At 43.0% G+C, this 72,089-nt stretch overlaps 2 protein-coding genes across 2 annotated transcripts in view; one reads left to right on the top strand and one right to left on the bottom strand.

Moving 5' to 3' along the window:
* The window catches only part of TMIGD1 (transmembrane and immunoglobulin domain containing 1), a 21,680-nt gene extending 14,274 nt beyond the window's left edge, over positions 1-7,406 (bottom strand). The window contains exons 1-3 of the mRNA XM_070742853.1: positions 7,221-7,406; positions 5,620-5,703; positions 2,427-2,705 (exon numbers count right to left, since the gene is read on the bottom strand). Of these exons, the coding sequence (XP_070598954.1) occupies positions 2,427-2,705; positions 5,620-5,683 (343 nt within the window). The 5' untranslated portion in view covers positions 5,684-5,703; positions 7,221-7,406. The remainder of the gene's footprint in view (positions 1-2,426; positions 2,706-5,619; positions 5,704-7,220) is intronic.
* Positions 7,407-17,095: 9,689 nt separating this feature from the next.
* On the top strand, positions 17,096-68,024 carry CPD (carboxypeptidase D). Its single transcript, XM_070735436.1, has 21 exons — positions 17,096-17,855; positions 21,535-21,782; positions 29,334-29,476; positions 34,394-34,563; positions 36,010-36,374; positions 37,519-37,710; positions 41,250-41,417; positions 43,375-43,484; positions 45,406-45,508; positions 46,913-47,055; positions 47,837-48,006; positions 48,843-49,154; positions 51,403-51,598; positions 54,558-54,693; positions 56,234-56,374; positions 58,804-58,899; positions 59,140-59,204; positions 60,587-60,718; positions 62,542-62,727; positions 63,002-63,101; positions 65,144-68,024. The coding sequence occupies exons 1-21, from the start codon at positions 17,191-17,193 to the stop codon at positions 65,371-65,373; spliced, it is 4,071 nt and encodes a 1,356-aa protein (XP_070591537.1). The 5' UTR covers positions 17,096-17,190; the 3' UTR covers positions 65,374-68,024.
* The last annotated feature ends 4,065 nt before the right edge of the window (positions 68,025-72,089 follow it).

Genomic DNA, 72,089 nt, shown 5'->3' with positions numbered 1-72,089 from the left:
GCTGACTCGGACTCTCCCCCCTCAACAGACTTTTATACATTGCCCGAACTAAGAAACACGCAGAGAGACTTATCGGGCCAGGGGGAACCATCCAGCGACGCCGAGCCATCCTCGTCCTCCGAGGCCTTCGTTGGGCCCGCCAGGCCTAGTCCGCCGCACCGGGAGAACAGCGGCGAGCCATCCTCCACAGTCAGTGGCGAAGGAGAAAATGGACTGCGCAGGTCAGCGCGAGAGTCTCGAAGGCCTCACCGATTGGACGACTTCGTCACGTGGCTTTCTTGATGGATGGGTCCAACTATGAGGGGAGGGGTGTTGTATCCTGAAATGGCTACCTTGTAACGCTGTAAATAGTTTGTTCCTCTTTTCCAGCGCTGTCTGAGCCCAAGCAGGAAGTCGCTCCTGATTGGCTCAGACGCGGCCGGCTCTCGCTTTGGCGGGAACCGCAAAAGTATAAAAGAAGCGGTTTCTCCCTGCAGAGCCAGTCGGTACTCGCTGAATTGTCACTTTACCTTGCTGAGCTGTCACTTGTTCTCTGAGCTGAATAAAAGTACCGATTGCTCAAAACCCTGTCTCTGGGTCTACTTCACTATTTCTACTAGTTTTTCTCATCATTCCTATCACCCTTTTCCTCCCACTTAGGACTGTATGACTGTAACTTGTTGCTTGTATCCTAAGATTTTTATTAATATTGATGGTTTCTTCATTGCTTATTTGACCCCTATGGCAATCCTTAAGTGTTGTACCACATGATTCTTGACCAATGTCTCTTTTTCTTTTATGTACACTGAGAGCATATGCACCAAGACAAATTCCTTGTGTGTCCAATCACATTTGGCCAATAACATTCTATTCTATTCTATTTTATTCTATTCAATTCTATTCTATTTTCTATTCCATTCTATTTTCTATTCTCCTATTCTATCCTATTTTCTGTTCTATTTTCTATTCTATTCTCTATTGTTATTCTCTATTGTTTTCTATTCTATTCTCTTTTCTATTTAAGTGTTGTACTACATGTTTCTTGACAAATCTATATATTATTTTATGTACGCTGAGAACATCTGCACCAAGACAAATTCCTTGTGTGTCCAATCACACTTGGCCAATAAAATTCTATTCTATTCTATTCTAAAGATCATATAAGTGTTTTTAGCTTTTTTTTTTAAATAGAAAAATGTATAAAGAGAAGAAAGAGACTTAACACTTGATGGGAGAGAAACATTGTTTATATTAAAAACAGAAAGGATTACTGTAATAATGGTGAAATATAATTAGAAGAGGATTGGTTTATCCAGATGACAAAATTAGAAACTTGACAGTGAAAAAAGAAGTGGATTGATAATGAATTTATGTTGATGAATTAAGGTGGTGGGGGGGGGGGTTGAGATGATATATGATTTACTATTACTACATTGCCTTTCACTGTAGGGAAAACAGATGGTATATTGTGCTGTATGGATATATGTGGAGAGAGAAAATTAAAAAAAATACTTTTCCACTCATAATCAATAATATTTTGAGGGGGGGGGAGAAGGAACATTTGGTTGGCAATTGGGTTGGGGAGAGAACCCAGCCTCCTATCCTATGGCAATCGGGACCCCCTCCCTCCCTCCTTGGACCCCACCCAGCCCTGCACAAAGGACAACAATCACAGCAGTATAAGTGTTGTATTTGTGCTTCTGTTGAGTGCAAAGGATATCAGAAGTTTTTTTTCTATTTGTTTCCCCCCTCCCTCTATTTCTTTCTTAATTTTCTTCCTTTGTTTTTCACTGTCGCATTTCCTTCCTCTCCTTCTTCCTTCCTCCCTATTTTTCTTTCCTTTCTTTCTTCCTTCTCCTTTTTCACTGTCTCCTTTTCCTTTCTTGCTTCTCCCTCCCCTATTTCCCCTTCCTTCTTCCACTTTTTCAATCTCTCCTGTCTCCCATTTCTTTCCTTCCTCCTTCCTTCCTTCTTTTCTTCCTTCCTTCTTGTCTCCTTTTTCTCCCTCTCTTTTTAAAATTCCTTTTCTGCTTTTTGTTCTACTAATTTCTGTTGGTAATTTCCCATTTCCTCCCTTCCTTCCTTCCCATCTTCCTGCCTCCGTCCCTTTTCTTCCTCCCTTCCTTCCTTCCTCCCCCTCCCTTTTCTCCTTCCTTCCTTCCCTCCTGTCTCCTTCTTCTCCCTCTCTCCTTTTCTTAAAATTCTTCTTCTGCTGTTTTGTTCTACCAGTTTCTGTTAGTAATTTCCCATTTCCTCCCTCCCTTCCTTCTTCCCTATCTTCTTTCGTCCTTCCTTCCTTCCTTCCCTCCATCATTCTGTTTCTTCCCTTTTCCTCCCACCCACCCTCTTTCTTTTTCCCCTTCCTGCTTTTTCCTGTTCTCCTTCGTACAACTTCCAATGCACATTTTTTATCTTTAAACACACTCCCCCCACCCCCCCAAACTCACAGGAGACGTTGAGCAGCACGGCCACCTGGACGGATCTGTCCCGGGCCAGCTGGCAGGTGAAGGAGACGCCGTGGTCCTCGGGGGTGACGGGGGAGATGCAGACGCTGCTGGCGTTGACTCGGTTTCCCTCCTGCAGGCTGACCTCTCCGTCTCCGCGCAGCCACACCAGCTCCTCCTCCTGGCTGTGGCCCTGCACGGCGCACCAGAGTGACCGGGTCAGGCCCACTTCAGTCGGGAGCACGTAGCCCCCACTGTGGCCATTGATGGCCAGCTCCAGGCCTGGGAGAGGGAGGGAGGGAGGGAGGGAGAGAGGAGGGGCTCAGGACAACGGGGTCGGCCGGAAGGGACCTTGAGAGGTCACCTAGTCCAACCCCCTGCCCAAGCAGGAAACCCCATTGCAGTGATGGCGAACCTTTTTTTCCTCGGGTGTCGAAAGTATGTGGACGTACGCTATTGTGCATGTGTGAGTGTTCATACCCACAATTCAATGGCTGGAGAGGGTGAAAACAGCTTCCCCTGCCCCCCCCCCCGGACGCCCTCTGGAGGCAAAATGGCCTGTTTTCCCAACTTCTGCTGGGCCCTGTAGGGTCGTGTTTCGCCCTCCCCAGGCTCTAAAGGTTTCCCTGGAGCTGGGAGAGGGTCCCCCCCCCGGAGGGTCTCTGGAAGCCAAACACGCCCTCCCAGAGCCTCCGTGAGAGCCAAAAATCAGCTGGCCGGCACACACATGCACATTGTGCAGAATAGAAACATAGAAACAGAAGTCTGACGGCAGAAAAAGACCTCATGGTCCATCTAGTCTGCCCTTATACTATTTTCTGTATTTTATCTTAGGATGGATGCAGCTGTGAGAGCAGTCATGGGCTTACCTAGGTATGCCCATGTTTCACCAACACTCCACAGTCTGCATTGGTTGCCGATCAATTTCCGGTCACAATTCAAAGTGTTGGTTATGACCTTTAAAGCCCTTCATGGCACTGGACCAGAATATCTCCGAGACCGCCTCCTGCCGCACGAATCCCAGCGACTGATTAGGTCCCACAGAGTTGGCCTTCTCCGGGTCCCGTCAACTAAACAATGTCGGTTGGCGGGACCCAGGGGAAGAGCCTTCTCTGTGGCGGCCCCGGCCCTCTGGAACCAACTCCCCCCGGAGATTAGAACTGCCCCTACTCTTCCTGCCTTCCGTAAACTCCTTAAAACCCACCTTTGTCGTCAGGCATCGGGGAACTGAGACATCTCCCCTGGGCATATACAATTTATGCATGGTATGTTTGTAAGTATGGTTGTTTAGAAAATGGGGTTTTTAAATATTTTAAACTATAATTTAGATTTGTCATGAATTGTTTTGTTTTGTTGTGAGCCGCCCCGAGTCTGCGGAGAGGGGCGGCATACAAATCTAAATAATACATAAATAAATTGGAGCTGAGCTACGGCAACGGCTTGCATACCAGCAGATATTGCTCCGTGTGCCATCTGTGGCCCCCGTGCCATAGGTTCGCCATCACTGCTCTAGACCTTTTCAGACAACTGACTGTCCAGACTCTTTGGAAAAGCCTCACGGGGCTAAGCATCCACAACTTCTGGTGGCAAGCTGTTCCACTGGTTAATAGTTCTCACTGTTGGGAAGTTTCTGCTTAATTCTAGAGGAGACAGGATAGCAGCCTTCCAGTATCTCAGGGGTTGCCACAAAGAAGAAGGAGTCAACCGTATCTCCAAAGCACCTGAGGGCAGGACAAGAAGCAATGGGTGGAAACTAAGCAAGGAGAGAAGCAACTTAGAACAAAGGAGAAATTTCCTGACAGTCAGAACAGTTAATCAGTGGAACAGAAGTTGCCTCCAGACGTTGTGAGTGCTCCAACACTGGAAGTTTTTAAGCAGACATTGGATAAACATCTGTCTGAAGTAGTGTAGGGTCTCCTGCCTAATATATAATAATATATATATATTATATATTATTCTCCGAGTCCTTGGAGAGGGGCGGCATACAAATCTAATAAATTATTAATATTAATATTATTGCTCTGTTATTATTATTATCATTATCATGGCCTGTGGGTTCTGCCTCCCAGGGCTAATTCCATCTGTCCGTCCATAACCCTGCGGGGGGAATTATTGACCCCCTCAGAGAGGGTCCACAACTTGGGCGTCCTCCTCGATCCCCAGCTCACATTAGAGAACCATCTTTCAGCTGTGGCGAGGGGGGAGTTTGCCCAGGTTTGCCTGGTACACCAGTTGCGACCCTACTTGGACCGGGACTCACTGCTCACAGTCACTCATGCCCTCATCACCTCGAGGCTCGACTACTGTAACGCTCTCTACATGGGGCTACCCTTGAAAAGTGTTCGGAAACTTCAGATCGTGCGGAATGCAGCTGTGAGAGCAACCATGGGCTTTCCCAAATATGCCCATGGGTTGCTGATCAATTTCTGGTCACAATTCAAAGTGTTGGTTATGACCTATAAAGCCCTTCATGGCATCGGACCAGAATATCTCCAGGACCGCCTTCTGCCACACGAATCCCAGCAACCGGTTAGGTCCCACAGAGTCGGCCTTCTCTGGGTCCCGTTGACTAAACAATGTCATTTGGCGGGACCCAGAGGAAGAGCCTTCTCTGTGGCGGCCCCGACCCTCTAGAACCAGCTCCCCCCGGAGATCAGAATTGCCCCCACCCTCCTTGCCTTTCGCAAGCTCCTTAAAACCCACCTCTGTCATCAGGCATGGGGGAATTGAAATTTTCCCTTCCCCCTAGGCTTATAGAATTTATACATGGTATGCTTGTATGTATGAGTGGTTCTTTAAATTGGGGTTTTTTAGATTATTTTTTAATATTAGATTTGTTACATTGTTTTCTTTATTGTTGGTAGCTGCCCCGAGTCTTCGGAGAGGGGCGGCATACAAATCTAATAAATAAACAAATAAATAAATTGCCAACTACAGGAACCAAGAGCCCCACTCAGGTGAGGACACAGGTGAACCTCCAAATGGCCTCAGGGACTCTTTAAAAAGGAGGCAAATGACCAGCGCTCTGCCAGGGGTATCAATCCTTCCCTTTCCCCACCATCCGGTCAGAAGCGAAGAAGCTTCTTTGCATGAGAAGGGAAACGACTCCCAAAGGGAAAAAATCAACGGACCCTAGTTGTCTCTGGCTGCATGCCCAGAATCCCAACTGGCCTGTTCGATTCAGGGCTCTGCTTACCTGTGATGACACCGGGCACAACGGCTACGACCAAGAGCAACGTTCGGTAAAAGACGCCTTCCATTTTCAACCGCCGAACCCGAGCTGGGAAAGAGACAAGAGGGTGAGGTGAGGGGGGGGGGGCTCGTAACGCTTCCATCCTGGATTTGAAGGGCCTCCCCAAAATCATCCCAGCTGCACCCCCTTCCACCGGTCCAATTTCCATTCCAGAAAATGACTCTATGGTCCATTGGAGTTGACTCGGAGCGCCTCCGAGTCCTCGGAGAGGGGCGGCATACAAATCTAATAAATTATTATCATTATTATCATTATAATCATTATTATCATTAATATAATTATAATCATTATTATCATTAATATCACTATCATTATTATCATTATTATCATTATTATCATTATTTATTATTATTATTATCATTATTATCATTAATATCATTAATATCATTATTATTATTTTGATTGATTGATTGATTGATTGATTGATTGATTTGTAGTCCGCCCTTCTCCTGAGACTCAGGGTGGCTTACAACATATTAATACATAACAATAAAAGAAATCGAAATTAGATAAAACATCACTATACCACCCCTTGACTTAAAACATATTACAGACAGCCCATCACATACAACTCTCTCATGGAAACACAGAAGACTGACCGCAGAAAAAGACCTCCTGGTCCATCTAGTCTGCCCTTATACTATTTCCTGTATTTTATCTTACAATGGATCTATGTTTATCCCAGGCATGTTTAAATTCAGTTACTGTGGATTTACCAACCACGTCTGCTGGAAGTTTGTTCCAAGGATCTACTAATCTTTCAGTAAAATAATATTTTATCACATTGCTTCTGATCTTTTCCCCAACTAACCTCAGATTGTGCCCCCTTGTTCTTGTGTTCACTTTCCTATTAAAAACACTTCCCTCCTGGACCTTATTTAACCCTTTAACCTATTTAAATGTTTCAATCATGTCCCCCCTTTTCCTTCTGTCCTCCAGACTATACAGATGGAGTTCATTAAGTCTTTCCTGATACGTTTTATGCTTAAGACCTTCCACCATTCTTGCAGCCCGTCTTTGGACCCATTCAGTTTTGTCAATATCTTTTTGTAGGTGAGGTCTCCAGAACTGGACACAGTATTCCAAATGGGGTCTCACCAGCCCTCTATACAGCGGGATCATAATCTCCCTCTTCCTGCTTGTTACACCTCTAGCTATGCAGCCAAGCATCCTACTTGCTTTCCCTACCGCCTGACTGCACAGTTCGACCATTTTGAGACTGTCAGAAATCATTACCCCTAAATCCTTCTCTTCTGAAGTTTTTGCTAACACAGAACTGCCAATACAATACTCAGATGGAGAATTCCTTTTCCCCGAGTGCATTATTTTACATTTGCAGACATTAAACTGCAGTTTCCATTGCAGAAAGTGATTCTGGAAGGAAGTTGGGCCGCTTATAAATCAAATAAATTAAATTAAATTTGCAGATAAACCTCCCCATCCTGCCGCTGTCTTCCGTGCCACCAATCCCAATTTTGGGGGTGGGGGTCTGGTCTCCCCTCCGGCACCCTCCACACTCCAAGGCTAACAAAGCAGACACTCACGTAAATGACCGACAACAGCCGTCCTCGGTCTCGGGGAGGGAAAAAAGGCAGTCGTGAAATCGCCCTGTTTTTATAGGCATCCCCGGTTGATGATTTTATGGCAGTGCGCGGAGAAGTGAGTCAGCCGTGTCCTGAGTTCTAGGTGTTGCTCCTTCAAGGACTTTCTGGTTAAATACTGGGTGCTTCCCCTGGGAAGAAACCTGGGGAGGATGGTTGTTACCCGTTTATGGGCCTGTCTGGGACAATGAATAACGAGCATCCCGCTGGGTTAGCGGTATTGACCTAGCGGGCGCAGCGAGGAACCTGTCAATAGGCTGAACTTTGTCACTCAAAGAGGACTAGAAACTTAAGAGGATGAGAGCCAAAGGGTCAATGATCTGACAAGGCTGTTCAAAAATCCGGAAAGAGGCCAAGATTTTGGCTGTTTTATTTATTTATTTTATTTATTTAGTGTTTTTAACAGGAAAGTGAAGACAAGAACAAGGGGGCACAATCTGAGGTTAGTTGGAGGAAAGATCAGAAGCAACATGAGGAAATATTATTTCACTGAAAGAGCAATAGATGCTTGTAACAAACTTCCAGAAGACATGGTTGGTAAATCCAAAGGAACTGAATGTAAACATGCCTGGGATAAACATAGATCCATCCTAAGATAAAATACAAGAAATAGTAGAAGGGCAGACTAGATGGACCAGGACGTCTTTTTTATTTATTTATTTATTTTATTTTATTTATTTATTTATTAATAGAGTTGAAAGGGACCGTTAGGTCATCGAGTCCATTGAGTTTTCTGCCATCAATCTTCTATGTTTCTAATGAGGAAGCCGGAATCGCTTAACAACCGTGTTGCTAATGCAATAACTGCAGAAAATTCACTTGAGAATAGGAGAAAACTCACTGAACAATTTACATGGCAACAATTGTGGATGGTTTAAGTCCAGGAATACCCCTTTACAAGGAAGCACCTGTAAACATAGTTCCCTCTAAGCTGAGCAGTGAGCAATCGCTCACTTAAAAATCATCATCAACTCAGAGTTTTCCAAACCTGCCCAGAAGCCGAGAGGGAAAGAGTGAGAGGGAAGGAAAGAGAGAGGAAGAGAGGAAGAGAGAGAAACAGATAGAAAAAAGAGAGGAAGGAAAAGAGAAAGAAAAAGAATGGGAGTAAGGAAGAGAGAAAGAAAATCAAAATCTAGTTTGAAACTAGCTCAACTATTTAAGTGGCATTTTGATATTGATAGCGTTGCCCTATTATGAGCTCACTGTTATAGACACACAGGACAGTATTTTATTTTGAAATTCTCTGAGGCAAAACAGGGTGGGTTTTTTATTTGTTTGTTTGTTTGTTTGTTTATTATTTCTGTGCCGCCCAGTCCCGAAGGGACTTCCACTCAGACACTATACTTTTCCGCCCACCCCCCCAAAAAATTAGAGGGAACACTGCCTGTAAATACTGTATACAGTACACTGTACTGTATTTTCATTTTGTGACTGCTTGTCTTCTTGATAGCCATTAGAGGGCGCTGCAGTACAGGATTTGGAATTCCTCTTTGGGAAACCAATTTTTTATTGTACTGCAAATAAAATTCTTTATTGGCCAAGAATCATGAGTTACAACACTATTTATCTATCTATCTATCTATCTATCTATCTATCTATCTATCTATCTATCTATCTATCTATCTATCTATCCCTATCTCTGTCTGTCTGTCTGTCTGTCTGTCTATCATCTATCTATCTATCTATCTATCTATCTATCTATCTATCTATCATCTATCTATCTATCTATCATCTATCTATCTATCTATCTATCATCTATCTATCTATCTATCATCTATCTATCTATCTATCATCTATCTATCTATCTATCTATCATCTATCTATCATCTATCTATCTATCTATCATCTATCTATCTCTATCTATCTAAAGGTATACAAGATAATAAGTATGGTATAAACATAAACAAAGTAGGTATAGGTAGCAACGCCTTGGTCTCTACAGCCTTGAAAAACGGTGTTTAAGGGGGGACTTGATCGAAGTGTATAAAATGACACATGGGATAGAAAAGGTGGATAGAGAAAAAAATATTTTCTCAATCACACATTACGAAGTTGAGGGGGCCCTCCCTAAAGCTCACAGGTAAGAAAGTGAGGACAAATCAATGGGAATATTTCTTCATCCAGAGTGTCCTTGGTTGATGGGATTCACTTCCAGAAGAGGTCGTGACAGCTGTCAGTCTTGATTGCTTCAAGGCAGGATTGGACAGATTCAGCGATGCCAATTGTATCATAGGTGATGATTGAAACGGATGTCCATGTGCCGCCTCTATGTTGGTTGAGGCAGGCAGGGTTCCCTTGGGTCCCATTTGTTGGGGGTCAAGGGAAAGGGAGGGTCTTGCCTTCTCTTTCTGCTTCAAGATCCCCAGGGACAATTGGGGGGCCACTGTGGGACACAGAATGCTGGACTCGACGGGCTTTGGCCTGATTCAGCAGAGCTCTTCTTAGGTTGTGGTAAACTTGCACAATAGGACAGTAGTTCAGGGACAGTAGACACACTGGTGCACTTATGCACGTCCCTTACAGACCTCTGGAATAGGGTGAGGTCGACTGTAGACAGTCTAAGGCTAAAGTTGGCCTTCTCCGGGTCCCGTCGACTAAACAATGTCGTTTGGCGGGACCCAGGAGAAGAGCCTTCTCTGTGGCGGCCCCGACCCTCTGGAACCAGCTCCCCTTGGAGATTAGAACTGCCCCCACCCTCCTTGCCTTTCGTAAAGTTCTTAAGACCCATCTCTGCCGTCAGGCATGGGGGAACTGAGACATCTCCCCCGGGCCTATACAGTTTATACATGGTATGTTTGTGTGTTTGTTTGCTTTTAATAATGGGGTTTTTAGTGTTTTTAAATTATTAGATTTGTTCTTACATTGTTCTTGTTATTGTTGTGAGCCGCCCCGAGTCTACGGGGCGGCATACAAATCTAATAAATAAATAAATGAATGAATGAATGAATGGGTTTGGGGAAGAAACCACAGAGTCAGGTAGAGCATTCCAGGCATTGATCCCTCGGTTGCTGAAGTCGTATTTTCTGCAGTCGAGTTTGGAGTGGTTCACTTTGAGTTAAATCTATTTTGTGCCTGTGTGTTGTTGTGGTTGAAGCTGAAGTATTCACGCACCGGAAGAGCATTGTGGTAGATGATTTTATGAACTACATTTAGATCAGATCAAAGGCGTCGTAGCTTTAAGTTTTCTAAGCCCAAAAATTTCAAGTCTGGTGCAGTGAGGAATTCTGTTGCAAGCAGAGGAGTGGAGGACGCTTCTTGTGAAATACTTCTGGACTCTCTCGATTGTGTTAATATCTGACAAACTGTGCGAGTTCCAGACGGATGAGCTGTGAGTCTGGCAAATGTTTTCTAGGCTCTGGTTAGCAGTGAAATATTGCCAGAGAAGAAGCTGTGAAAGATTAGGTTGGTTAGTTAGTCAGTCAGTCAGTCAGTCAGTCAGTCAGTCATTCATTCATTCATTCATTCATTCATTCATTCATTTATTAGATAAGGCATGCCCATATCACACCAACACTCCGCAGTCTGCATTGGTTGCCGATCAGTTTCCGGTCACAATTCAAAGTGTTGGTTATGACCTATAAAGCCCTTCATGGCATCGGACCAGAATATCTCAGGGACCACCTTCTGCTGCACAAATCCCAGCGACCAGTTAGGTCCCACAGAGTTGGCCTTCTCCGGGTCCCGTCAACTAAACAATGTCATTTGGAGGGACCCAGGAGAAGAGCCTTCTCTGTGGCTGCCCCAACCCTCTGGAACCAGCTCCCCCCAGATATCAGAGTTTTCCCCACCCTCCTTGCCTTTCGTAAGCTCCCTAAAACCCACCTCTGTCGTCAGGCATGGGGGAATTGAAAAAATTTTCTCCCTCCTCCTAGGCTTATAGAATTTATACCTGGTATGTTTGTTGGTATGATTGGTTTCTTAAATTGGGGTTTTTAGATTACTTTTTAATATTAGATTTGTTACATTGTTTTTTATTGTTGTTAGCCGCCCCGAGTCTTCGGAGAGGGGCGGCGTACAAATCTAAATAAACTAAACTAAACTAAATTTGTATGCCACCCCTCTCCGAAGACTCGGGGCGGCTAACAACAAGAAAGACAATGTAAACAAGTGTTGGTGTAACATGGGCAACTCTTAGTGCCTTTTTAGAACAGAATAGAATTCTTTATTGGCTAAGTGTGATAGCACACACAAGGAATTTGGTTTTGGTGCAGATTTATTTATTTATTTATTTATTGGATTTGTATGCCGCCCCTCTCTAGAGGCTCGGGGCGGCTAACAGTGACATTAAAACAGTGTACAATAGTAATTTGGTATTAGAAATGATTAAAAATCCATTAATATAAAAACCAAACATACATACATACATACCATGCATAGAATTGTAAAGGCCTAGGGGGAAAGAGTATCTCAGTTCCCCCATGCCTGGCGGCAGAGGTGGGTTTTAAGTTGTTTACGAAAGGCAAGGAGGGTGGGGGAAGTTCTAATCTCTGGGGGGAGTTGGTTCCAGAGGGCCGGGGCCGCCACAGAGAAGGCTCTTCCCCTGGATCCCGCTCTCAGTGTACATAAAAGAAAAAGATACATTTGGCTCTGGCACTTAGGTCATTAGAGATGAGTACTCCAAGATCCTTAACAGAGTGTGGGTTGTCTACAAGGTTGTGTCCTCCAAGTTTGTATTTTGTGCTCTGATTCTTTTTGCCAATGTGTAAGACATTGGTTGAGATTTGAAATTGCCAGTATTCAGACCATTGCGATACATGGTTTAGGTCTTTTTGAAGGGTAGAAATATTGTTGGTGGTGTTGAATAGTTTAACATTGTCAGCAAAGAGAACACAGTTACTTATAATATTATCGCTAAGTTCATTTATGTAAAGAATGAATAGTGTTGGTCCTAGAACGCTGCCTTGAGGGACACCACTGATGACAGGTGCAGGATTTGATAGGGCACTCCCTATTTTAACCGTCTGTTGTCTGTTTGACAAGAACGCAATTGGGACCAGAGATGCCATAACATTTTAGTTTTCGAAGTAGTTTGTCATGTATTACTGAATCAAAGGCTTTACAAAAGTCTATGCAAATTGCATCTATTAATTTACCTTGATCGAGTTGCGAAGTCCATATGTTTTTGCAGTGTAGGAGTTGCAAGTTATTGGATTTTTTTTCTGAAACTAAATTGTTTGTTAGAGAGTAGGTTGTTGGTTTCTAGGTGAAGGGCGATGGATTGATTTATGATAGATTCCATGACTTTGCAGGTGACGCAACATAGAGAGATTGGTCCATAATTTTCAATGTTACTTGGATCTCCTTGTTTGAAGATAGGGATGACTGTAGCTAGTGGCCATAATTTGGGTAAGAGGCTAGAGAGAAGCAACCTGGAATTAAGGAGAAACTTCCTAACAGTGAGGACCATTAACCAGTGGAACAGCTTGCCACCAGAGGTTGTGGGTGCTCTGTCAGTGGAGGCTTTTAAGAAGAGATTGAACAGCCAACTTGTCTCAAATTGTACAGGATCTCCTGCTTGAACAGGGGGCTGGACTAGAAGACCCCCAAGGTCCCTCCCATCTCTGTTATTCTATGATTCTATGAATTAATATCCACCAGTATTTCATAGAAACATAGAAACATAGAAGACTGACGGCAGAAAAAGACCTCGTGGTCCCTCTAGTCTGCCCTTATACTATTTCCTGTATTTTATCTTAGGATGGATATATGTTTATCCCAGGCATGTTTAAATTCAGTGACTGTGGATTTACCAACCACATCTGCTGGAAGTTTGTTCCAAGGATCTACTACTCTTTCAGTAAAATAATATTTTCTCATGTTGCCTTTGATCTTTCCCCCAACTAACTTCAGATTGTGCAGCTTTTGGAACCGACGGCCTCTGCAGAGAAAGCACCAGGCCAACCCAACAGATAACATCAGAAATCCAGGCAGGTGGTGGTGAGGTGTTTTCTTTCCGCATCAGTTACTGTACTATGCATCAGCTGCCGTTCCTGGGAAAAGAGGCCAGATTTGGAACTGGTGACGAAAATCAAACACGTCTCAAATGCCCCCCCCCTCCCCAGAAAGGAATAAATTACTCACGGCCGGTTGCATCTGGACCATGAGTAACTCAATGCTGCAACAGGATCGAGAGGGAAGGCGGTCAAGAATGTGATCAGAAGCTCTATCCTACCCCCCTCCGGATCTTAGCTCAGGTTTCACAGGTGTAAAGATTGAAAAAAAGTCAGGTTCTACATTTAAGCAAGAAAAACCGAACGCACAGGTACAGTATAGGTTGTACTTTATTTATTTTTTTATTTATTAGATTTATATGCCGCCCCTTTCCGTAGACTCGGGGCGACTCACAACACAATAAAAACAATTCCTGACAAATCTAATAATTTACAATTTAAAATTTAAAATAGTTAAAAAACCCCATTTTTAAGCAGACATACCTAGAAACATATCATGCATAAATTGTATAGGCCGGGGGATATATCTCAGTTCCCCCATGCCTGACGACAAAGGTGGGTTTTAAGGAGTTTGCAAAAGGCAAGGAGGGTAGGGGCAGTTCCAATCTCTGGGGGGAGCTGGTTCCAGAGAGTCGGGGCCGCCACAGAGAAGGCTCTTCCCCTGGGGCCCGCCAACCGAAATTGTTTAGTTGAAGGGACCCGGAGAAGGCCCACTCTGTGGGACCTAATTGGTCGCTGGGATTTGTGCAGCAGTAGTAACTGTTAGAAGGATCTTGGAGTCCTAGTGGACAACCATTGAAATAGGAGCCAGCCATGTGCAGCAGCTGCCAAAAAAGCCAACACAGTTCTAGGCTGCATCAACAGAATCAAGATCACGCGATTAATACCACTTTATAAGGCCTTGGTAAGGCCACACTTGGAATATGGCATCCAGTTTTGGTCACCGTGATGCAAAAAGGATGTTGAGACTCTAGAAAGAGTGCAGAGAAGAGCAACAAAAAGGATCAGGGGATAAATGGAGGCTAAAACATAGGAAGAACGGTTGCAGGAACTGGGCCTGGCTAGTTTAATAAAGAGAAGGTGAAAAAAGTCAGGTTCTACATTAAGACAAGAAAAACAAAATGCACAGATAGAGTATAAGTAGTACATTGCTCAACAGTAGTAACTGTGAGAGGGACCTTGGAGTCCTAGTGGACGACCATTGAAATAGGAGCCAGCCGTGTGCAGCAGCTGCCAGAAAAGCCAACACGGTTCTAAGCTGCATCAACAGGGGGAGAGAATCAAGATCACGTGAAATGTTAAGACCACTTTATGAGGTCTTGGTAAGGCCACACTTGGAATATGGCATCCGGTTTTGGTCACCGTGATGCAAAAAGGATGTTGAGACTCTAGAAAGAGTGCAGAGAAGAGCAACAAAGAGGATTAAGGGATAAATGGAGGCCAAAACCTATGAAGAATGGTTGCAGGAACTGGGCCTGGCTAGTTGAATGAAAAGAAGGACCAGGGGAGACATGAGAGCAGTGTTCTAATATCTCAGGGGTTGCCACAAAGAAGGGGACTCAACCTATTCTCCAAAGCACCTGAGGGTAGGACAAGAAGCAATGGGTAGCAACTAAACAAGGAGAGAAGCAACTTAGAGCTAAGGAGAAATTTCCTGACAGTCAGAACAGTTGATCAGTGGAACAGCTTGCCACCAGGAGTTGTAAATGCCCCAACACTGGAAGTTTTTAAGCAGATGTTGGATAACCATCTGTCTGAAATAGTGTAAGGTTTCCTGCCTAAGCAGGGGGTTGGACTAGAAGACCTCCAAGGTCCCTTCCAATTCTGTTGTCATTGTTGTTGTGATGATGATGATGATAGGAAAGCTGGATGGATAGGAAGGAAGGATACTGGAGTGCGCAGGAGTGCAAATTGACCATGGAAATTCATGGAAAAGATGACACAGAATTTTACAAAATATGGAATAAGATGTATAATTGGATTAAACAAAACCCAGAACTAAAATTTTGGCTATAAGGAAGATGTATTGAGAAATACAGTACACATAAATGTTCATACCCCTTCTCTGTAAATTGATATACATACACAGTCAAATAGGATAAGCAGTTTATTAATCGTACATATAGCTATAGATGTGAAACGAATATCTTGACAACACTGTAAATGCATTGTGATTGTTGCCTGTAAATATGTATGTATGTATGTATGTATGTATGTATGTATGTATTTATTTATTAGATTTGTATGCCGCCCCTCTCCGTAGACTCGGGGCAGCTCACAGCAATAATAAACAATATATAACAATACAGTGATCCCCCCAGTTTCGCGCTCTCGATCATTGCTAATCGCTATATCGTGATTTTTCCACCCGGAAGTAAAAACACCATCTGCGCATGCGCGCCCCTTTTATCTATGGCCACGCATGCGTAGATGGTGGAGTTTGCGTTCCCCGGGCAGATCAGCTGCTGGGCGGCTTCCCTGGGTCTTCCCCCTATGTACGTAAGAATGGTTGCAAGAACTGGGAATGGCTAGTTTGATGAAAAGAAAGACCAGCAGAGACATGATAGCAGCCTTCCAATATCTCAGGGGTTGCCACAAAGAAGATTTGGTTATGAAGGTACTGTATTCTCCATAGCACCTGAGGGTGAAACAAGAAGCAATGGGTGGAAGCTGAACAAGGAGAAAAGCAATTTAGAACTAAGGAGAAATTTCCTAACAGTTAGAACAATTAATCCATGGAACAGCTTGCCACCAGAAATTATGAATGCTCCAACACTGGAAGTTTTTAAGATTATGCTGGATAACCATCTGTCTGAAGTCGTGTAGAGTGGCTAAGCAGAGAGTTGGATGAGAACACCTCCAAGATCCGTTCCAACTCTGTCATTATGGTTATTGCAACATGGGACCGCATTTAAATATGTTAAAGGGTTAAATAGGGTCCAGGAGGGAAGTGTTTTTAATAGGAAAGTGAATCCAAGAACAAGGGGGCACAATCTGAGGTGAGTTGGGGGGAAGATCAGAAGCAACGTGAGAAAATATTATTTTACTGAAAGAGTAGTAAATGCTTGGAACAAACTTCCAGCAGACGTGTTTGGTAAATCTACAGTGACTGAATTTAAACATGCCTGGGATAAACATAAAGATAAAATACAAGCAATAGTATAAGGGCAGACTAGATGGACCAGGAGGTATTTTTCTGCCGTCAATCTTCTATGTTGCTATTATAAAGTTTGGACTAAATGGTACAACTGGACAAAGAGAAAAAGACAATAACTGTGAGACAATGTGGAAAAAAGAATAAGAAATGGGATAGCATTTATTTATTTATTTATTTAATTAGATTTGTATGCCGAAAACTCCGGGCGGCTCACAAGCATTGTATTGCAAATAGATATGTAAATAACAATGTATGAGATTTGGGTATAGACCTGTGTAAAAATGATGACCTTTAAAGACAAAAAACAATTAAAAAAACTTGGGGGGAGGAACCCCAAAGTTTTCCATATTTTCCCCATTCTGACGTGACTATACCATTCACGTGAAAAGACTGACCCGTTTGTGCCTTTGGCTCCGCCCCGCCACCTGCTATCCTACTTCTCATTGGTCATTAATTATTCCCGCCCACTCGCCTTGGACCCGCCCTCTAAAGCACCTCCTCCTCACGTCATTGACTCCATCCCGACTTTCCACGTATCGTTCCCCATTCCACTCTACCTTGCGTACATTACGTCAAGGAACTATCCCCGCCCCTTTCCGGCTCGCCCTATGGACTCTTAGCCCGCCTTCCGCCGCTACATCCTCGAGCCCTCATTAGCTATCGGAGAATCTCCCTAGTGGATACTTTCACGCCCCGTTCTGATTGGTCGGCCGCCGTCTTCCCGGCGCACCAATCGGGTGTCGAGTTACCTCAGGAGCATTTTCCTCTCAGAGGCGGCGGCGACTGTCAGAAGCGAAGCGGCGTTATGGCGGGCCGAAGCCGGCGCGGGGCGGCTTGGAGGCCGTGGATTCCACTCTTTTTGTTGCTCTCGTGGCAGTGCGGCGCGGGCCGGGCGGGGGTGCATATTAAGAAAGCTGAGGCCGCTTCTTCTCCCTCGGAGAGCCCGCATTATCTGGACGAAACCGAGCTGGGCGAAACGCTGAGGCGGCTCTCTGAGGAAGAGGCTCCGCGAGGCCTGGCGCGGCGCTTCTCCATCGGCCGCTCCAGCGAGGGCCGCGAGCTGTGGGTGCTGCGCCTCAGCGAAGGCCTCCCAGGGGACAGTGGCCGCCTCGGCGGGCCTCCCTTGGCGGGCCGCCCTCAGGTGAAGCTGGTGGCCAACATGCACGGCGACGAGACGCTGGGCCGGCAGCTACTGGTGCGCCTGGCCCGGGAGCTAGTGGCCGGCTGGGCTCGCGGGGAGCCCCGGGTCCGCCGCCTCCTCAACACCACCGACCTCTTCCTCCTGCCCAGTCTCAACCCGGACGGCTTCGCGCGAGCCCGGGAAGGGGACTGCCAAGGAACCGGCGGGCGGGAGAACGGGCGGGGAATCGACCTCAACCGCAGTTTCCCCGACCAGTTCGGCGCCCACCAACCTGACCTGGCCGCCGTCCCCGAAGTGCGTGCGCTGATGGAGTGGATGCGGCGCAACCGGTGAGGAGGGAAGCGCACGTGGGGGGCGGGGCTTGACCGGCTCTGCGCTCGGAAGCGCCGCCTTGCTCCTGCGGTGGCCACGCCCCTTTTGAGGTGGTGGGGCAGCTTCTGCTTTGAGGGGTGGGTGGGTGTGTGTATATCAAAGGATCCATCCTAGATCTGAATGAATGAAATATTCTCATTGAATACTTTTTTCTGTCCAAAGTTGAATGTGCACAACAGCATGTGTGAAATTGATTGTCAATCAGTGTTGGACACTAAGTGGACAGTTTGATTTCACAGAAGTTTGATTTACTTGGAGTTATATTGTGTTTAAGTGTTCCCTTTATTTTTTTGAGCAGTGTGTATGTTTATGTCTATGGTTATTTTTGCTGATAAGTGATGTGTATGTATATATATATATATATATATATATATATATATATAGAGAGAGAGAGAGAGAGAGAGAGAGAGAGAGAGAGAGAGAGCGAGCGACTGAGAGACTATACTAATCTCCCTTTTCATTATCAGCAAAAAAATATGTTACACATATAGAATGTAGTTTGTTGGCTATAAAAATCGATCTGCCTTATATATGGCCCCTGGAGGAATTGATAGGCAAAAAGGAAGCTACCGGTATGTGTTCCCTCTCTTATTTGGGTATACAGTACCAGGGTGATTCAACAGAAGAAACCCTCTGTGTGTGTATGTGTTTATATATAGAATAGAATAGAATTTTATTGGCCAAGTATGATTGGACACACAAGGAATTTGTCTTGCTGCATATGCTCTCAGAATACATAAAAGAAAAAGATACATTTGTCAAGAATCATGTGGTACAACACTTAATGATTGTCATAGGGGTCAAATAAGCAATGAAGAAACAATATTGATAAAAATCTTAGGATACAAGCAACAAGTTACAGTCATACAGTCTTAAGTGGGAGGAAAAGGATAGGAATGATGAGAAAAACTAGTAGAATAGAAGTGCAGATATATAGGTATGTATTGTGTATATGTATGTATGTAATACATATACACACACACACAATATTATATATATTAAACCAGAAGTTGCATTGCCCAACTCAAAAGGGGCATACCCACCACAACTAGGAATAAGGCAGCACTTGTGTATAATTGTGTGTGTGTGTGTGTGTGTGTGTGTGTGTACATACACAGATATGTACATATGTGCATACACATACATAGTCCTTGACTGAGAACAGCTCATTTAGAGACCATTCAAAGTTACAACGGCACTGAAAAGTGACTTATGACCATTGGGATGCTTCAACAGTGGTATGTGTGAAAAATGGTCATAAGTCATTCTGCTTTTCTAACTGTGAAGGTCATTAACTGTAGTATAAGTCAAAGAATGTATGTATGTTTATAGAATAGAACAGAACAGAATTCTTTATTGGCCAAGTGTGATTAGACACACAAGGAATGTCTTTGGTGCAGATGCTCTTAGTGTACATAAAAGAAAAGATACACTTGTCAAGAATCATGAGGTACAACACTTAATGACAGTTATAAATACATCACCCATCTCTTCCCACTTATGACTGTTTGAATGTGATATGTTGCTTGCATCCTTATTTATATTAATATTGTTTCCTGATTGCTTATTTAAATATACCAGGGTAATTCGACAGAAAAAAACATATAACTCTTCCCTGGTACAACCTGAGATGAGGAAAACCTGTGGCCTAGAGGTTAAAGCTACTGCTTTACAGGCAAACTGCCCAGGTTCAAATCCTGGGAAGGGTATGGTTAGCTGATGAGAGCAAATTAGCTTCAAATAGATCTGTACTAGTCTCCCTTCCTTTTCATTATCAGCAAAAATATGTGTGTGTGTGTGTGTGTGTGTGTGTGTGTGTGTGTGTGTATATATATATATATATATATATATATATATATATATATATACTGTATATATGTAGATTGTTCTGAGTTCGGGTTTTGCCCTGTGTAATGTTTACATTACACAGGGCAAAACCCGAACTCAGAACAATCTACATACATATACCCGTGAAAATTTACGAAAACATATATATATATATATATACATATACATATATCCCTTTACTTACACTTGAGTGTACTGTATATCCATATATTCACACTGGTATATGTGTGTGTATAGCATTGGCATCCTTGAAAGACCATGATATCATGCTCTGGACTCCCCAGTAGCTCAGTGTTGACATGGGAGGTCCTGGGTGCTCTCTGAGCTTGCTTGATTTCTTGCAGACATTTCATGACCCAGCTAGGTTGCTAGAAGGGAGGGGGGTTTCTGGAGAGGAGGAGGAGGGAAATTGGGCTCCTTGGTGTCCTCTGAGCTTCCTTGTTTTGTTGCAGACATTCCATGTCCCATCTAGGTAACATCATCAGTGTTACTGTAGTAAGGACTGCAGGCTCCTGTCAGTTTATGTTCTGGTGACTTGTCCTATTATTTGTTGGGTTGGTCTTAGAGATTCTTTGGTTGGGTTCCTTCCTGTTAGCTTCTTTGGCAGTTTCTTGATTGGACTGTTATTTATTTGATTGCTGGTCTGATGTTAATCTTGAAGTTAATTTATGCTGATCTGGGTGCTGATTGCTGATGGAGAAGTGCTTTGGGGTTTTTTAGTTCCTTTTGGAGCTGAATGGAGATATTGTTAATATTTACAGGCATGTGTCTGTTGATGGTTGATTTGTCAGAATGTCAGGCTTCTAGAAATTCCCTGGCATTTTTGGATTTGCCTTGATCTAGGATGGTCACATTTTCCTGATTGAAACTATGGTTAAATCTGTCTATATTTTGTGAAATTAAATGTAATGAAATGCCTGCTAGAAAACAAGCTCAGAGAGCACCAAGGACTCCTCATATGTTTATATATAATATAAAAATCTAACACACGTTTATTTATTCATTTTGCTGGCTTCTTATTACTCTACTATATTGCCATTTTTGTGCACACAAAATGGCACATATTGAAATGAAATTTTGATGGTCTTCAATAACTATCAGCATAATCCTCCACCTTCATTTTTCCCCCAAAACAGAGGGACTAACTTGAAGTCACCCAGTTGGATTTCATGATTAGAACTCAGTAGCTCCTGGTGTTTGGCTCAGCCCCCTTTCATGGCTAAGTGTGGAGTAGAACTCTCAGTCTCCTGGTTTCTAGGCCAGCATCTTAGCCAGTAGCCAAACTAATAAATAAAATAATAAAATAAAATAAAATAAATGATCTTTGTTTAGTGTGTGTTTGTTTTGAAGTGCATACTATTTTCTCTTACAATAACCTTTCAAAAATTGGATGGGGGTGGTGGGTGTCACCCTTGCAGCTTATTAGCTCGGGAGGGAATATAACCTGGGTCTCCCTACTCCTGGTCAAGTATTGCAATTTCTCCACCACCCTGCAATGGTTCTGAGGCTGGGAGGTTAGAATCTTCTCCTCACCTGTTGTAGTCGATCCACTATACAGTATTTAGGGCATTCACCCTTTTTTGATATGAGGTTACATAGCTTTCAGGTATCCATTGATGTTTCTGCAATTTGGTTTTACTGTTGTTGATACAAGCACAACTACTTTGATAGGAAAATAAATACTCTTAACTCCAAACTGCTAAGATTTTATTTATTTATTTATTGAATTTGTATGCCACCCTTCTCCGAAGACTGATTAGTGTTGTTCTCTTGTTGTTTTAAATATAGCTTTGTGCTTTCTGGGAACTTTCATGGGGGAACTGTTGTTGCAAGCTATCCATTTGATGACTCAAAGTCGCACAAGTCCTCTGGGATATACAGTAAATCGGCTGACGATGAAGTTTTCAAATACCTGGCAAAAGCCTATGCGTCAAACCATCCCATCATGAAAACGGGCACCCCAAACTGTCCTGGGGAAGAGAAAGAAACCTTCAAAGATGGCATCACCAATGGAGCTCAGTGGTATGATGTAGAAGGTAGGTTGCTCAACTGACTTGATTGACAGCTAATTGATCGGAGCCTTTCGATGTAGAGCAGCATGGATAATGTTGGAAATAAATGGCCCTATAGAGAAATACACTACTGAAAAGAAAGTATCCTAGCAACAGGGCCAGTGGTGGCTATTGATTCTGCTTGTTTAAATGTCATTGTACCCACTAAAGCAATATATTAAGAAACCATCGGGTTTAACTAGTACAGTAATACCTCATCTTATGAACTTAATTGGTTCTGGGACGAGGTTGGTAAGGTGTAAAGTTCATCAGATGAAACACTGTTTCCCATAGGAATCAATGGAAAAGCAAACAATGTGTGCAAGCCCAATACTCACCCCTTTTGTCCATTACTGCCGGCATTCAGATCCTTATTTGGGGGCGGCGGGGTGGTGGTGGACGTGACATTCCCGGCACTGCTGCTGCTTCTCAAAGGGAAACTGCCGCCACTATCCTCTTGTCCTGGCCAGAGGGATGGAATCCACCGGGACTGGCAGTCCCACCCTTTGGAAGGGCGGGACTGGAGCAGAGTGGTGGCTGCGGGAGGCCCCCTGCATCGTTTGGGGGCTCAGTGCCAGGTCTGTCAACGAAGGGGCTGGCTCAGCGAAAGCGCTCCCAGCGAAGGGGCTGTGAGAGGGTTTTCTCCGAGCGCTTTGGGAATGCCTGCCCCACCCCTCTCGTAGCCCCTTTGCTGGGAACACTTTCGTCCAGGGCTGTCAGCGAAGGGGCTGCAGGACAGGCGGGGCAGGTGTTCCAGAAGCACTCGGAGAAAGTGCTCTTGCAGCCCCTTCGCTGGGAGCGCTTTCACCGAGCGCTTCGGGAATGCCTGTCCCGCCCCTCTTGCAGCCCCTTCGCTGGGAGCGCTTTCACCGAGCGCTTCGGGAATGCCTGTCCCGCCCCTCTTGCAGCCCCTTCGCTGGGAGCGCTTTCACCGAGCGCTTCGGGAATGCCTGTCCCGCCCCTCTTGCAGCCCCTTCGCTGGGAGCGCTTTCACCGAGCGCTTCGGGAATGCCTGTCCCGCCCCTCTTGCAGCCCCTTCGCTGGGAGCGCTTTCACCGAGCGCTTCGGGAATGCCTGTCCCGCCCCTCTTGCAGCCCCTTCGCTGGGAGCGCTGTCAGCGAAGGGGCTGCAAGAGGGCCGCTTGAAGCGGCCTGCCAGGATCCTCACTAGCGGCCGGAGGAGGAAGAGAAGCCGCAGCCGCCACTGCTGCCACCGCTGCGGGAGGAGCCACGCCCCAAGGCGGGAGGTGGAGGAGGAGAAAGCCAGAGAGATAGGCGGATAGGATGGGCGGAGGGCAGCGGCGACAGGCCAGGGGTGCGAGGGGGCCTGGACACCCGCACCTGAACATGGCTTCCTTCCCCATCGAGTCTCCCAGCCGCAGAGGTGGTGCGGAAACTTTTGCAAACTTCGGAGCCCGGCACGGCTCTTCCCGCAGCGGTGGCTGCAGTGGCGGTGGTGACTGCGGCTTCTCTGGGCAGGCGGAAGCTCCTAAGCGGGCTCCAGGTTCAGAGTATAAGACACACCTTTTTCCCTCTAAAAGAGGGTAGAAATTGAAACCATTTATCCTAATAAAGTTAATGATTTAATTTTAATAATTTAAAATTTAATAATTTAGTCAGCAGATTTTTACACTGGCCAAATGTCTTATTTAAATAAAACTATCTCTTTTTTATCAGCAATCATTATCTTCTTTTCCTGTTATAGCCCTGGTTTCTCTCTTTCATCATAGCGAACACACCCAAATAAGATATGAGCTAGTCATATTTACAAGGACTGCTGTGTTTAATGTACTGTAAAAGGAAATAGAATGAGTAAATAGTTGTAAAACTTAAAATTATTACTCAGCTCAAATCAGGATATCCTTGAAGAAGCTTAATTTCTTTTCTTTTTTTGTATTTAAAAATACATCTGTTAGGGAGAAAACAATGAATTGTTGATGAATTCTTTGCTAACATAACAGGAAAATGCATGTCTTATATATAAAAGCAGTGTGATGTCCTCTAGGTATTTTGAAATAAAAGTCCCTGATCACTTATCATATGGGAAACATTTATTTTAGTATACTACCCGAGCCGCCCCGAGTTTGCGGAGAGGGGCGGCATATAAATCCAATAAATCTAATCTATAATTCCTGCTTGGGCCGGAGGTTGGACTAGATGACCTGTAAGGTCCTTCCAACTCTGTTAATCTAATGTTAATATGATGAAATTCACACCGTCTAAACAAAAACAACATTAAAATATCATAAATCTAAAACTCATAAATGTCACCCCTACCATATTATATGGCAACAGTAATAATTGAAACAAATGTTATAGCGTCTGAATCTTATTTTGTCTTTTGCTTTTTCCTTTTAATTAATTTTCTTATGTAATGCATTTTTAAATTGTAGGGTTTTTTTTAAAGTATATCACAGAGACCAGCTGTTCCAACTGTGTTTCTTGCTTTTTAATGCTTCGCAGCATTTATTGGGTAAACTTCATTGCAATCTGTTTCTCTCTTCGTTAAAATAATAATATGTGACAAACTGGTGCTATTCGCTCTTACAAGCAGATCTGTTAGTAGCTGTGAACTTCAAAACATTTTTATATATTCTTAAGAGAAAATCCTCCTTGGCTCTGTAATATTTACAGTATCTTTTAAAGTCCTTTAGACAATCAGTTTCCCATGTTACATAAAGCTAATTATCAGTATTTGGAAAATTTCCATGGCTGCCCATTTTAAGCATGAATTCTGCGAGCCTAACCATTGAAAATTGAAACAATATAATAACACACCTACCATTCTAGACAACAGACACAACACTATAATACTCATAGCACAATAACCCAGCCACACCTATATTAAGCTCATCTTGCATTCTAGTTCATTGTCTGGATTTAAGCCAGAAAAGTTGGGACCTTCTGGATCAGGGGTCCCCAATCCCTGATCCACAGCATGCTAGAAACCGGGCCACGCAAATTAGCAACACCCCATCCATGGGATGCAGGCAGCATGCAAAACCATACCATCTGTGGTCCACGTAAAAACCCCTCTCCACAGAACTGGTCCCTGGTGTCACAAAGGTTGTAGGATGCTTTTATGGATCTCAGGGGGGGAACTTCCACCTGGCATGTGCTGCAGTAGACAAGGCATGACTCCTTGGTCCCATAAGATGACACATTGCTTAACCAGTGAATACGGGCTTCAGCCACCTTGGTGCACCTAAGAAACCCTTAGGAATATATGATCTCAAAAGTAAGCTGGACCAGTGTACAATCCAGCGCCTTCAGTAGCATTTAGAAGCCTACTGAGAGCCAGCGCAGCTTGTGTAATAGCGGTTTAACTTGGGCAAAGCTGCATCTGCTGATACCTCTTCAAAGGGTACCTTTTGATACCTCTTCTGTTGCCTTTTAAACCAGTCAGACCTTTCACATCCTGGACGTAATCTGTTGCAGCTTTTTCCCTCTGGACGCTAACAAATATAGTTAGGCATAAGAAAATTACCCATGTATTAGACTGTATTGCTATTACCAACTTTCGCATTTATCGTCTTTTCTCATCATCTCATCTTTTCTACTACTGTCTCCTATTGGTTTCTTATGATTCATCACGTTGTTTGTTACTTAAGATTAATGATTGTAACTATGATTTGTGATCTATCACCTATAGCTTTGTTGTTATATATTTGTACACTAAGAGGCTTCTGTAATATGGCAAATGATTTAGCTTTACTAGATAAATGGTCAAAGCAATGGGAACTGCAGTTTTAATATTTCCAAATGTAAAATAATGCACTTGGGGAAAAAGAATCCTCAATCTGAGTATTGTATTGGCAGTTCCATGTTAGAAAAAACTTCAGAAGAGAAGGATTTAGGGGTAATGATTTCTGAAAGTCTCAAAATGGGTGAGCAGTGCAGTCAGGCGGTCGGGAAAGCAAGTAGAATGCTTGGCAGCATAGCTAGAGGTAGAACAAGCAGGAAGTGGGAGATTGTGATCCCGCTGTATAGAGCGCTGGTGAGACCACATTTGGAACACTGTGTTCAGTTCTGGAGACCTCACCTACAAAAAGATATGTTGTGAGCCGCCCCGAGTTTTTGGAGGGGGCAGCATACAAATCTAATAAATAATAATAATAATATTGACAAAATTAAACGGTTCCAAAGACGGGCTACAAAAATGATGGAATGTCTTAAGCATAAAACCTATCAGGAAAGACTTAATGAACTCAATCTGTATAGTCTGGAGGACAGAAGGAAAAGGGGGGACATGATCGAAACATTTAAATATGTTAAAGGGTTAAATAAGGTCCAGGAGGGAAGTGTTTTTAATAGGAAAGTGAACCCAAGAACAAGGGGACACAATCTGAAGTTAGTTGGGGGAAAGATCAGAAGCAACGTGAGAAAATATTATTTGACTGAAAGAGCAGTAGATACTTGAAACAAACTTCCAGAAGACGTGGTTGGTAAATCCACAGTAACAAAATTTAAACATGCCTGGGATAAACGTATATCCATCCTAAGATAAAATACAGGAAATAGTATAAGGGCAGACTAGATGGACCATGAGGTCTTTTTCTGCCATCAGTCTTCTATGTTTCTATGTTTCTGAGAGTTTGTGCACAGAGACAAATTCCTTGTGTGTCCAGTCACACATAGCCAATTAAGAATCCTATCCTATCCTCTATTCAAATGTTATTATGTTCTATTCTTTGCTATTCCTATTCCTGGACAATTGTATATTGAGCACATTGCAATAATCCAATTGGGAAGTGACATGGGCACAAATTGTCAGAAAGGCATCCCACTACAGAAAGATATGCAATTGGCTCACAAAAATGGACAAACGTTCCCTACCCAAGCTGGCACCTGCTCCTCAAACAAGAGCCATGAGTCTAGAAGAACTACCAAATTCTGGGTGACTGCTAGTCCATAGAGAATTAAACATAAATAACAGCTGGATTAACTCCATCTTGAGTTGCAGTCTATTCCTGCACATCTAGACTTTCACAACCTCCAGGCAATGAATAAGCACCTCAGTGGCCTCATTTGCCTGGCCAGAGGTGGAACTGAGCATGATCAGCTGATGATCTCTGACTCTGTGCTGTTGGATGACCTGTGTCCATCGGTTTCAGGTCATTATTAAATAGAAGGGGAGAAAAACTGACGCCAAGTAAAGGAAAAAAACCACCACAAAATAGTGCGCACACACACAGTCTAATACCTTGACCTCTTGAATGAGGGTTCTCCCAAGATCCAGATGACCCCCTACTTTGTCCTGGGTTTTCCTCCTGAACTTTTAGTGAGGGAGAGTGAAGACTCTGCTTCCTTCCTCCCCATTTTGTTATACTTGCCATTTTTAAATTTTTATTTTTTACTAGCTATTAATGCATTTCTCTTGTTTTAGTATTGTGAGCCACCCAAACTCAATGGGAGTCTGGCAGCATGTACATTTGATAAAACCAGTGTTATCAAAAGCCCCCGAGAGATTCAGGAGGGTAACGATGGAGGAAGTTTCCCTCTCCATCCTTGTTTTCCAAAGGCCCTCTACAAATGACTCACCACTATACCTGGCAGGAGCCCCAACCAAAAAGGATCCAGATAATCTGCTTCCTCAAAAAACATTGTGAATTAACGGTCATGTAACCGTGGGATACTGCAAACTTCCTTTGCAGCAAATATCAGTATCCTGTAAGTCTTTGGAAAGGGGCGGCATACAAATCTAATAAACTATAACTATAACTATAATTGCAAAGTTATCTCTTACTGTTACGATTATGAAACATTATTATATATACTAATTATTATAATAATATTATTATTATTATACTAATTATTTTCATTATCTAGATTTTTTTTCCTAATCATCAAGACCACAAAATGCTTTTTTTTGTTTCACCCCCCCCCCAAAATCTGTAAAAGGTTTCTAGTCATAAATATACAGTATTGTCTTCTTTCTGATCAAAGAAGTTAGCCATCTGTGCAAATTCCATCATTTTCACTGACTTCCTGTATTGTCAGTAGAATTGAACTTTTCCACTTTTGAGCATATAGCAGTGATGGTGAACTTATGGCATGGGTGCCACTGGTAGCAGGCAGAGCCATATCAGCTGGCACGCGAACTGTTGCTCCAGCTCAGCTCCAACATGCATGTGTATGCCGGCCAGCTGACCTTTTGCTCACACAGAGGCTCTGGGAGGGCATTTTTGGCTTCCAGAGAGCCTCTGTGGGTTGGAGGATGAAAGAGGGCATTTTTACCCTCCCCAGTTCCAGGGAAGCCTTTGGAGCCTGGGGAAGGCAAATCAGGAGCCTACTGGGCCCACCAGAAATTGGGAAACAGGCCGCTTCCAGCCTCCAGAAGGCCTCAGGGGGAGGGGGAGCTGTTTTTGCCCTCCCCAGGCATTGAATTATGAGTGTGGGCAATTGCACATGCATGATAGTGGAGGCGCACACTCTTTTGGCACCCAAGGAAAAAAAGGTTTGCCATCACTGGCATATAGTAATCCCAATGCAGCTGTCCTCTATAATAGCAGAATTATTGTGACTGTTTTCTAGCTGCTTGTCTGTTAAAAGTTTCAGCATTGTTGTAACTGCGAATGGTTATTAAATGAGGCAGTCGCTAAATGAGCCCTACATGTAAGTTTTTGTCACATTGTATTTTAAATGTGCCAAGAACAAGGATTTGCTATATGGCTTTGCATGGCAAGAGCAAAAATTCATATTTGTCCAGGGTGCACCTTCATCTGTTTTTCATTTTCCTGCCAAATTTGGCACGCCTGCTTTGAAATCTGGAAAGGTTATTTTTCTAACCTTTAAGAGCTAATGTCATGTTAATGTCAGCATTGCAACAGGACACCTTGTTTTTCAAGTTCTGTTTAACTTTCTTTGGGAATTTTTATAGGTGCATTTTTGGATAGGTACAATTTAACCTACTTAGTAGGAGTACAATAATGATAAAAATGGGGAAGGAGATGAACTTTATTATTAGTTTTTCAAAAAAGTGTGTGTGTATGTGTGTGTGTGTGTGTGTGCATTAATTTATAATCCCACCTTTAAATTTAGTGAAGTATAAAAATGATATCAATGTGGTACTTAAATATATTTAAATTAACATAAATATTTAAATATTAACATTGTAGACTTGAAAGCTTAGACCAATTCTAAGCATCAAATATTGACCTGCTGAAGAATAAAACCAGAAGATGAGTATAATAAAATGCCTCAGACATAATGAAAGATCAGGACTCCTGCCTATTAACCTGTTAAAGGTTTTTTTGTAAACACGATCACATACGACAAATAGAGAAGTTGCATGATCTCAAAATTCCAATTGTTTTTAAAGTAGCAGTTATCTTTCTCCCCCCTCCCCCACTCCTAAATGGTCTTTTGTGTAGGGATTGTGCTTCTTTGAAAGTTGAAAGTTTTTTCCCTCGTTTGCATAAATGTGTTTTCCTGCCTACTGAAAAATGATAATTTGAAATCATATGAAGAGAAGTCTATTTATGCAAAGATTATTCTTTGCCTAATTATTGCACGATTCTTTCTTTACATTTCTTAGGTGGAATGCAAGATTATAACTATCTTTGGGCTAATTGCTTTGAGGTCACCTTTGAACTTTCCTGTTGCAAATATCCACTAGCTTCTCAACTTGAGCAAGAATGGCTGAATAACCGGGAATCTTTGCTCACTTTCATTGAAAAAGTAAGATGATGATGATGATGATGATGATGATGATGATGATGATGATGATGATTATTATTAATTGGATTTGTATGCCTCCCCTCTCCGCATGTCTTTAACTCTCCTCTTGACTATGTTAGCAAAATAATCCATGTATATTTGAGTATGTCTTTGTTCTGGAAAATGAAAAGACTTTATTCATCTCTGTCAGGGCTTTTCTTGCCTGTAGGTTTTGAATATGCTTCTTGTTGTCAGAATGTCAGCTCTGCCTAATCCCTTTTGACTCATAAATTGGACCGAGCACACAGTTTCTAATGTTTGTATTGTTGTTTTATGACCCATATAAAGCTTGACATGATTTGTACTAAATGTAATGAGAAATATAAGTTAATAAGAGAGATGATGAGAGAAAATGTAATTGTAGTATACCAAAATTCAGACAACATTTAAAGAGAAGGAAGTGTCATTGATCCATGTTTGAATTTCATGGAATCATAGGATCATAGAAGAGTTGGAAGGGACCTCCAGGGTCATTGGGTCCAACCCCCTGCTCAATGCAGGATTCATTAAACCATCCCAGAAAAATGACTGTCCAGTCTCTGTTTGAAGACCTCCAGTGAAGGCGAGTCCACCACCTACTGTGGCAAACTGTTCCACTGGTGGATCACCCTTACTATTAGAAAGTTTTTTCTGATATCTAATCTAAATCTACTCCCTTGCAGTTTCATTCCATTGTCATGTGCTAATGAGAACAATGCTGATCCCTCTGCTCTGTGACAGCCCTTCAGATATTTGTAGACAGCTATCAAGTCTCCTGTCAGTCTTCTCCTTTGCAGACTAAACATCCCTGGATCATTTAACCGTTCCTCATAGGACACGGTTTCCAGACCACTCACCATCCTTGTTAACTCTCTTTTGAACTTGCTCTAGTTTATCAATGTCCTTTTTAAAGTTGGCCCCCCAGAACTGAACACAGTATTCCAAGTGTGGCCGTACCAAAGTACTGTAGAGAGGAATAGTTACTTTAATTTCTTTGCTTCAAACACCAAAAGACTTTGGTTTAGAGATATATGCTAAGAACATGTTTGGTTTTAGCAGCTTGGTAATTCCAGTTAATCGTATCCTATTTATTAAATTAATGATTAAGCAAACCATAATCAGATCTGCATTGATCAGATATTTGTCTCAATTTCTTATCACTTAAAACATTTAACAATTACCCAATCAAGCAGGGAATAAGTAATTCCCCTCCTTGCTCAAGTTCCTTTTCTTTCATTTGCCCAGAATAAAGGCATCTGGTTGTATCTTTACAAGCTTTATCCAGTGTCACTTATAGAAACATAGAAGATTGATGGCAGAAAAAGACCTCACGGTCCACCTAGTCTGCCCTTATACTATTTCTTGTATTTTATCTTAGGATGGATCTATGTTTATCCCAGGCATGTTTAAATTCAGTGACTGTGGATTTACCAACCACGTCTGCTGGAAGTTTCTTCCAAGCATCTACTACTCTTTCAGTCAAATAATATTTTCTCACGCTGCTTCTGATCTTTCCCCCAACTAACCTCAGATTGTGTCCCCTTGTTCTTGTGTTCACTTTCCTGTTAAAAACACTTCCCTCCTAAACCTTATTGAACCCTTGAACATATTTAAATGTTTCGATCATGTCCCCCCTTTCCCTTCTGTCCTCCAGACTATGCAGATTGAGTTCATTAAGTCTTTCCTGATCAGTCTGATGCTTAAAACCTTCCACCATTTTTGTAGCCTGTGTTTGGAACCACCCTAAATTCTCTCAGATGTTGCACTGTAGCTGTGTGTACTCAGAAATATTCAAATATCCTCAAAAATACTTTATCTCAAGAGTTATACGTAGTTCTTTCAAAGTTACCTCCTGTCCTGATCTCTCTCCTAAAGTCAACACTAGTAATTATTTACACATCAGACTAAATTGTATTCCTTGTATTCAGCTATTGATTACAGGTAATCCTTGACTTACAACTACAATTGAGCCAAGAATTCATGTTGCTCAGTGAGCAATTTGTTAGGCGAGTTCCCATGTGGGGAAGCAAAAAACCTCGCTGAAATGCGCGTGCACATGCGTCCCCCTGCGAGATTTTGCTACCTGCACAGGTGCGGGAAACAAAATTGTGCTCGATCCCTCACTCGAGCGCCAGAGCCGCAGAGCTGCATGCATTTAGCCGTAGCGGTAGGAGGCCACCACTGCTTATGACCTTTAATAATAATAATAATAATAATAATAATAATAATAATTTATTGGATTTGTATGCCGCCCCTCTCCGTAGACTTTCTTGCCACCCTTAAGTGAATCACTGCAGTTGTTAAGTTAGTCACATGATTGTTAAATGAACTTGGCTTTCCCATTGACTTTGCTGGTCAGAAGGTTGTAAAAGGGGATCACATGACCCTGGGACATTACAGCCGTCATAAATATGAGTAAGTTGCTAAACTTTTGAATGTAAATGTCAGGACTGAATTGGTTCAAAGAAAGAAAACCGCTGACTCCATTGATTTAGAGAAGAATTAGACTTAGAATAACTATTGTCACTTCGAATGTGCACTAATCATCATACATTAAAATGAAATTTCGGTACATACAATGAAATGGTTCAGGGCGTTGTCCAGATCTAAACAAAAGGATTAACTGTGCTTAAGGAATCATTTGTCCTTATGTAACACAGAGTGCTGGCAATGTTGAGCTGTTCATATATCAGCAATAGCATTGACAATTTTCTTTTTTCAATAATATCAGAGGAGATAAAGGAAAAATTAACTTTTGTCCAGTCTGTGCCTGTCATTTGACTGTTGTGCATATAGTAAAGTTCTCTCAAAAGTTGCAGCCTGGCAGTCACCACAAACTTTACTGAAATATCAATCATGGTTTGTCACTATTTTCAGCATTACTGTTTTTTACGGGTCTCATGGAATTACCTTGTCACACACTGAGAACAGAGTACTCAGGTATCTAAATCTGTTGGAGAAAAACCTTTAGGCATGGAAATAGTTTTCTTTCATCCGAGTTCCCAGGGGAGAAGGTCTTTATTTTTAAACCAAATGGTTTAAGGCATATATTGCAGCAACATATGAAACCTGCCTAAACTTGTTCTGATAATTCACTCTGCCAGGGTATAATGATCATGTCCCTTTTTCATCTTTTACAGAAATATTTAGGACCATGCATAAAACACATTTAGAAACTGTAACTGTACTAATAAAGCCAAAATAAATTGATATTTTATCCTCAGGCTATCTTTTGCTCTCTCTTTATTATAGTTCTTGTGTCTACTCTTGTTTGGTTAGCTGAATATTTCCACAAATGCTTTTTCACAGAGTTTGCCTAGACAGCCAGTTTGGTGTAAGTGCTGGCATGGAAACCAGGAGATTGGTAGTTCTAGTCCTGACATGGCATGAAAGCCAACGGGGTTCTTTGGGCCTGTCCATCCTTTGTCAGCCCAGTTCAACTCACGGAATGATGATTGTGGGGGGAAAAGAGGAGAAACAAGTATTGTTTATTTACTGTTTTTGTCAAACTTGTATGCTACCCATCTCAACAAAGGCAACTATTTGAGTAACTTATAAAGTAACAAAGGCAGGATAAAAATTTAATAATAAATGGCATAGTATATTTCCCACGAGGGCTCTGTTGAGCAAGGGGCGGGAGGGATGCTGTCAAGCCATGTCCTCATAAATCAATAGTTGACTTTGCATAAAGGGTTGGAGGGGGGGGGAATTCCACCAATTGGCCATAAATGTATCAACAGGTTCCTCAATCTTCTAGCTGTGGAAGAAATTCTGTCACTTCTTAATATGTGCTCTATCTCGAGCTCTTTTATGAAATGGAAGCAAGATATGTCCAACCCCATCAAGGTATAAAATAGTAGGCTACTGCCTCACTGTGAAGTAAGAACTCATTATTAGATAGTTATGACATATCAAAGAAGGAATTACATGATGAAAAAAGACAACTCTTTCTCATTAGTGTAGTTTTATTAATGACTGGTAAATAATACTGAATATGAAATAAGTACAAAGTAACACAATAATATTAGATAACAAATATTTTAACATAACATTCCCCTTTATTACCTACCCAGTTGCCACATTAATATTTATTGAAGTTCCTTTCGATACCCCTGCAATAAATAATGATGTGCTTTGCATAACTTCTTGAACATAATTTTGTATTTTAAAGCCACAGGAATTCACCATCTGTTTTGAGTGAAGTATTTTAACAGAATCAGTGCACAAAAATGGCTCGTTTATCTGTAATATTGGGCTGAGTTGATTCATCTTTTGGCTTTTACAAGCATGACTCAAAAACACACAATTGTCCTCTTTGTTTTTCTTGGCATTTTGTTTTTTGAAAGACAGCCTGTGTTCTGTTTCAGTAGCTATGACAGAAACAGTCTCCTGGGTACAGAAAATGAAATCTAAAACTCTGAACATAGCTGATAAAATCTATGACATTTTGTTCAAACTAAAGATTAATGTAGATGCTCTTTCTAGTATACTGAATGTTATGTAGAAGAATTCATAATATAGAAATTCACAGGTATACTGTCAAGTTACATGTACACTAGTTTCTGATTTATGCCAACCTTCTGGTGCTACTGCCTAGCTGCTCTTATTATGTGCTATTATCTGCCAATTTTCCCTCCTTATATCATATTCCTTATTTTATTTCCTTTCATTTTTTGTGCAAGCTTGACAGCATCCTGTAACTTTTCTTGGATGAGAAAAAAAATATTGCACAGATTGCTTACTATTAAATTAACAAGTTACTGAACATAATGTAGCCTCCTGATATAGTTGCCCCAAGTCTACGGAGAGGGGCGGCATACAAATCCAATAAATAAATAATAATAAATAAATTGCATATGTTTACGTGTTCTGGATCTAATTCTCATTTATTTAATACAGGTGCACATTGGAATTAAAGGATCCGTGAGAGATTCGGTCACTGGGGCTGCCTTGGAAAACGCAACTGTTGCTGTGGCTGGTATTGCTCATAACATTACGACTGGACAGTTTGGTGACTATTACAGACTGTTGGTGCCTGGGACCTATAATATCACAGCTTCCATCCCAGGGTAAAGTATATGGAGCAGGCATCGACATGTTCATTACCTTGGGCATAATTTCTTCTAATAGGGAGCTGCTTTATGGGAATATTAGAAGCCAATCTCACTGCTTTGCCTCATTTTGACATAAACTAGGCAGGCGTTGTTGTATAATCAGACAACAACAGAAAAAGGCAAATAGAAAAGCAGGAAACTACAGTAGTTCCGTGAGGATTAGGCCTACCTTCAGTGTCCCTTTGTTAAGAAGGTTTCCCTTTGTTGAGGGAAATTGAATGAAAGATTTGGAACAGCTGCATTGCAAACCTGAGGCTTCCAATTAAGCAGACATAAAACTGGGGCTTTGACATGGGACCCTTGAATTTGGTTCTTCAGTTGAGAAATGATAATGTTGCTATTTGGTCTTATTTTTTCCCCTAGCAAAATGGGAATGATATTCCAGATGAATAAAAACAGGTCCTTGACTTATGACAAAAATGGAGCCCAAAAATTCTGTTAAGTGAGATATTTGTTAAATGAATTTTGTCTCATTTTACAACATTTCTTGCCACAATTGTGATGTGAATTGCTGCAGCTGATATGTTTGTAACTTGGTGATTAAGTGAAAGTGATTACCCCATTGGTTTTGCTTGCAGACAGTTATAAAAGTTGATCAAATGACCTTGGGACACAGCAACATGTAAATATGAACCCATAATTGCCAGACACTTGAATTTTGATCACATGATCATGGGGAGGCTGCAAAGGACATAACTGTGAAAAACGGTGCTAAGTCGCTTTTCCCAGTGCCATTGTGACTTTAAACTGTCACTAAATGGACTGTTGTAAGTTGGGGACTACTTTAGTAATAGAATCAATATTCTGTTAGGGATGCTCTTAAAAGCAGGGAAAGCTAATGTCAGCGTAAAGCACATTCTTGGAATACTGTGGAATACTGTGTCCAGTTCTGGAGACCTCACCTACAAAAAGATATTGACAAAATTGAAGGGGTCCAAAAACGGGCTACAAGAATGGTGGAAGGTCTGAAGCATAAAACGTATCAGGAAAGACTTCATGAACTCCATCTGTATAGTCTGGAGGACAGAAGGAAAAGGGGGGACACGATCGAAACATTTAAATATGTGAAAGGGTTAAATAAGGTCCAGGAGGGAAGTGTTTTTAATAGGAAAGTGAACCCAAGAACAAGGGGACACAATCTGAAGTTAGTTGGGGGAGAGATCAAAAGCAACGTGAGAAAATATTATTTTACTGAAAGAGTAGTAGATCCTTGGAACAAACTTCCAGCAGATGTGGTTGGTAAATCCACAGTAACTGAATTTAAACATGCCTGGGATAAACATAGATCCATTGTAAGATAAAATACAGGAAATCGTATAAGGGCAGACTAGGCGGACCATGAGGTCTTTTTCTGCCCTCAATATTCTATGTTTCTATTCTTCTCTCTTTCCCCCCCATCAGTTACCTGACAAGCATCATGGAGAACATGGAAGTGAAGGAAGCAAATGCAACTGTAGTGGACTTTTCATTGCATCCCACAGTCACAGTGTTGACTTCCAGCCCCACCAAGGAAGCTCCGATAACTGCCAGCAACTTACCTGACAATGTAGCAACCGCCACTACTGTAAACAGGACAACCTCTGCTCACCTGGTGATACAGCCAGATGATTTTCGCCATCACCACTTCCCTGACATGGGTATCTTTCTGAGGAAATTTGCTACTGAGTATCCAAACATTACCCGACTCTACTCAGTGGGCAAGTCAGTGGAACAAAGGGAATTGTATGCCATGGAGATATCTGATAACCCAGGCATTCACGAAGCAGGTAATTTCCCCTTATATAGTTCATTGCATAATCTAGATCACGGGCGTCAAACACAGGGCGCCATGTTGGCCTCACATGATATTTTGTGACGTTTTCTCCACTCATGGGGTAGGCATGGCCTCCGTATGCAGCATGTAGCCAGTGGGCTGCCAGTTTAACATCCTGATCCACATTCTTGTGTTTTGAAAAATGGGAAAATATTTCTCCCTGGTGTTAACGGATTTTGAATTAGGTCTGTTAACAGTGACTATTTTTCAAAGGTAGAAAGAGCAATGTCTTGTAATCTCTCCTCATAAATAAGTTGGTCCAATTTTAATTATTTTTTAATATATTTACTCTGAAATATTCATATTTAATTGCGATAATCAGAACCAACTATAATTGGTTCAATTGCTATAATTAATGTACAGTGATACCATTGTAGAGTATTACGAATTTTAATTCTGTTCCTATAATTAACAAGTTGAGAGGAATTTTTCAGAGTTCTTCATTGCATGTTTTTGTTTTTACTATGTTTAGATTTTACTATGTTTTTTTCTATCAAGTTGAATTTGTAAATAGGATAGGAGAGTAACAGGATTCGAAATATTTCTTTTGCAAACCTGAGAAAGGACTTCCTGAAGTAATAAAATGTATAAATGCTGATGGACTTGTAATTTTAAAATAATCATTTTTGAGGCCAAATTCTTTGGATTTTAAGTTGAATCTTTAGTTTCAATTTTGAACTTTTCTTAATAATTTCAAATGTAGTTTTTAATAAAGAGTCTTCTTTGGTCCAAATGAGTTTCACTTCCTAAGGTTATGTCCATTGTAGGTTCTGTTTGGGCCTAAATATGGCAATTCCAAAACATTAGATAGGAATGCATTTATAAGGTACTTATTTATGCATTTGAAGGTTATCTAAGTGTCTTGTATAAACCAGAGCTTGGATTCATTTGGTGGGCTGTGATTGGTGTTTTCAGTTCATGTTAACATCTGGACCAAACAGGGAGAGAGAACTGAAATTTCTCTCCCCCCTCCCTCCCTCGCTTCCCCCCCCCCAATGTTTGTATGATTGTATGATCTATGTTGGCTTCTACATGTTATCCTGTAAACAAACTGCCAGATGAGGTGGCTAAACTAAGCATAACTGTTCCCCCTCCAGGTGAACCAGATTTCAAATACATTGCCAATATGCATGGCAACGAAGTGGTAGGAAGGGAATTGCTCCTCAACCTCATTGAGTACCTCTGCAAGAACTACGGAACTGATCCTGAAGTGACTGACTTGATCCAAAAGACCCGGATCCATATCATGCCCTCGATGAACCCCGATGGCTATGAGAAATCTGTAGAAGGTAGCCTTGCATGCCAGCTTTCTTCTTACCCTTCTAGTAAAGGCATTGGCCAAGGAAAGGAAAGTGGTTTTATCAGGCAAATGGCTTCAGCTTTTTCTCATAGGTGACTCAACTTTAGTCATAATGTATGTGAAGAACCTCCTTTCTTTTCTGTGTTTTATCCCAGAGTTTATTCTTTTCTTTGACTCATCCCTGTTTCCTAAGTTTTCTCTATTGTACTTCATTTATCTCATATTACAGAAGTAAGGACTTTCTCAATTTTAGCTTGACTGTTTGTGGCCATTTTCATGTGATTTTGCCAGCCACAGTGCAGAAGTGGTTTGCCGCTGATCTTTAGTAAGACTTTTTACTTGTGGAAATGAAACATTACTAAGCAGGCTCTGGGTGATACCTGTGTACCACGACTCACAGTGCTTTATTGTCCAAACCCACACTTTAAATTGCATGTGAAGGTCTGTCAGGAGTCAGCACAGTGTTCCAAGGCTCCAGAATAGAATCTTTAGTTCCTAACACCATGGGAAATTTGCCTTTTCCCCTGGTTTTAGGCGACACTTGTGAAACGGTCATTCGACCCCCCAGGTTGAGAACCACTGCTTTAGGAGGTGGTGCTCATCTCTGTTTCAAAGCAGAAGAGCCAGCATTGTCTGAAGACGTCTCCGTGGTCATGTGGCCAGCACGACTAAACACCAAAGGTTCACGGAACGCTGTTCCCTTCCCACCAACAGTGGTCCCTATTTTTCTACTTGCATTTTTTCCCTGCTTTCGAACTGCTCGGTTGGCAGAAGCTGGGACAAGTAACGCAAGCTCACTCCGTTACGTGGCGCTGCACGGTTTACACAAGAGCAAACAAATAGCATGGTTAGGAAGAAGATGTAGTGTCCTGAAGGTGTTAGTGTTTCAAAAGGGAACTAGATTTTCTTGGTTTTTTCCCCTTGAAAACCTTTTTTTCATCCAAGAACTGAAAAAGCTTTTTGGATGAGAAGCTAAAGGTTTTCAAAGGGGGGAGGGCGGACCCCAGGAAAATCTGGCTGGCTTTTGGAAAAGCAACTCTGAAGAAGCTTCTTGGATGAGAAACAAAATACGGTAATACCTCATCTTACGAAGTTAATTGATTCCGGGAGGAGGTTCGTAAGGTGAAAAGTTCGTAAGATGAAACAATGTTTCCCATAGGAATCAATGGAAAAGTGAATAATGTGTGCAAGCCCAAAACTCACCCCTTTTGCCCATTATTGCCGGCATTCGGATCCTTGTTTGGGGGCAGGTGGGGGTGGGTGGGGTGGACGTGACATTCCCGGCGCTGCTGCTGCTTCTCAAAGGGAAACCGCTGCCACCGTCACTATCCTCTTGTCCTGGCCAGAGGGATGTAATCCGCCGGGACATGGCAGCCCCACCCTTTGGGAGGGTGGGGCTGGAACAGAGAGGCGACTGCGAAGGGGCTGGCTCGTCGAAAGCGCCCCACCCTTTCAGCCCCTTCACTGGGAGCATTTTCGTCCAGGGCTGTCAGCGAAGGAGCTGCAGGAGAGGCGGGGCAGGCGTTTCCGAAGCGCTCAGAGAAAGCACTCCCGCTTTGCTGGGAGTGCTTTTGCTGAGCGCTTCCGGAATGCCCACCCCGCCCCTCTTGCAGCCCCTTCGCTGATAGCCCTGGATGAAAAGCATTCCCAGCAAAGGGGCTGTGAGAGGGGTGGGGTGGGCGTTCCGGAAGCGCTCGGAGAAAACCCTCTCACAGCCCCTTTGTTGGGAGCGCTTTCGCCGAGCGCTTCGGTAACGCCTGCCCTGCCTCTCCTGCAGCCTGGGAGCGCTGTCAGCGAAGGGGCTGCAAGAGGGCCGCTTGAAGCTGCCCGCCAGGATCCTCACTAGCGGCCGGAGGAGGAGAAGCCGCAGTCGCCACTGCCGCTACAGCCACTGCTGCAGGAGGAGCTGCGCCCCAAAGCGGGAGGCAGAGGAGGAGAAAGCCGGAGAGAGGGGCAGATCAGGTGGGCGAGGGGCAGCGGTGGGAGGCCAGGGGTGTGAGGGGGCCAGAGGCGGGTGAGGGGGCCCAGATTCCCACGCCCAAACATGGCCTCCTTCCCCGCTGAGCCTCCCGGTCGCAGAATAGGCACGGAAACTTTTGCAAATTTCAAAGCCCCGTGCGGCTCATCCCACAGCAGTGGCTGCAGCAGTGATGGCAGCTGCGGCTTTCCTCTGAGCAGGCGGCGGCTCCTAAGTGGGCTCCAGGTTCAGGCACAGCTCTCCCCCCCAGCGCGGAATCCCGGTGGGGGTTGTAATCAAATGGGAAATCCCAGCGGTGACAGTCACAAGGCAGGGGAATCCCTGCGGCAGTCAGAGAGCGTACGCGCAGTACGAGAGCGCACGCACCCGGGCTCGGATGCGTAAAACAAAAATGATTCTTAAAACAAGGCAAACAAATGGTGAACCCCGGGTTCGTATCACGAAAAGTTCGTATGAAGGGGCATTCGTAAGACGAGGTATCACTGTAGTTTCAAGGGGAAAAAACCCAATAAAACTTTTTAAACAGCACCTTTGGGACAACCATGGCCTGGATGATGAAGAATCTCCATACAAAAGAAGACTTAGTATTTATTAGTGCAAGAGCCATGAACTGTTGAAAGATGAACCGATGAAAACTGATCATTTGCGAAAGAAAGAGACCAAATTTGACAATAGCTGTTTGGCAAGCCACAACTTGGTGTTTGAACAGTAGCTTGTTCGGCTGCACCTTGCATTATTTCTAAAGAAAGGATTTTTCCAAAATGAAATGTTTGATTAGTATCAATGTTTACAATGGCTTGGGGCCAAGCAAAGGTATATTGCAGCAACATGAATGACAATTTGTGGTTCTTCGTACAATTAGGTAGAAATCCACAAGCAGGACTTCTATAAAGTTCCTGAGATGAATGCAGGTAGCCCTCAACTTAGTTCATTTAGTGACCGTTTGAAGTTACAATGGCAGTGAAAAAAAGGAACCTGTGACCATTTTCCCCACTTTTGACCGTTGTAGCATCCCCATGGTCACCTGATCAAAATTCAGCCTCTTGGTAACTGATTCATATTTATGACGGTCACAATGTCCCGGGGTCAACTGATCCCTTTTTGTGACCAGTAAAGTCACCGGGGAAGTCAGATTCAATTAACAACCTTATGATTAACTTAAACACCTGGAGTGTTTCACCTAACAACTGTGGGAAGAGAAGTCGTAAAATGGGGCAAAATTCACTTTACAAATGTCTCGCTCAAGTGTGGTCGTAAGTCAAGGACCTACCTGTCAAGTGTTTGGGAACAGTTATCATTTCTCCCTGGATGGTTATAACATCTCTTAAGATTTGGTAAAGAATTACAGGGGGGGGAACAATGTCTCTTCCTTTGGTCACTTAATTTAGGAGTGCAAATTGAAGAAAGGGTGTAAGGTCTCCTGCTTGGGCAGGGTGGACTAGATGACCTATAAGGTCCCTTCCAACTCTGTTCATCTGTCAAACTCTGTGTGCAGGAAAGATACATATTGAGACACAGATGGTTCCACCGGGCTCTCTTTTGTTTCTCAGGAGACGTATCAGGAATTTTAGGAAGAAACAACAGCAACAACTACGATTTGAATCGGAACTTTCCAGATCAGTTCGTCCAAATCACTGATCCCCTGCAGCCAGAGACCATAGCTGTGATGAACTGGCTGAAAACCTATCCTTTTGTGCTATCGGCAAATTTGCATGGAGGTAAAAAGGAATGCAGACCGCCTTGTATGGAAATGTACAGCATTTTTATTCTAGACTCAGTAAGCCTGAGGCCTCGGTGCAGGAAAACGTTACAATGCATGGAAAAGGGTTTTCACTACATAATTTTATCTAATATTAGCTTACAATTTAGAACTGCTGACCAAGATCATCCAAAGGAGAGCCTGTAATTTTTTTAAAAAGTGTTCAGATTCAATACATGCACTCTTATTAGGTTTACTTTGAAAATGATTAAAAATTAAAAAGATTAAAAACTTAAGTTACTTAATTGGTTTATCATTTCTTTTTTCTTGAATTCATACACCTCCCATCACGCTCTCCAAAGGGACTCTGGGCGGCTTAAAATGTACCATATTTTTCAGAGTATAAGATGCACCTTAATTTTGGGGGAGGAAAATAGGGGGGGGATCTGCCTACCAGGTATTCATCTGGCTAGCATCCTTAGTCTGGTCAGTTTCAGCACATTAGTTTGCTGGTTTTGAGCTGGATTAAAAACAGCTTCTAAAGCACGGCTGATAGAGAGAAGCAATGAAAAAAGGAGGCAAAGCATGGAAGATCGCTCCACTCTTAGCAAATCTGTTAGGGCTGAAAAAAGCTTCAAAAAAGCTACATTTGGCGTTTAAGATGCCTTTAAGATCCCTTGGCGTTTCAGCCTCTTTTAAGGGAGAAAAATATGTCTTATATTCTGAAAAAATACAGTAATTAAATTTAACTAATTGTATTACATTTATTAAAACAGATTTGTCTTTTTCCCCAGATTTTTAGAAACCTGGAAAAAAGACACATCTGTTTTAATAAGTAACCCTATACGTGTTGTGCTTGCATGAGATTCAGAGAACTTCAGAAACATTTTTAAAGTATGCCCAACCCTGGAGGCCCAGCCCTAGCTCTTCTGAAAGGTCTAGTGTCCTTTTTTTTTTTTTTTGCTGGTGGGGATTTACTGAGTATATTTCCTCTCTACTGGCTGTTGATTTTTAAGAACAAGTAATAAGCAGGTGCTATCTTGCCATCTCTTGATGAATTCCCCTAGGTGGATTTTTTACTCATTGTTGTCTTTATTTAACTGGATTAGTTTTGTGGCTGATTGCAAAATCCAAGCAAATAGTATTATTTTTGTCTGTGGTGGTGGAAAATCTGCCTTTTATGTTAGAATTAATTTACTCAGAGTAATAAAAACCATATATAACATTCTTTATTAGTAAAGTGTGATTGGACCTACAAGGAATTTGTCTTTGTGCATAAGTTCTCAGTGTACATAAAAGAAAAGATACATTTGGCAAGAATCATGAGGTACAACAGTTAATGATTGTCATAGGGTACAAATAAGCAATCAGGAAACAAACTCAATATAAATCGTAAGGATAGAAGCAATAAGTTACAGTCATAAGTGGGAGGAGATGAGGGATAGGAACAATGAAAAAACTAATAGAAATAGTAATTCAGCCTTAGTAAATAGTTTGGCAATGGTAAGGGAATTATTTGCTTAGCAGAGTTATGGCGTTCGGTAAAAAACTGTTCTTGTTTCTAGTTGTCTTAGTGTGCAGTGCTCTATAGCATCGTTTTTAGGGTAGGAGTTGAAACAATTTTTGTCCAGGATGTAAGGTGTCTGTAAATATTTTCATAGCCCTCTTGTTGACTCGTGCAGTGTACAGGTCCTCAATGGAAGACAGGTTGGTAGCAATAAATTTTTTTGCAGTTCTGATTATCCTCTGAAATCCGTGTCTGTCTTGTTGGGTTGCAGAACCGAACCATATTGTTATAGAGGTGCAGGTGACAGACTCAGTGATTTCTCTGTAGAATTGTATCAGCAGCTTCTTGGGCAGTTTGAGCTTCCTGAGTTGGCACAGAAAAAACATTCTTTGTTGTGCTTTTTTGTTGACATATATATATATAATGCATATATATATATATTTGAATATATGTATTTTGCTCTTTGCAGGATCTCTGGTTGTTAACTACCCCTATGATGACGATCGACTAGGAGTCGCCACATACAGTAAATCCCCTGATGATGCTGTTTTTCAGCAGCTAGCTCTTGCCTATGCCAAGGTAACAATTATTAGAAGGTGTCTCCAGCAGATTCTGGAACCTCTGAGATCCACTGGCTTACTTAATCACACATGCTTATATACGGTGTTATGTGGGTTGTGATCCTGGGAGGTTACAAGGAACTTAAGAGAAGCTACATGTTTTTTAAGCTGTCAGGCTTGTGCAGATGAAATGCCGTGATATTGCTCGTGATACATATAAAGCATCCTCACAAAGGTATCTACAAGAATTAAAAGGCAGTACAACTAAACTTGAGCAGTACATAATGGCATAATAATCCAATGGCATTATCTAAGTTGTTTGTAAGGCTTTCTGGAAGATGGCATTGTTTTAAATTTCTAGTCTTTTGAGATTATTATTATTATTATTACCACCGATATTTATTAAATTTATTTTCCACCCATCTCACCACAAGGTTTACTCTGGGAAATGTTCTGTTGGACAAGAGAAAAGTGGTCAGTTTTATCTGCATAAATTGAACATTTATGGTGTTTACTAGGGAAGGGGACTATAGTAATGTTTGTTTATATACTCTTTGCTGTTTCATCTACTCTATGAGTAGAAGGTGTCCCAAAGGTGCTTTTTCAAGAGACAACTGGACTTTCTGGTTTTTCTTTGAAGATGTTTCGCTTCTCATCCAAGACGTTTCTTCAGCTTTGCCTGGATGGTGGGGAAGGAAAGGATTCCTACTCCTTGCAAACAGCTTGTCCTTTGCATTCTTCTGAATCTGACTAGATTCAGCAGCCCATCTGCATTTAGAAGGACAGCAAAGTCCACATTTGGATAGAGAGGACCGCTGGTTTGAAACAAAGGCCAAAGAGGCCATCTATGTCCAAATTGAACAGCCTTCCCTCAACAGAGGGGGAGGGGGAGGACCTCATCCATCTCCAGTCTACAACAAAATGTTTTCAGCACTTTCAAGAAGGCTCCACACCCATCTGCACACCTCAGGTGACCATGTTAACATAGGTAAACCTCCAACTCTCTAAAAGGATGCAAATGACCAGCTGTCTGCAAGGAGTAAAAATCCTTCCATTCCCCACCATTCAATCAGTGAAGAAGCTGCTTGGATTAGAAGTAAAATGTTTTCAAAAGAAAACCACAAATCCAAGTTGCCTCTTGAAAAAAGCACCTTTGGGTACTTTGCTGTTTCAGTTGTGTTGTTTATGTTAGTAAGCCTTTGCTAATTGTTATTGAAGTACAGTACATAAAATAAAGAATATTAACAGACTCTAGAATGTGATGAAAATTGTACCCTTTGTAAAGAATATATTTCTTTCTCCTAACTGCAGACAAATCATTTGTTTTATTCAGGGTTGATCAGAGAGTTTTACACAAATTCATTTATCTTTTTAGGGGGTTCACAATATCACAAAGAGTTCTGCACCAAACCATAATGAAATGTTTATTTAACGTGATATGTTAACTTAGCCATTGTGCTTTGCAACCACGGTTCACAGCATGGGTGAACAACTTTTTTCAGTTTGACTTTTGTGCAGGCCAAACTCCCCACACAAAAACAAAGAAATAGATAAGGTTAGGGCCAAAAAATAGATTTGAATTAATAGCTTTTTTCTAAGATCACATGAGATCACAGGGAACTTCACCTTCCTGTAATCTGTTATCTCACACTACTGAAAAGTTTCTCTGTGATTTCAAGCATAACGTAGGGATGAACAGCATGAAAGAGTTTTTACTGAAAGAGTAGTAGATCCTTGGAACAAACTTCCAGCAGACGTGGTAGATAAATCCACAGTAACTGAATTTAAACATGCCTGGGATAAACATAGATCCATCCTAAGATAAAATACAGAAAATAGTATAAGGGCAGACTAGATGGACCAGGAGGTCTTTTTCTGACGTCAGACTTCTATGTTTCTATGTTTCTATGAACCCATATTTTTGTATTCTGCTCTTTCAGGAGAATGTGGAAATGTTCCAGGGCCATCCGTGCGACAACTTATACCCTGATGAATATTTTCCTCATGGCATCACGAATGGAGCAAATTGGTATAATGTCCCAGGTAAAAAAAGCATAAATGCTGGAGACGTTAGTTTGGTGGGGGGCAGTGAGGTCGACAATATCTATGGGCTGTATGTGTGAAAAGAAGATCCGAAATCCCCTTTGGGCCAGTCTGAGTTTCTCAAGATGGAGAACTTTTCCTTGTAAGCCAGCCATGGTGAGGGATGTGGAAAATGCTTTTTTCAAAGTCTTATTTTAACCTCAAAACTTTGAGATTGGGAGCTTTGAATTTGAAACACTTCCTTTGAACTGCTTTACACATTACAAATGTTTATTGGCTTGTTATATGTGTCCAAACCAGAATTTATTTATTTTTTGTTTAAAAGGCCAGTGTGAACCAGCCAGTGTTTAATGAGGAAATGGCATAGTGTTTCAACCGCATTCCCTTGAGTTCCATTTAAAAACAAAACATAAATACTGCCTCCTACTGCTAGGCACAGGTGTTTAAGAAAACAGTTCTGTATTCTATTTGGCATAATCTTTTTTAAAATCCTTCTATTTTAGGTTGGTCTTCATTTCACATGAATTTTATTCAGTACTAGTGATATAAAAGAAGTAGAGCTAATGCTTAACTTATACTTCACTGCAAAATTTTTGCTGTTAAGTGAAACAATTGTTAAGTGAGTTTTATCAGAAGGCCACAAAAGGGGATCATGTGACCCTGCAACCATCATAAATACAAGTCAGTTGCCACACATTTGAATTTTCATCCCGGGACCTTGGGGTTGCTGCAGTGGTCATAAGTGTGAAAAATGGTCGTAAGTCACTTTTCAGTACCTTTTTTCAGAACGGTCACTAGATGAACTTTTGTAACTTGAAGACTGCATCTACCACTACTTTGGGAGCGATATGTATAGTTGGAAACAATTCTGCTTTCAAACTCCTTTCCCTAAAATGACATCTTGCTTTACAGGAAGTCCTTGAATTTCCAACCATTATTTTAGTGACCATTCAAAGTTACAACGGCACTGAAAAAAGTGACCTATGGCATTTTTGCACATGTATGACCATTGCAGCCTCCCCACGGTCACATGATGAAAATTCAAACACTTGGAAACTGACTCATATTTATGACAGTCGCAGTGTCCTGCAGTCACATGATCGATCCCCTTTTGCAACCTCCTGACAAGCCAAGTCAGTGGAGGTCAGATTCCCCTTAACAGCTGCATTGCTAACTTAGCAACTGCAGTGATTCACTTAACAACGGTGGCATGAAAGGTTGTAAAATAGGGCAGAACTCATTTAACAGCTGCCTTGCTTAGCAACATAAATTTTGAGCTCAATTGTGGCTGTAAGTCAATTTTGTTCCACAACCTCCAGGTTTTGTGGCTAGGATTTCACTTCTGTGGGACCTTTGCAGCTAAGCATAAGCTGTTGACTTCCTTTCTGATAATGCTCATTTCAGGTGGCATGCAGGATTGGAATTACCTTAAAACAAATTGCTTTGAGGTGACCATTGAGTTGGGCTGTGTCAAATATCCCAAGGCAGAAGAATTGCCAAAATACTGGGAGAAGAACCGCCGGTCTCTGCTGCAGTTTATCAAGCAGGTAAGATGCTCACCTGTGCTGCTGCTGCATCCTGCACAAGGAAGAAATACAACCAGAATAAGATAATTGAAAGGGAGTTTGGTGGTCATCTAGTACAGCGCCTTGTTCAAGGAGAACCTATACATTTCAATGACTGTAACTTGTTGTTTGTATCCTAATATTTTCATTAATATTGATTGTTTCTTCATTGCTTATATGACCCCTACAACAATCATTAAGTGTTGTACCACATGATTCTTGACAAATGCATCTTTTTCTTTTATGTACGCTGAGAGCATATGCACCAAGACAAATTCCTTGTGTGTCCAATTTGGCCAATAAAGAATTCTATTCTATTCTATTCTTTTCTATCAAATGGCTCTCCAGTCTCCTCCTAAAATCCTCCAGAGATGTGAGCACCCACAACTTCTGAAGGCAACTTCTGTTCCATGGATTAATTACTCTGTTAGGAAGTTTCTGCTTAATTCCAGGTTGCTTCTCTCCTTGATTGGTTTCTATCCATTACTTCTTCTCCTACCTCCAGGTACTTTGGATAATAGGTTGTCCCCCTCTTCTTTGTGTAGCCCCTCAAATACTGGAAAACTGAAATCATGTCCCTCACTAGTCCTCCTTTTCTTTCGACTAGACATACCCAATTCCAGCAACCCTTCTTCCTCCAGTACCCTAATCATCTTTGTTGGTCTTCTCTGCGCTCTTCACCTGGATCTTGTTTTTTCATGGGTTTGGGGAGATGGACCCAAGACTAACGGAGCCTCCATTGCATCCACCTCTCCTCACTTAGGTCCACCAAGGGGTCAGTGGGTTTGTTTTGGATGCCACGGATGGACGAGGCATCTTAAACGCAACTATCGGCGTTGCCAGTGTTGACCATCCTGTCTCCACCTATAAAGATGGGGATTATTGGCGCCTGCTGACTCCAGGAACGTACAAGATCACGGCATCTGCTCGAGGGTAAGCCTTGCAGCTTTCAATTCTCTTAATATTCATCCTTTTCACCTGAGGGCTCTTCTTAAATGCATTGGAATTACAGCTGGTGTTTTTTGGCTTATTATTGTAGGAATTGTAGTACAGGTAGCCCTCGACTTACAACCGTTCATTTAGTGACCATTCAAAGCTACAACGGCACTGAAAAAAGTTTAAGACCATTTTGCACAGTTGCAAGCTTTGCAGCATCCCCATACTCATGTGATCAAAATTCAGGTGGTTGGCAATTGGTTCACCTGGAGTCCACATTTCGGCCGGCCAGGAAGGACGTCTCCGTGACGTCAAAGCTCCACCCATGGAATTCCCTATTGGGATTCCCCACCTCCATTTGAACCTCCCGACCAGCCGACAGCTCCGCGACTCTTCTGCGAAGGTGACAGCCGGGCGGCAGTGCTTCTCGGTGGCCACCCAAACGCTGAACCTGAACTTTTGCCGAACTTCCGGGTTCAGCATTCGGGAAAATGCCAAGCAGCCCCCTGGCTGTTTCGGAAGGTGACAGCCAGGCGGCAGCACTGCTCGGCGGCCACCCGAACCCAAACTTTTGCCAAACTTCCTGGTTTGGCGTTCGCGGCGGCGGGTTCGTAAGGCGAAAAAAGTTCGTTAGAAGAGGCAAAAAATTTCTGAACCCCGGGTTCGTATCTCGAAAAGTTCGTATGACGAGGGGTTCGTATCACGAGGTACTACTGTACTGTGGTCAATTGTAGTTGCAAATCAAGCCCTTCCTGTTAGGTCTGGAAAAGCTTGGTATTATTAACTCCGACAAATGAACTGCATTCCTTTTTTCTTCCTATTTTTTCTGGCAGGTATAATTCAGCGACGAAGATGGTCAAAGTTGAAGAGAACAATGCCGCACAAGTCAACTTTACTTTGAGTCGAAAAGGCCCCAAAATTGAAGAAGGGTCAACACCGCATGTGAACATGGCAGACTCCAATGGACCGGTCACCAAGGAGTTAGAAACCCTGATCAAAGACCTCTCAGCAGAGAATGGCTTGGAACATCTCCTCCTGGCTTCTTCGGCCGATGTTCAGCCTTCACGCTACCGTCCCTACAAAGATCTGTCTATGTTCCTCAGAGGCTTGAATTTGAATTATCCAGAAATCACAAATCTTGTTAGGTATGTGGTTGTGTTTGGAGACATTTACATTCTGGGGAACCACGGCTGTGTTCCATCACCGGGTCACAGATGTAAAAAACTTCAAAAGAAAATGACCTGATACAGCAGTGCGGTCCAGAGTGGGTGTGTCTGCCATTCTGCACACTCGGCATCTAGAAGTCTGTAAAAATTCTCAATCATCCAGGCCCTGGTTGTCCCAAAGTTGCTTTTTCAGGAGGCAACTGGACTTCCTTGGTTTTTCTTTTGAAGACATTTCGCTTCTCACCCAAGAAGCTTCTTTGACTCTGACTGGAAGGATTTATACGTCTTGTAGACAACTGGTCATTTGCATCTTTTTAGAGAGTCTTTGAAGCACTTGGAGGTTTATCTGTGTCGTCGGTCACCTGAATAGTTCCTGTAATCTGGAAAATGGTGTGGGAGCAGGAACGGCTTTCCAAAGGTAAAGTTACAGACTACAGGAATCATTTGCTCCACCCAGGTGACACTGAGGACACAGATAAACCTCCAAGTGGCCTCAATGATTCTCTAAAAGGATGCAAATGACCAGCTGTCTGCAAGGAATATCAATCTTTCCATTCCCCACCATCCAGTCAGCTGAAGAAGCTCTGGACGAGAAGTGAAACGTCTTCAGATAAAAAAGAAAATCCAGTTGCCTCTTGAAAAAAACCCACCTCCGGGACACTGCATCTAATTTAGACAAACTAAATTCTACATTTATAATTGCTAAATAATGTATTATTCAGATAGATCGAGCTTTGAAATATCTCTTACTACCTCGACAGTGTTTTCCCTTTGCTAATATGGAAGACAGGGCAAACTCTGAAATTATTGCTTTGATATCAGAGACGCAGACCATAGATTTGTTAGTCTGATTGGTAAATTATCAGGGACAGGCTTTCTACTTAAAATGGTAGGTGAAATATTCCTCAGGTTGGATTCTGCATCAGGGAAATGTGATTCTCTCTTCTTTCTTAGAACACAAAATCGACAAAAAATGTTTTGTCACTTGTGGTTCTTAGTTCCAAAATACTTACTATATTCAGTAGCTGAGAACCTTAGTAACGTGATTGACATGACTGAAAGATATGGAAATATTTCCTGGAATAGGGTGAGATGAATTAAACAAGCAATAAACGTATAAGAAGCTTAAATCATGCCGTGGTTGCGCACTGGTTAGAGTGCTGGATTGCAGGCTTAACCCTGCCCACAACCAGGAGTTCGACCCTGACCGGCTCATGGTTGACTCAGCCTTCCTTCCTTCTGAGGTCAATAAAATGAGGACCTGGATTATTGGGGACATATCATGCAGGGGTTGCAACTTTCCGCCACTACTGGTGCTAATGTGTGTGCAGCTCCAGGTGACCACTGGAGCAAGATTTGGCTCCTGCGCATGCACAGGAAGCAAATCTCACAAGAAGCCATGCAGGCGCGTGATATTTCGATGGTTGTTTTGTTTCCGCTCATGCATGGAAGCAAGAAATCGGCAAAATCTCATTCGCTTGTACGTCCTCTTACGAGATTTTGCTTCCTGCGCTTGTGCAGAAACAAAATTTTGCTCCGATGCGCACGTGCCCACCAGTCAGTCACCCAAAGCTGCGCGCACAGCTCCATTTCCGCTACTAGTGCCCCCCCCCCCATCCCTCCAGGAACCCAATACTGGGGCATATGCTGACTGTAAACCACTTAGAAAGGGATGTAAAAGCACTTCGAAGCAGTATATGTCTCGGTGATGTAGTAATCATACTATTTTAATGTGATAATAAAGTAAAAATGTTTGACCTACAAAGTAGCTGTAAACTGTTTTCATTTGTTGGTGTTTTGTTGCTCTTTCCCCATTGAGCAATTTTGTGACCCTACAGTGGGAGGTAGTTTCCTTGCTGTGCCAATATCTTACCCCGAGTCTACGGAAAGGGACGGCATACAAATCTAATAAATAAATATAAATGTCTCAGCAGAATTTGAAATGTAGTTTTGCACTTCTGCAGAATGAAAAAGTAGCCCCTATTTTTACAAAGCAGTCACTGGACTTCTATCTCTCTTATTTTACTGAAAGAGTAGTAGATGTTTGGAACAAACTTCCAGCAGACATGGTTGGTAAATCCACAGTAACTGAATTTAAACATGCCTGGGATAAACATAGATCCATCCTAAGATAAAATACAAAAAATAGTATAAGGGCAGACTAGATGGACCAGGAGGTCTTTTTCTGCTGTCAGACTTCTATGTTTCTATGTCTCTATTTTGGCAGCTTGGGCCAGAGTCGTGAGATCCGTCACATATGGTCCCTGGAAATCTCTAACAAACCCAACCAGTCTGAGCCAGAAGAACCAAAGATCCGTTTCGTTGCTGGCATCCATGGTAACGCCCCAGTTGGTACTGAGCTGCTCCTGGCTCTGGCAGAGTTCCTCTGCATGAACTACAAGAAGAACATGGCTATCACCAAGGTGGGTGACCTGCACGTCTGGAAGCATCTACCGTGTTTCCCCAAAAATATGACCTACCCTGAAAGTAACTCCTAGCTTGATTTTTACACATGTGCCCAATGTAATCCCTAAGTAAGACCCCACCCACTCCAGGGTGCCAGGGCAAAAATTAAGCTAGGGTGGAGCAGCCCTACCACTTCAGATTGTTGCAACCCCAGCCCATTTCTTATGTGGTGCCGTGGATATTGCCTACCTGGACTTCAGCAAAGCCTTTGATACGGTTCCACATAAAGAGCTGATAGATAAATTAGTGAAGATTGGACTTAATCCCTGGATAGTTCAATGGATTTGCAGCTGGCTGAAGCGTAGACATCAGAGAGTTATTGTTAATGGCGAGTATTCCGAGCAGAGTCAGGTTACAAGCGGTGTGCCACAAGGGTCTGTTCTGGGTCCTATTCTTTTTAATATATTTGTGAGTGACATAGGGAACAGTGCAGTCAGGCGGTAGGGAAAGCAAGTAGGATGCTTGGCTGCATAGCTAGAGGTATAACAAGCAGGAAGAGGGAGATTATGATCCCACTATATAGAATGCTGGTGAGACCACATTTGGAATAATACTGTGTCCACTTCTGGAGACCTCACCTACAAAAAGATATTGACAAAATTGAACGGGTCCAAAGACGGGCTACAAGAATGGTGGAAGGTCTTAAGCATAAAACGTATCAGGAAAGACTTCATGAACTCAATCTGTATAGTCTGGAGGACAGAAGGAAAAGGGGGGACATGATCGAAACATTTACATATGTTAAAGGGTTAAATAAGGTTCAGGAGGGAAGTGTTTTTAATAGGAAAGTGAACACAAGAACAAGGGGACACAATCGGAAGTTAGTTGGGGGAAAGATCAAAAGCAACATGAGAAAATATTATTTTACTGAAAGAGTGGTAGATCCTTGGAACAAACTTCCAGCAGACATGGTTGGTAAATCCACAGTAACTGAATGTAAACATGCCTGGGATAAACATATATCCATCCTAAGATAAAATACAGGAAATAGTATAAGGGCAGACTAGATGGACCATGAGGTCTTTTTCTGTCGTCAGACTTCTATGTTTCTATGTTTCTATGCAGCCAGCAAGTCTTTCCTGAAGGCCTCTGTAGCCGATAACACAGCTCTGGATCGATCTGGAGCTCTGTTATCAGCTGCAGAGGCCTTCAGGAAAGCTTTCCTGACTGCAGAAAAAGTTTGTTTGTTTATTTATTTATTTATTGATTGATTGATTGATTGATTGATTGATTGATTGATTGATTGGATCTGTATGCCGCCCCTCTCCGGAGACTCGGGGTGGCTACCAGCAATAATAAGACAGCGTACAATAATAATCCAATACTAAAAATGATTAAAAACCCATTATATAAAAACCAATCATACATACAAACATACCATGCATAAAATTGTAAAGCCTAGGGAGAAAGAGTATCTCAGTTCCCCCATGCCTGGCGGCAGAGGTGGGTTTTAAGTAGCTTACGAAAGGCAAGGACGGTGGGGGCAATTCTAATCTCTGGGGGGAGTTGGTTCCAAAGGGCTGGGGCCACCACAGAGAAGGCTCTTCCCCTGGGTCCCGCCAAGCGGCATTGTTTAGTTGACGGGACCCGGAGAAGACCCACTCTGTGGGACCTAACTGGTCTCTGGGATTCGTGCAGCAGAAGGCGGTCCCTGAGATAGTCTGGTCCGATGCCATGAAGGGCTTTATAGGTGATGACCAACACTTTGAATTGTGACTGGAAACTGATCGGCAACCAATGCAGACTGCGAAGTGTTGGTGTTATATGGGCATACAGTATTTGGGAAAGCCCATTCTCTCAGCTGCATTCTGCACCATCTGAAGTTTCCGAACACTCTTCAAAGGTAGCCCCATGTAGAGAGCGTTACAGTTGTCGAACCTCGAGGTGATGAGGGCATGAGTGACTGTGAGCAGTGAGTCCCGGTCCAAATAGGGCCGCAACTGGTGCGCCAGGCGAACCTGGGCAAACGCCCCCCTCGCCACAGCTGAAAGATGTTTCTCTAATGTGAGCTGTGGGTCGAGGAAGACGCCCAAGTTGCGAACCCTCTCTGAGGGGTCAATGATTCTGCCCCCAGGGTAATGGACGGACAGATGGAATTGTCCTTGGGAGGTAAGACCCACAGCCACTCCGTCTTGTCTGGGTTGAGTTTGAGTTTGTTGACACCCATCCAGGCCCCAACATCCTCCAGGCCCCGGCACATCACTTCCACCGCTTCTTTGCTGGACATGGGTTGGAGATGTACAACTGGGTATCATCGGCATATTGATGATACCTCACCCCATGCCCCTGGATGATCTCACCCAGCGGTTTCATGTAGATATTAAATAGCAGTGGGGAGAGGACCGACCCCTGAGGTACCCAACAAGGGAGAGACCTAGAGGTCGACCTCTGACTCCCCAAAGTTCCCAAAGGCCTGGCAGCAAAAAGAAGACTGGGGGCAACACGTGCAAGTGAGGTGAATCAGTGGGTGACATTACCCCACCCCTACCCTGAAAATGAGTTTAAGTTGGGCCACTCTTCAGTTTTCCCAACCTTCCTCTGTGAAACAGAGTGGGTTAATTCTCCATGGAATGGTTTATTTTTAAGGGGTTTTTAATTTTTTTTTAATGTTTTCTGTTTACATACAATACGTGCTTAATGAGCAGTGTACGATCTGCATCCATTCCCTTACATAATAATAATTCTTAAATTCCCAATTTCTACTTTTTTTATCCAACCATTGATTAAAAAAGTCCCAATTTCAAAAATATTCTGTGTCTTCTTTTTCTTTTATCCTTATCAGTGCTAATCTGTCCGTTTCCGCACAGTCCAATATATTTTTAATTATATCTTCTACCGCAGGTGTTTCCTCGCTTTTCCAATGTTGTGCAGATACAATTCTGAATTATTTTTGTGTTCTCTGTTTTCCACCCACAGCTGATTGAGAAGACAAGAATAGTGATCGTTCCATCCCTAAATCCAGATGGGCGTGAGATTGCCCAGGAAGGCGACTGTACCTCCAAACTAGGACAGGCCAATGCCAATGCCAAAGACCTGGACACTGATTTCACAAGTGAGAGCAGGGCTCATGTGCTCCTTTTTGGGCTGCCCTTTGTCTGCCCCAGAGAAGGCAGAATGTTCCATGCGTCTGATCCCTTGGTCATTTGATTGTTTTAGCACATAGAGATTAATCATGTCACTTATTCTTACATGTAATTCAGTTTTTTCCTCTGGTGTGCTTCGATGTCTTACCAGGGGTTTGTTTATTCAATTTATATCTTTTATTTAATGTTTTGAACGTAGGTTGTCTCTTGCATAATGTGTTTTTAAGAATTTCTGTTGTTTTACATATTTAGCCCTCTGTTAGTCACCCAGAGTTGCATAGCTTTTTTGAGCCGCAGCACATTTTTTACATTTACGAAATCCTGGGGCACACCACCAACCAAAATGACACTCTAACACGGTACATATTATACAGTACAGTATTATACAATACAATATTATACACAGTACATATTATTATAGGTAACATTGTGATGCATTGTGAAGCATTGTATATCACCCTCTGCGGAGGCCTCTTATAAAAAGGAAAAGGTCAAATATCCATATACACCATCAGGATAGACATAACCAGCTGAGGCTTCATCTAGTGGTGGCAACATTTACCTCCAGTCCTGACCAGGATTAGAAATCAGGACCATGGGGAGGAGTAGCAGCTTCAACTACTCGCGTGGCCACACAGTGACAAGTGCGCGGCACCTTCCTGGGTGTGGATGAGAGGTGGCCTGCTATTAGTTCATCGCTAGTGGTTGGGATGAATCCTAGAAGGTGATTGGTCAGCGAGCGTTCCCTGTGCCTCCACTCTTCCTGTCGCTGATAGCTGCAGGGATTATGAGGGGAATGTTTATGTTTGGATGGAGGCGGCTGGTAGCAGGCCGGATAAATGGCCTCCGCGGGCCGTAGTTTGGGGACCCATGTTTAATTTCCCCACTGCACACCTGACCATGTCTCGCGGCACACTGGTTGAAAAACACTGGTTTAGAGGCATTGTCATCAGCAGTCACTTGCAATCAATACCCAGAGAAGCAGGGATTAATTCCCAAGAAACAATAAGAAATAAACAACAGTATATTCAAGGAATGAATACACACACACCCACACACACTACAAGCTACTATATATCAACAGAGAACAAACCCCATTCCATTCTGGCACTGAAACAACCAAACGCAGAAAGCACCAGGGACCCCACATCCTCTTCCTCCTTCCCCCTTCTTCAAGTCTTCTCTATCATTCCTCCTTTCTCCTCCCTTCTCCTTCAGATTTTCTTCTCCAGCATCATCATTCCTCCTCCTCTTCCTCCTCCACCTTTCATACATTCCAGAACCCCCCCCCCCCTCTTGTCGCATTGAAGATATTAACCTGGCCAGATAACCAAAACTCTCCAAGCCACCAGCCCTGTTTGAAGAACACCAAGGACCCCACAGACTGAAATATCCATTTAGAACAACGTGGTTCTACCCTAGTCACCTACTCTGTGGTTCTTTTACATCAAAGTTGAATGGGGAAGGCCGTCTCTCTCACTGTGCAAAATCCCTTGATTCTTCCGTTAGGCAATTCCTCCGTGGCAAGGGAACCTGAAACAAAAGCCATTATGGAGAACCTGATTCAGAAGCCGGACTTCAGCCTCTCCGTTGCCTTAGATGGAGGGTCCCTCCTTGTTACTTACCCATATGACAAACCAGTGCAGACAGGTGAGCTAATTTTTTTTCTCTCTCTCTCTCTTCTTCCCTGGTGCTTTGCAAAACATATTTTCAGTCTCTCCCATAAAGCTTCTAACGCCAAGAACCCATCTTTCTTAAATATTCATGGCCTCTTGTTGTGAGTGGTCCACGTCCAGTTCAGCTGGTCATGGATATCAAGGACCAGGAGACGGATGCACCTTGGTAGCCTAGGCCCGTGTTCTTGGCACCCAAGTCTGAGAGTGAGAGTGAGGGGGAGTTAGTGACTGAGGACCCACCAGAGATTGTAGCACCCTTCAGTTATGGGACTGAGTGGTTCAGAGGAGGAGGATGGGGATTTAGAGGAGGAGAACCCCCTGTTAGATGCAAGAGTCAGGAGAACTGTGTCTAGACATGAATACAGTGATACCTCGTCTTACGAACTTAATTGATTCCGGGGCAAGGTTTGTAAGGTGAAAAGTTTGTAAGACGAAACAATGTTTCCCATAGGAATCAATGGAAAAGCGATTAATGCGTGCAAGCCCAAAACTCACCCCTTTTGCCAGCCGAAGCGCCCGTTTTTGCGCTGCGGAGATTCCCCTGAGGCTCCCCTCCATGGGAAACCCCACCTCCAGACTTCCGTGTTTTTGTGATGCTGCAGGGGAATCCCAGCAGCGCAAAAACACGCTTCGCTGGCAACGGAAGTCCGGAGGTGGGGTTTCCCAGCGAGGGGAGCCTCAGCGAAATTGCAGCATCGCAAAAACACAGAAGTCCTCGAAACCCCACCTCTGGACCTCTGTGTTTTTGTGATAATGCGATTTCACTGAGGCTCCCCTCGCTGGGAAACCCCACCTCCAGACTTCCGTTGCCAGCGAAGCACCCGTTTTTGCACTGCTGGGATCCCCCTGCAGCAACGCAAAAACACAGAAGTCCGGAGGTGGGGTTGCCCATGGAGGGGAGCCTCAGGGGAATCTCAGCAGCGCAAAAACGGGCGCTTCACTGGCAACAGAAGTCTGGAGGCGGGGCATCCCAGTGGCGGCGGCTTTGGTTTATAAGGTGAAAATAGTTTGGAAGAAGAGGCAAAAGAATCTTAAACCCCGGGTTTGTATCTCGAAAAGTTTGTGTGACGAGGGGTTTGTAACACTAGGTATCACTGTATTTAAGAAAGAAGTGTTCTTGGGGTTAGTAGCTATGGGACACTTGGCCACGCCTTGTCAGTATATAGGGGACAGTCTGAGGGGGAAATGGGCGTGGTGAACAATGTTTGCACTCATGGCTGGGTGTACCAGCTTCAGGGTTCAAGGAATACAGTGATCCCCCGCTCGTTGCGAGGGTTCCGTTCCAGGACCCCCCGCAACGAGCGGGTTTTTGCGAAGTAGCGCTGCGGAAGTAAAAACACCATCTGCGCATGTGCAGATGGTGTTTTTACTCCCGCAGCGCTAGCGAGGAGCCGAAGATTGGGGGCGGCGCGGCTGTTTTAAAATGTCGCCGCCGGCATGGGGGGCTTCCTAGCAGCCCCCCAAACCCGGGTTGGGGGTCCGGGGGGTGCTGGCAAGCCCCCCATGCCGGCGGCGACATTTTAAAACAGCCGCGCCGCGCTGGCTGTCGGCGCTTTGGAGCTGAGTCCCGGAGCGAATTCGCTCCGGGACTCAGCTCAAAAGCGCCGACAGCCAACGCCAGCGAACGGCTTCTCCGCGCTGGCTGTCGCCGCTTTCGAGCTGAGTCCCGGAGCGAATTCGCTCCGGGACTCAGCTCCAAAGCGCCGACAGCCAGCGCCAGCGAACGGCTTCTCCGCGCTGGCTGTCGCCGCTTTCGAGCTGAGTCCCGGAGCGAATTCGCTTCAGGACTCAGCTCGAAAGCGGCGAGAATGAACGGCGTGGGCGGGCGAAGGGTGGGCGGCAGCGAGGAGTTTGCGTGGGCGGTGGGGAAACTCCTTGCTGATGCCCGCTGCTCGCCCTCCCGCCAGCAAGAGGGGGAAGACCCAGGGAAGCCGCCCAGCAGCTGATCTGCCGGGCCCCATCTACGCATGCGTGCCCATAGAAAAAAAGGGCACACATGCGCAGATGTGTTTTGACTTCCGGGTTGAAAAATCGCAAATTACCCTGTTCGCAATGGTTGGGGACGCAATAACCGGGGGATCACTGCTTCACTTGTAGACTGTTCTAACTCATGGAAGCTCATCAGCAAGTAATCCCGGCGTCTGACAAAAACCCATGGAGAATTTCCCTAATTGAGTTGGGCTTCCAGCCTGGGACCCACTCCTTATCTCAGAGGCAATTTAGCTGTTTTTAGTTTGGATTATATGAGTGTGTGTGTGTGCTTTTTTATTCCAATTGGACCCAGCCCAAGACAGATCAGCTCTTCACTCTGCTTTGGTGCTTGAACACATTCTGTGCCAAAAAAAACCCCTTAATATTCTGCAAAGAAATTTGACTGGTTTGTTTTTGTTTTGTTTTGTTTAGTGGAAAACAAGGAAACACTGAAACATTTGGCTTCTATCTATGCAAACAACCATGCTACGATGCACTTAGGACAGCCAAACTGTCCAAATAAATCAGGTATGTGCCTACATAAGCAGGGGTCTCCAAGCCAGTTTTGCTGGCTGGGGAATTCTGGGAGTTGAAGTCCGCCAGGCTTCAAGTTGCCACGGTTGGAGACCCCTGTCCTAAAGCAATTGGGGCTGTTTGCTGTAAGCCGCCCCTGGATTTCAGAATCATACTGCCAAGTATAACGGGTGGGATTGAAAATGGGATGAAGTAAAATAAAGGAAGAACAGCTGATTTCTGGCTTTTTTGCAGACGAGAACATTCCGGGAGGTGTGTTGCTCGGAGCACAATGGCACAGCCACCTAGGGAGCATGAAGGTATTTCCGAGATGGTTATTTTGGTGCTCATCAAGTGGATTGTGTAATTAATCATGGTTACTAATACAGGTAGTCCTTGATTTGCAACCATTCATAGTTTGAAGTTACAATAGGTCAGGTAAAAGTGACTTCTGATTCACCCTTACCACTGTTGCAGCCTCCCCCATGACTAGGTGATCAAAAATCAGATACATAGCAACTGATTCTTATTTAAAATGGTTGCACTGTCACAGAGTCACGTGATCCCTTTTTGTGACCTCCTGACAAGCAAAGTCAATAGTTCACTTAACAACTGTATTGCATTGATTACTTATAAGAGCCGCAGTGGCACAGTGGTCAGAATGCAGCACTGCAGGCTATTTCTGCTGTCTGCCAGCTGCCTGTAATTTGTCAGTTCAAATCTCACCAGGCTCCAGGTTGACTCAGTCTTCTGTCCTTCCGAAGTGGGTAAAATAAGGAGCCAGATTGTTGGGGCAAAAGGCTGATTCTGTAAACCCTTAGAGAGGGTGAAGTGGTATCTAAATCTAAGTGCTAGTGTCATTAACAACTGCGGCAAGAATTGCCGTAAAATGGGGCTTAACTCACTTAATGGAAATTGTCCATTTAGCAGTGAAAATAATAATAATAATAATAATAATAATAATAATAATAATAATAATAATAATAATACAGTGATCCCTCTATTATCGCGAGGGTTCCGTTCCAAGACCCCTCGCGATAATCGATTTTTCGCGATGTAGGGTTGCGGAAGTAAAAACACCATCTGCGCATGCGCGCCCTTTTTTTCTATGGCCGCGCATGCGTAGATGGAGTTTGCGTTCCCCGCCGCCCACGCAAAGGGGAAACCCCGATTCGGCTCCTCGCTGCTGCTGCGCTACCGAGCAGATCAGCTGCTGGGCGGCCGAAGGAACCTTCCCTGGGTCTTCCCCCTCTTGCTGGCGGGCGGGCGAGCGGCGGGCATCAGCGAGGAGCCGGGGTTTCCCCTTTGCGTGGGCGGCCGGGAAGACCCAGGTTGGGGGTTCGGGGGGGTGCTGGGAAGCCCCCCAGGCCAGCTGCGACCTTTTAAAACAGCCGCGCCGCTTCCCAGCTGACTCACGAAGCCAAACCCGGAAGTGGTTTTTTTTTTTAAATTAATATTTTTTTTTAAATCGCGATATAGCGTTTCGCGAAGATCGAGATCGCGAAACTCGAGGGATCACTGTAATAATAATTTATTAGATTTGTATGCCGCCCCTCTCTGAAGACTCGGGGCGGCATACAAATGTTGAGCTCAATTATAAGTCAAGGACTACCTGTAATCTTTTGCTGATGGGGGAGGTTTTTTTAAAATAGGGGGCTATCTTTCTTTTGACTCAATCCCTCTTATTTATTTATTTCTCCAGGATTTCAGTGTCACATATGGGCATTGCCCAGAGATCACAGTATACACTGGTTGCTGTTACTTTCCAAGCGCAGGACAACTCCAGACTCTGTGGACAGAGAATAAAAAGTCTCTTCTCAGTATGCTGGTGGAGGTGAGTTTTGAGGGACTGTCGCTGGGTGTCAATTACAGGGAGTCCTCGATGTACAACAGTTTGTTTAGTGACCATTCAGTGTTACAACGGCACTGGAAAAAGTGACTTAGGACCGTTTTTCACAGTTACAACCTTTATTTTATTTTATTTTATTTATTTATTTATTTATTTATTTATTTATTTATTTATTTATTTATTTATTTATTTATTTATTTATTTATTTATTTATTTGATGCCGCCCCTCTCCGCAGACTCGGGGCGGTTAACAACAGTAATAAAACAGTATATGACAATAATCCAATACTAAAAACAGTTAAAAACCCATTATATAAAAACCAAACATACATATAGACATACCATGCATAAAATTGTAAATGCCTAGGGGGAAAGTGTATCTCAATTCTCCCATGCCTGGCGGCAGAGGTGGGTTTTAAGGAGCTTACAAAAGGCGAGAAGGGTGGGGGCAATTCTAATTTCTGGGGGGAGTTGGTTCCAGAGGGCCGGGGCCGCCACAGAGAAGGCTCTTTCCCTGGGTCCCACCAAGCGGCCTTGTTTAGTTGACGGGACCTGGAGAAGACCCACTCTGTGGGACCTAACTGATTGCTGGGATTCGTGCAGCATCCCCATAATCATGTGATCAAAATTCAGATGCTTGGCAACTGGCTCATACGTACGGCCATTACTATGTATGTCCCAAAGTCAAGGGGGAAGTCAGATTCACTTGACAACTGGGTTACTAACAATTGCAATGCTGCACTTAACGAATGTGACAAGAAAAGTCGCAAAATGCGGCAAAACTCACTTAACAAACGTCTCACTTAACAACAGAAAGTTTGGGCTCAATTTGGCCAGTTGTAAGTCAAGATTTACCTGTACATTCAAACTTTCTTTTGCCACTGCTCTAAAAGCAATGGATATAAGACTCGATTTAAGAATCAGACCTCATGTACCTCTTGAATACAGAGAATAGGAAATATAAGTCTATGGAGAGGGGCGGCATACAAATCTAATTAATAAATAATAAATCTAAATAAATAAGTACGGTGAAGAGAAAGGCCCGATAAAAAGCTGGGACAAAAGAATTTTCACTCACACTGACCAGGGGATAAAATAATGTGCTGAAACAGACCAGACTAAAGACACTCCCCAAAAACTAAGTCGCATCTTATACTCTGGTGCGTCTTATACTCTGAAAAAGGTAGAAACTTCTTCAGCTGATACAGAACATCTATGTTTTATTCTGTCGAGAATCTTGGAAAAAATAGTCCTCAGTTTACGACTGGCCACTTAGTGACTGTTTGAAGTTGGAACAGACTAAAGAAAAACTACTTTAACCTGTCCTCAGAATTAAGACTGCCATACCTCCTTTGTGGTCACATTATGGAATTTTGGGTGATTTGGCGACCAACTTGCACTGGCATTATTTGGGGGTGGGGGGGCTGGTTAAGTTAGTTGGATTTGGACTTACAAAATTCGCCTAAAGGACTGTGGTGACTCACTTAAGAACCATCATAAAAAACATTCGAAAAAATTGAATCTTCTCATGTGGTGATTCGATTAGAACTGCAGTGATTTAACAACCAAAATTCTTCTTATTATTATTTATTATTTATTATTATTTATTAGATTTGTATGCCGCCCCTCTCCGTAGACTCGGGGCGGCATAGTCTTAGTTCAGTTGTTGTTAAATCGGGGACTACCTGCATTCCATAAACAAGAATATGTGTATGTGTGTACAACAATTACACATGGGATGTGTTTTGTTTCTTAGAAAAGACAAGTAATTGTATTTCCTGCCCCGTCCCCCACCATCTTTCTTTCAGGTTCACAAAGGAGTCTATGGCTTTGTTAGAGACAAGCACGGCCGGCCAGTGTCCAAAGCCCAAATTGTGTTCAACGAAGGGATAAAAGTGTGCACCAAGGAAGGCGGCTATTTTCATGTCCTGCTCGCTCCAGGCTATCACAAGATCCACGCTATAGCGGAAGGCTATCAGCCGCAGCATGTCCAGGTACGGGGAAAGCCTCTTCGTTTTAGCCTGGCTCCACTGTGGTGGAATTAATGCCATGCGAAATGATAAGGCATAACTGGTAGTCCATTACACACACACACGCACGCACGTACACACACACACAATTTTAAACACATCAACTGGGGGTCAGGGCTGCCTCTCTGCAGTGAGAAAGTTGCTTCCCTGCAAACTGATTTGCTTATGTTCAGTCTGATTCCTTGAATGCCCCGAGTGCATTCAGACAGTGGTTGATACACGTGTTTTGTCATTTCAGGTCTTGGTTCGCCACGACATGGCCAGCTTCCTGCATATACAGTTTGACATAGACAACAAGATCTTGGGCCTTCCAAGAGAGTTGGTGATTACAGTAGCAGGTAGAACTCAGTACTGTTATCTGGGATGGTTTGGTTTTTTTGTGGGAAGGGGTGTTTCTGTCTGAATGGCTAGTTGAATGGGAGCAAACAAGCCACTTTTCACCATTCTGGCCTGGTGACTGTTTTTCTTTGTCATCTATCTATCTATCTATCTATCTATCTATCAATCTATCTATCTATCATCTATCTATCTATCTCATCTATCTATCTATCTATCTACCTATCTATCTCTCTGCTATCTATCTACCTACCTACCTACCTATCTATCTATCTATCTATCTATCTATCTATCTATCTATTTTTATCATTTTTGAACTGCCCACTTCCCTGAGAGAGGAACTCTGGGGGGCATACGATAAAATGTTAAACTATAAAAACAGTATACAAAAGTTAAAGATTCAACAGGTGGCGCATTGGGGCACTGATCATGTTCCTGTATTGAGCCCCAAGTAACATTTCCGCTCCGAGTCTTCAGAGAGGAGCAGCATACAAATCTAATAAATAATAATAAATAATTTCAGAGCCATGTGTTCACACTGTTCCTAAAGACCAGGAGAATGAGGGCACGGCCCACCTTTAGGGATAGTAACAGAGTGGGTCCTATGACAGAGGCCTTCTTCCTGCGCCCCACCAATTGGAGTTAACTCTTTAATTCTTTAACTTTAAGTAAGCTTTAACTGGTGGAGTCTATAGCATTTCCCTGCCTGACCGAATGTGGCAGGGTTGACGTGATGACGTTTCATTCCTTGCCTGCATAGAGAGCTTATATTTAATGCATACTTATAGCAATAACACTCTCTGAACAAAGTTACAGAGTCAGCATCTTGCTCCCAACAATCTGGGTCATAGTTTTTACTGGCCTTGGAAGGATGATCAACCTTGAGGTGGTGAGGATCAAACTTCCTGGCTATAGGCAGAGTCCACTGCATCACCAAGGCTCATAAAATGCCCTTTCCATACCATATCACAATAATAGCCATAGCAGTTACATATCGCTTCACAGTGCTTTTACAGCCCTCTCTAAGGAGTTTACAGAGTCAGCCTCTGGCCCCCAGCCATCTGGGTCCTTGTTATACCAACCCCAGAAGGATGGAAGGCTGAGTCAACCTTGGGCCTGGTGAGATTTGAACTTCCTGGCTATGGGCAGTTAACCTGCAATACTGCATTATAACAACTGTGCCACCATAGCTTCCTCCCTGCTCCCTCCCTCCCTCCCTCCCTTCCCAAGCAATATCACTTAGGCTTATATACCATTTCACAATGCTTTACTGCCCCATCCAAGCAGTCAGCACATTGCCTCCAACTATCTGGGTCCTCATTTTATCAATCGCAGAAAGAAGGCTGAGTCAACCTTGAGCCGGTGAGACTCGAACTGTCGGCAATTTTATTTATTTATTTATTTTTTATTCATTAGATTTTTATGCTGCCCCTCTCTGAAGACTCGGGGTGGCTAACAACAATATAAAAAGACAATGTAAACAAATCTAATATTAAAAACAATCTAAAAAACCCCAATTTAAAGAACCACTCATGCATACAAGCATACCATGTATAAATTCTATAAGCCTCTAGGGGAAAGGGAAATTTCAATTCCCCCATGCCTGACGACAGAGGTGGGTTTTGAGGAGCTTGCGAAAGGCAAGGAGGGTGGGGGCAACTCTGATATCTGAGGGGAGCTGGTTCCAGAGGCAATTGGCAGTCAGCAGAAGTAGCCTGCAGTACTGTGTCCTGACTACTGTGCTATCACAGCTCTAAAATGAGAATCCCACACAGCATTCTGAGCTGGTCTTGCATCCATCCATCCATCCATCCATCCATTCATTCATTCATTTTATTCGACTTCTATGCCACCCAATCCCGAGAGACTCATGCATTGGTAGCTGTGAGGGTCTTTGAAAAGGGAAGATTACTGTCCTCTTCAGAATTCAGTGACTTTTAAAATCTCCGCTGAGATAATTACAGGCAAGCATGTTTCTCCTTATGGGCCTGGCCTGAATCTGACTGTGGCCTCTGTGTTTTGCCTTCCCCTTGCCTCTGTTCAGGTGCCACCATGTCGGCCGTGATCCTTACAGCCTGCATCATCTGGTGTGTGTGTTCCATCAAGTCCAACCGGCACAAAGATGGCTTCCACCGCCTACGGCAGCAGCACGATGACTATGAGGACGAGATCCGCATGATGTCCACCGGCTCCAAAAAGTCGCTCCTGAGCCACGAATTCCAGGACGAAACGGACACCGAGGAGGAAACAGTTTACAAGACCAGCAAACACTGATCTTTCTCGTGGCGGGGGGATTCCCTTGCCGAGACAACGTTTTGTAACCTGAGCATTGTTCCCAGCCAGCAGATGCAGAATGCGCGACCTTCCAAACCTCAGTTTGTGGTTCCAGGCCAATTTCTGCTTTATGCACTAGAAGGTCTGGCTGGACAGCTGGCTGACCTTCTGTTTGGAATCGGAAGTGGAGCCCTTCAAGCAATTTAGCCAGGGTAAAACGGACACTCTGATCATGGAAGCTGCCACGGAAGAGCTGTGGCTTTTCTCATACTTTATATATTTTTTTCTTTTTAGAACTTTCTAAATGCTACTTCGGGGGGGGGGGGGGGGGGAATACACAATGGCCACCAAGGTTTGATTTAAACTGCTTATGCATTGCCGCCTATGGGCAGTTGGATCTTTCTTTCTTTCCTGCCTGCCTACCTGGAACAGTTTTCAGAGTTAGAGGCGAAGGTGTTTAAAAAAAAGCCCGACAAATTTAATCCTCTTAATTACGGAGAGTAAAATTCCTTCAGGTCAGGTCTTGTGGGCAGATACTGTCTTGAAAATATGTGTTGAGATACAGGAAGATCTTCCTCCCATTGAGGTTGCATCTGTTGTTGTTTTTAAAACACAACACTTGTTTTAATTCTCTTGCACAGACCCTGCAGTGGCATTTCTGCTGGCTTTCTTTGGGAATATAGAATAGCAGGAGGTGCATTTCTCTACCGAGAGTGAATAACTCCTGATAAGCCTAGTACTAATTGGAGATTGAAATTTCAGCTTGGTGCCAAATGTTGTTTTGTAATTTATTTCTGGAGGCTGCGGAAGCATCCAGAGAACTGGTTTGTTCGAAAGGGGGTGGGTGGGTGGGTGGGTAGGGTGGGGCGGGGCTGCCAGTGTAGAAAATAACTTTCTGTAAGAAGAACATTTTCTTCTTTGAAAGCATCCGGCTGCTTCTTCAGGAAAATGCCTTGTTCTTTCCTTTTCAACATGAAGGAGTCACTTAACAGCAGTCGTTGCTCTTCTGCCAAGACTGACATTTGTTTGGAATTAATGATGTTCTCTAATTCTTCTTTTTCTGAACTTTTGTGCCCCAAATGTCTAGTGGGTCTATTCAGGAAAAAAGGTGGCACAGTGGTTACTTGTTCCTCACATTATATGGTTGTGTAAGTTTAGCCTTTTATTCTCGTAGCACTTTGGTGTGAAATGTTTAAAGAGGGACTTAAACGTTTGAGAAAAAGCGAGAAGCTGTTGTACAGCTGATTAAGTACTAGTCTTGGACTAGAAGACCATCTTTAAACAAGATCATTTTCCTGTTTATACCTCGGGGAGTTTAATTTAATTCCACCATTCCTTCATTAAAGTGAGACATGTTGGAATAGAATATAGTTGAAAAGCATCCACAACTCCAAAGAACTGGATCCATTCTAGGGAATCCATTTTGGTTCTCGTTACTATCCCAAAGTTTAACCTCAGACTCCTCAAAATTCATTCTGGTCTCTCAAAAGTTGCCAGAAATGGGGACAATGACTCATTATTTTGATGGTTTATCCAGACGCTTGGTTGTACTAATACGGATTTCTCAAAATAGTTTTAATTCCCTTTTGAAAACGTCAAACCCACTTTAAAACTGGGGCATTATAATAATGTTGGATTCTGGAAATTCATCGACATAATAATACATTTTACCTTATCAAGACGCTTAATGTTTAGGCTATGTTATTGATCGTACTAGGAAGTGGAACAAATTGTAGGACTTAACCTTTAAAATCATCAAGTAAAATGTCTTAATTTTATCCTTTAGCCGCTCATTCTGGGTTCAGTTTCTTTTATTAGTCCCTCCCATGTGCTAGAAAGTATGCAGTACTAAAAACTAAGTGCCTCGGTCTTATTAGCATTATTAATTATCTTAGTATATCCATGCCGGTAGATTGTCCTAAGATTGAAGCGATGCTATCCCGATGGTGTTTCTGCTTTAATTCACCTTTGCTGCTTCTGGTCCAATTACCCGCAAGACCCTTCTTTGAAATGAAGTTGGATGGTAACTGACTCCAGACCCCCAGCTGCTATTTTGGGGCCTGGGGGATAGGTTTCTTTCATCTGTATTGGAATGTACATTATCCTCTTCATAGCCTGGTCCAAAATTTAAAAAAGGAAAGCAATTCATCATCTCTGGGTGAAATTTGCCAGCAATAATTGGCGTGATGAGCGCCAGCCACAGCTCTTTGTTCATCATCTTGTTCAAATCTAGATAGAAGCAAAACTTGGAAGCCAGTCCTGTCAAGGGGCTGCATCTTTCTAGTCCTAATTATGCATATATATATATATGTGGTTTTGGGTTGGGTTTTTTTCCCTAACTAAAGCAGGGTGGCTGTCCTTTCTTTGTATAACACCGAGAGGCAACATTTGCCTCCATGGCTGAGAAGAATAAATGGCAGCTACCTGCGTATGTTTGCCACTTTGATTTGGGGAGTGGAGGTGGGAGGGAGGGGTCCATGTCCTGTGCCTTCAGAAGTAGTTGTTGAAAGGAAGGGCTTGACTTAGGAATGCAACCCGATTAGCGTCACTTGACAACTTGAAGTTCTGTACGTCAAACAAGGACTTCTGCAAGTGTATTTGATTAAAAAATGTATGTTAAGTTCTAATCTGTATAAAACTCTTTAATGGTTTCTTTCCTTTCTCTGTTTTATTGGCTTCACAAGTTATATATCCTTTTAGGATGTATATAGTAATAATAATTTCTGACTGGTTTGTTAACCATTTTGCTATTTTGTCTGAGAGAGACTTTTCACAGCAGTCATTAAGTGAATGTAACGTTCCTAAAACAAGCATCATTTACTGTGGGACTTTTTTTTTGTCAGAAAACAGGAAGCAAAGACCAATTTTGGGTAGGAAGTTATATCATGAGGCCCTGCAGCTAAAACCAGTCATATGACCAGGGAAGAGTGGCTGTCAGAACTTGGAATTTGGGAGACCCTATACTCCTTCAGATAAATGGCTGACCAATATATTTTTGAAAACCTCCAGTGGTGGAGCACCCATAACCTCTGGTGGCAAGCTGTTCCACTGGTTAATTGCTGTCAGGAAATTTCTCCTTAACTCCAGGTTGCTTTTCTCTGCTTAGTTTCTGTTGCTTCTTGTTCTGCCCTCAGGTGCTTTATTTTATTTTATTTGTATGCCACCCCACTCCGTAGACCTTCAAATATTGGAAAGCTGCTATCATGTTCCCCCTAGTCCTTCTTTTCTCTAGACTAGCGAAACGTAATTCCTACAACCGTTCATCGTGTTTCAGTCTTGAAGCCTTTAATCTTCCTGGTTGCTCTTCTCTGCAATTTTTCCAAAGTCTCAACATCTTTTTTGTAATGTGGAGACCAAAACTGGGTGCAGAATATTCCAGGTGTGGCCTTACTAAGGTTTTATAAAGCAATATGAGTACTTAAAAAAAGGGGGGGGCTCTGGGCCCAGGTTCCCATATTTTTTTCTAGCCACCAACAAATGGCACCAGCGTAAGTGATCATGCTTGGAATCAACCTTTGTGCACTCCTATCAGTAACAGCACACGTGTGGGGAAATGAGGCTTATTTCCTGCAGGCAAAAAGTCAAAACAGTGAGAATGGGAAGTTAGTCACGCAGCTAATAGGAGCAAAAGGCTAACTATTATTCTCTAAGGCAGCGTTTCCCAACCTTGGCAACTTGGAGATATTTGGACTTCAACTCCCAGAATTCCCCGGCCAGCAAATGCTGGCTGGGGAATTCTGGGACTTGAAGTCCAAATATCTCCAAGTTGCCAAGGTTGGGAAACACTGCTCTAAGGCAGGGAGATCAGTGATATTGTATGAAACTGATCAGGCAATTAGCTAGCTAGAGGAGGGCAATGAATAGAATTAGAATAACAGAGTTGGAAGGGACCTTGGAGGTCTTCTAGTCCAACCCCCTGCTTCGGCAGGAAACCCTACACTACTTGGCTGCATAGCTAGAGGTATAACAAGCAGGAAGAGGGAGATTATGATCCCGCTATATAGAGCGCTGGTGAGACCACATTTGAAATACTGTGTTCAGTTCTGGAGACCTCACCTACAAAAAGATATGGATAAAATTGAATGGGTCCAAAGACGGGCTACAAGAATGGTGGAAGGTCTTAAGCATCAAACGTATCAGGAAAGACTTCATGAACTCCATCTGTATAGTCTGGAGGACAGAAGGGAAAGGGGGGACATGATCGAAACATTTAAATATGTTAAAGGGTTAAATAAGGTCCAGAAGCAAAGTGTTTTTAATAGGAAAGTGAACACAAGAACAAGGGGACACAATCGAGTTTAGTTGGGGGAAAGATCAGAAGCAACGTGAGAAAATATTATTTTACTGAAAGAGTAGTAGATCCTTGGAACAAACTTCCAGCAGACGTGGTTGGTAAATCCACAGTGACTGAATTTAAACATGCCTGGGATAAACATATATCCATCCTAAGATAAAATACAGAAAGTAATATAAGGGCAGACTAGATGGATCATGAGGACTTTTTCTGCCGTCAGTCTTCTATGTTTCTGTGTTTCAGACAGATAGTCATCCAATCTCTTCTTAAAATCTTCCAGTGTTGGAGCATTCACAACTTCTGGAGGAAAGCTGTTCCACCGGTTAATTGTCCCATCAGGAAATTTCTCCTTAGTTCCAAGTTGCTTCTCTCCTTGAGGAAATGGAAAAATTAGAAAAAAAAGGAAAACCGCAAACTACTACTCTGAACTTCACAGCATAGAGGCAGTGTCCAGTGTGGAAGCAGCAAGGAAAGGCTAACTTGACCAGTCAAAGGTTCATGCACTGGTCAGCCTTGTAGAATACATTTTACATCACCATTAGACTTTCAATGATTTATAGATCCTCCATATATATAGTGCGACTAACAACTCCCAGGTTACTACAGACCTATCAGCCTGACTTCAATACCCGGGCAGATTCTGGAAAAGGTAAGCAACGAGTCAACGAACACCTAGAAGCAAACAAAGTAATAACCAAAAGCCAACATGGGTTTGTGAAAAACAGATCATGCCAGACTAAACTTACTGCATTCTTTGACAAAGTGACAAAATTAGTGGACTACAGGGAATGCCGTTGATTTAATTTACTTGGACTTCAGTAAGGCATGTGATAAAGTGGACCATGACCTACTACTAAATAAAGTAGAAAAAAATGTGAGTTAGACAGCAACATCATCAGATGGATTTGAAACTGGCTGACCAACCTCACTCAACACAGTGCTCAATGGAACTGCATCTACATGGATGGAAGTATGCAGTGGAGTACTCCAAGGCTCAACATCTTCATAAATAACCTGGACAAGGGGATAGATGGGGAACTTATCGAATTCGCAGATGACACCAAACTGGCAGGAATAGCCAACACTCCAGAAGATAGGTGCAAAAAAAACAGAAGGATCTTGACAAACTTGAACAATGGGCGCTAACAAAATGAAATTCAATGGTGAAAAAAGTAAGATTCTACATTTAGGCAAGAAAAACAACACAGGTACACTATGTGGTGCCTTGCTCAACAGTAGTAACTGAGAGGGATCATGGAGTCCTAGTGGACAACCATTTAAATAGGAGCCAGCCGTGTGCAGCAGCTGCCAAAAAAGCCAACGCAGTTCTAGGCCGCATTAACAGGTAGTATCAAGGTTACCTGAAGTGTTAATACCACTTTATAAGGCCTTGGTAAGGTCACACTTGGAATACGGCATTCAGTTTTGGTCGCCACAATGTAAAAACGATGTTGAGACTCGCTCTAGAAAATGTGCAGAGAAGAGCAACAAAGAGCATTAGGGGACTGGAGGCTAAAACATGAACAGTTGCAGGAACTGGGTATGTCTAGTTTAATGAAAAGAAGGACCAGGGGAGACATGATAGCAGTCTTCCAATCTCTCAGGGGTTGCCACAAAGAGGCAGTCAAGCTATTCTCCAAAGCACCTGAAGGTAAAACCAAGAAGCAATGGATGGAAACTAAACAAGAAGAGAAGCAACTTAGAATTAAGGAAAAAATTCTTGACAGAACAATTGACCAAGCTCAAAACTGCCTCTTCTCCACCATGGTTGTTCTCTCCTTAAATTAATTGGCCAGCGCCAATCAAGTAAATTATGAGGTTACCTTCTTCCTACCTATACCAAGATGTGGAAAACAGAACATTTTGGCTCAAGGTATTCCCTGATGCTGGTTGCCAAGGGAGGTAATCACAGTGGTTGAGTTTTCCCTTCTGCGAACCTTCAACAAGAGCATCTGGCCCTGCCTAAGGTTTCTATAAGTCTCCTAGGATGTGTGTCCCAGTGGGAGGAGTAGGAGGTAAGCCCTTAATCACAAGAAACGGGCTAGAGAAGGAGTTGCTTCAAGCATCTCAGTAGCCGCCCCGAGTTTTCGGAGAGGGGCGGCATATAAATCCAATAAATGAAATTTGTTTACATACGTCTTTACTTATTCTGTTTATTTGCTGCCCATCTGGCCAGGAAGCAATTCTGGGCAGGTTAGTATTAAAACCAGCCATCTTTCCATCCATCCTCTGTCGGTCTGTTTGTCTAGTTCAGAGGAAGGCAAAGTTAACTCTTCTATGACATGTAGACTACAACTCCCAGAATTCCTGAGCCAGCTTTGCCTACTACTGGGACTCTAGTTGATTTTATATCTATATTTATTGATCCACCCATCCTGTCATCTGTCTACCTTAATCACCTGGGTTAGTTTTGATCATCCAT

The sequence above is a fragment of the Erythrolamprus reginae genome, chromosome 1, assembly GCF_031021105.1.
Source record: "Erythrolamprus reginae isolate rEryReg1 chromosome 1, rEryReg1.hap1, whole genome shotgun sequence".
NCBI lineage: Eukaryota > Metazoa > Chordata > Lepidosauria > Squamata > Dipsadidae > Erythrolamprus > Erythrolamprus reginae.
The sequence above is the reverse complement of the archived record's forward strand: the minus strand, read 5'-3'. Positions and strand labels throughout refer to the sequence as shown.

Bases quoted from the DNA above. Each gene is read 5' to 3' on its own strand.
- CPD (XM_070735436.1), top strand. From the start codon at position 17,191: ATGGCGGGCCGAAGCCGGCGCGGGGCGGCTTGGAGGCCGTGGATTCCA. The intron at 36,375-37,518 runs GTAATTTCCCCT...TTCCCCCTCCAG, and splicing joins CCCAGGCATTCACGAAGCAG to GTGAACCAGATTTCAAATAC. The intron at 37,711-41,249 runs GTAGCCTTGCAT...TTTGTTTCTCAG, and splicing joins CTATGAGAAATCTGTAGAAG to GAGACGTATCAGGAATTTTA.